This window comes from Nansenia antarctica (genome assembly GCF_963989245.1).
Source record: "Nansenia antarctica genome assembly, chromosome: 15".
Classification (NCBI taxonomy): domain Eukaryota; kingdom Metazoa; phylum Chordata; class Actinopteri; order Argentiniformes; family Microstomatidae; genus Nansenia; species Nansenia antarctica.
In genome coordinates this window covers 7688290-7760378 of record NC_137685.1, presented here as the reverse complement: position 1 = coordinate 7760378, position 72089 = coordinate 7688290, and the positions used below count along the sequence as shown (strand labels likewise).

The 72089-nt window shown below is 45.6% G+C and overlaps 4 protein-coding genes across 4 annotated transcripts in view; 3 read left to right on the top strand and 1 right to left on the bottom strand.

Moving 5' to 3' along the window:
* LOC308170959 (neuron navigator 1-like) overlaps window positions 1-6369 on the top strand; it is a gene marked incomplete at both ends in the record, with an annotated part of 21298 nt that extends 14929 nt beyond the window's left edge. The window contains 9 exon segments of the mRNA XM_080545813.1: window positions 1-37; window positions 441-609; window positions 3402-3637; window positions 3906-4060; window positions 4598-4669; window positions 4962-5158; window positions 5338-5456; window positions 5603-5806; window positions 6277-6369. The exon segment at window positions 1-37 is cut by the window's left edge and continues 59 nt beyond it. Coding sequence (XP_080401939.1) covers window positions 1-37; window positions 441-609; window positions 3402-3637; window positions 3906-4060; window positions 4598-4669; window positions 4962-5158; window positions 5338-5456; window positions 5603-5806; window positions 6277-6369 — 1282 coding nt within the window.
* Window positions 6370-13070: 6701 nt separating this feature from the next.
* Window positions 13071-26975, top strand: LOC308170958 (myosin-binding protein H-like; the record flags this gene model as incomplete). The annotated part of the gene is made up of 12 exons (XM_080545812.1): window positions 13071-13293; window positions 15280-15330; window positions 15633-15707; window positions 16241-16375; window positions 17997-18164; window positions 20928-21016; window positions 22675-22870; window positions 23382-23521; window positions 23818-23977; window positions 24702-24838; window positions 26601-26787; window positions 26938-26975. The coding sequence occupies 12 exons, from the start codon at window positions 13071-13073 to the stop codon at window positions 26973-26975; spliced, it is 1599 nt and encodes a 532-aa protein (XP_080401938.1).
* Window positions 26976-56652: 29677 nt separating this feature from the next.
* Window positions 56653-65863, top strand: LOC308170700 (synaptotagmin-2-like; the record flags this gene model as incomplete). Its single annotated transcript, XM_080545530.1, has 8 exons — window positions 56653-56860; window positions 57117-57277; window positions 61868-61990; window positions 62822-62989; window positions 63910-64077; window positions 64429-64546; window positions 65235-65368; window positions 65648-65863. 8 exons carry the CDS (start codon window positions 56653-56655, stop codon window positions 65861-65863), a joined length of 1296 nt encoding a protein of 431 aa, XP_080401656.1.
* A 4746-nt stretch (window positions 65864-70609) lies between these two features.
* Window positions 70610-72089, bottom strand: part of ppp1r12b (protein phosphatase 1, regulatory subunit 12B) — a 14255-nt gene continuing 12775 nt past the window's right edge. The window contains exon 7 of the mRNA XM_080545938.1: window positions 70610-70987. Coding sequence (XP_080402064.1) covers window positions 70901-70987 — 87 coding nt within the window. The 3' untranslated portion in view covers window positions 70610-70900. The remainder of the gene's footprint in view (window positions 70988-72089) is intronic.

The window sequence follows — 72089 nt, the reverse complement described above, 5'->3', positions numbered from 1 at the left end:
GCCCATGCTGGACTCTGCTGTCAGCCAGGCGCTGAAGGTGACTGTCCCAACGTTTGAATATTGGACTGAAGCATTTATAGTTTTGAATAGTTTGTGAGCTTAGTATTATAAGGTTCTATCTCCGTTTAGGGTAGTTCAGAGATATTGACCGTCAAAGTTTTTACATTCCATTATGTTCTGTGGGATGGAACCTATTTTATTAATTACTAACTCAAAAATGTCTACATTTAAAAAATAACACCACCCAGGCATTAATAAACACCTAATGGATCAGATTATGTTAAAAACTCAATTTTGACAAAAATTTACGTAGATAGAACCTTATAATTCTAACGTTATGAATGTGGCACAGTATTTCCTTCCAAAGGCCAATTATGTTAAATTAAATTAAATCTACCGTAATCCATCTTCTAATGTGTTTCTCTTACGTACCTGTTCAGGTGTACATAGCCAAGGTGGACCCGCTCTCCAGCCTGGGCCTGTCCAGCGACTGTATCCACAGCTACACCCTGAGCCACTGCGTCAGGGTCCTGGGGGGGGACGTCCCGGAGAACCTGCCCTCCCGCTGCTCCTCCAGAGGCCCCGGGGGCATCACCGTCTCCCTCAAAGGTCAGCCCACACTGTGTGTGTCTGTGTCTGTGTCTGTGTCTGTGTCTGTGTGTGTGTGTGTGTGTGTGTGTGTGTGTGTGTGTGTGTGTGTGTGTGTGTGTGTGTGTGTGTGTGTGTGTGGTAGACGTGGAGGCTTGTGGAGGTAGAAGTGGAGGCTGGTGGAAGTAGAAGTGGCTTAGGTAGTACAGTGAAGACATGAAAGATTATAATTGTTTGTGTGTTATTAGCTTAAGCACATTGTGTATGTCTATTCTTGTGACTTAGATGAAGATCACATCACATTGTATGACCAATGAATGCAGAAAACCAGGTAATTCCAAAGGGTTCACATAATTTCTCTTGCCACTGTAAGTATTCAACACCTCAAGGTTTTTTTAATTCAACATATTTCCATTGCAGCTATTCACATGAAATTTAGACCAGACATTGGTATTAACTCAATAAAATTACACCGCTACAGGAATTGTAACACTCCAATCCATAAAAATCCATAATTTGACACAGGAAAAAAGTATTGAACACAGTAAGAAAAAGCACAAAACCGGTTTATGCCACTTAGGAGTTCTCCTACCTGTGCTAATTAGAATCAGCTGGGTTAGTGGTTAGTGCATGTACACCCCAGGCTGGAAGGCAGGGGCAGACGGGATTCTGGGTAATTGTAAGCACCTCCAGCTCTGTGTCAGCCAGCTGGTCTGAGCTTCACATACACCTCTAGGGGGCAGTGTTACACTACACTGTATCGGGGGGGGGGGGTTACAGTACCCTGTAGGGCAGGCCTATTCAATTAGCGGCCCGGGGGCCGCATGCGGCCCAGACGTGACCCCCGATTGGCCCAGCCATAAAAGCAGAGAAAAACGTATTTCGCAAGTGTTCAGAAATTCATGCAGAAATGTCTACAATAGTAGCCTACAGAACGTGAATATAACACTCTAAACAAACTAAGCGGGGAGCTTAAAACAACAATGGACAACGTGATAGCTACAATTAATTTTATTCGCTCCACTTCGAGCCTCCAACATTATTATTATTATTATTATTATTATTATTATTATTATTATTATTATTATTATTATTAACTTATTCCGCAAGCTGCTGTCAGAAATGTCTGCTGAGCACCACGATCTGCTTTTGCATAACGACGTCAGGTGGCTGTCCAAAGGCAAGGCACTGGAGCGTTTCTGTGATCTCAGAGAGGAGATTACAACTTTCCTCCGTAGCAGCAAGCAAACGAAGGCAGAAACACACTTGAATCGCATACTGGACGACAACTTCATGGCTGATGTCTGCTTTCTGAGCGACATATTCAAACACCTGAATGACCTAAATGTGGGGCTACAAGGCAGAGACAAAACTGTGATTGATCTTGTGGAACAGGCGCGTTCCAAGTCAAACTGGACGTTTTCGCGGCCGACTTCTGCACTGGCAGAATGCTGCATTTTTCCGACGCTCCGCAAATGCGTCTCATCCCCGGCACAAATCACAGATGTGATGACTGTTTTCATTGCGAGGTTGAAAGAGAACATTGCTGGTCGACTGGATGGACTTGCTCTGCCCGCAGAGGTGATGGGCTTTGCCAGAGACCCGTTCACTGCTGCAATAGAAGGGGACTTATCCACCAGAGGAAAGGGAGTGGTGCCTTCCATCGATGAGGGGAAATTCATACTCGAACTTGTTGACATGCAGTCATCCGTAACCATGGCACAGGAGCTTCGCACTAATGGACCTGCGAAGTTTTGGAGTAATGTCAACGTGCACCAGTTCCCTAACGTTAAGAAAGTAGCAATCCATGTGCTCAGTATGTTTGGATCAACATACACCTGTGAAGCAAGCTTTTCACACATGAACACAATAAAAAGCAGCTCTCGTTGTTCCCTGACTGACAGTACTCTTCACCAATACCTTCGGATTGCATTGACATCTTATGAGCCAAATGTCACTGCTCTTGTTCAGAATAAAACATGTCACTTCTCACACTAAGAAAGTCAGCAGGGTAAGATTAGATTAGATTAGATTCAATTTTATTGTTTAACTGTAATTGTAACTTGTTAAATTGTGCACTCAAGGCGTTGATGGTTATTTTCATTCAGTTAAAAGCACTTTGTGATGTGCCTGGGTCAGCTATGACCAACATTTATATTTTACAAAAGGACATTTTTAAATTGGTATACTACTGTACACTTTTTTATGCACTTTGAGATGACTTTTGACATGCCTGTGTCAGATTTTACCTAATTTAAAAGGAAAACTATAAATAAACTGCTTGTATTTCATTAGGCCTACATTCATTTGTGTTGGTTTGAAATGTGTCATTACCTGGTGCCTAGGCTACTGGCCGCTGAAAATGTCTGGCCCAGCAAAATGTCTTGGTTTTCAAATCTGGCCCAACTGAATTTGTAATTGAATACCCCTGCTGTAGGGTGTTTGTGTGTGTTTGTGTTTGTGCGTGTGTGTGTGTGTGTGTGTGTTTGTGTGTGTGTGGGGGGGGGGGGGGGTATCTAAAGTTATTTTCAGAACACAGTAGCGTTGCAGGAAGTTTATGAAGAGGTGTTAAATCAGAGATATCCTGCTCTGGGACAAGGGTTAGGGTTAAGTACTGTATATACTGGTGCTGCTTTTGTTTTTTCTCTATGTGCTATTTCGCTCTCTGAGTAGTGCAAGTACAGTTAAAATACCATAGTAAAGACCAGGTGGTACCATAGTATCATGACAATATCATGACCTAACCCTAACCCTCCTGTCCTAACCCTAACCCTGACCTAACCCTAACCCTGACCTAACGCTAACCCTCCCAGGTCTGAAGGAGAAGTGTGTGGACAGCCTGGTGTTTGAGACGCTGATCCCCAAGCCCATGATGCAACACTACATCAGCCTGCTGCTGAAGCACCGGCGTCTGATCCTGACGGGCCCCAGCGGCACCGGGAAGAGCTTCCTGGCCTCCCACCTGACCCAGTACCTGGTGGAGCGCAGCGGCCGCGAGCCCTCGCACGCCACCGCCGCCACCTTCAACATGCACCGCCAGTCCTGCAAGGTAACGCCCCGGGAATACCGTAGTATAGACCAGGTGGTACCATAGTAAAGACCAGGTGATACCATAGTAAAAGGCCATAGATAAAACTTGGTAAATCACATCTAGCCAAACTGTATTACTGTCTGTCATTAATCAACATCTATTCATCATATGGCAGGTAAGATCAGTTCTCTTTTCTTTTCTTTTTTCTCTCTCTCTCTCTTTCTTTCTCTTTGTCTCTCTCTCTCTCTCTCTTTCTTTCTTCTCTCTTCTCTCTTTTTCTCCACAGGATCTTCAACTCTTCCTGTCCAACCTGGCCAATCAGATTGACCGGGAGACCAGCACGGCAGAGATCCCATTGGTTGTTATCCTGGATGACATCCATGACGCCGCCTCCATCAGCGAGCTGGTCAACGGTGCTCTCACCTGCAAATACCACAAATGGTGAGCGCACGCACACACACACGCGTGCGCACACACACGCGTGCGCACACACACACACACACACACACACACACACTGCACTCACACACACACACACACACACACACACACACACACACAAACACAAACACACATCTTTTTTAATGCTTTATTTATGTCCACATAAATGTACAATATATAAAGGACATAAATACTATCAGTGCATTTTGACATTATGAATACAGTCAGTTACAGTAGTGCTGAGCCAACAACCAGTTATGCCTACATATAGGATGTTATTCACACCACATGATAACAATGGATTGACAGATACAGTATCAATACTGTAAAACAGACTGTATCCAGCTCATGGGTACAAGAAGCGCCGCCTTCTCCATATTGAGCGGCTACACACACACACACACACACACAAACACACACACTGTACTCTCAGATACTCAAATCGTTAATGTATCTAAACCAAACGTCCCCTGCCATCATGCCTTCACAGACGTTAAGGTTCCATGCTGGTTCTAACCTGACATGTGTGTGTTCCAGTCCTTACATTATAGGAACCACCAACCAGCCGGTGAAGAATACCCCCAACCACGGCCTGCACCTCAGCTTCAGGTGAGACAGCGCTGATCAACAGTCTCTCTACTGTCTCCCTGCTGTCTCTCTGCTGTCTCTCTGCTGTCTCTCTGCTGTCTACCTGCTCTGCTGTCTCTCTGCTGGCTGTCTGCTGTCTCTCTGTCTCTCTACTGTCTCTCTACTGTCTTTCTGCTGTCTTTCTGCTGTCTTTCTGCTGTCTCTCTGCTGTCTCTCTGCAGTTCATCTGTGAAGCCATTAAACCGTGAGTGGCATGTGGTATGATATTGTTATTATGTCCATCTAACTGATGTCTGTATGTCCATCCGCCCAGGATGGTGACTTTCTCCAATAACGTGGAGCCAGCAAACGGCTTCCTGGTTCGCTACCTGCACAGGAAGTTGATGGAGGCGGAGGATGAGCGGAGCCTGACCAATGAGGATCTGCTCCGGGTGCTGGACTGGGTGCCCAAGCTCTGGTACCACCTGCACGCCTTCCTGGAGAAACACAGCACCTCCGACTTCCTCATAGGTATGACATCACAGACACCGGAGGATTTCTGTAGACCTCTTTGTGGTCCCCTTGGAAAGAGTTCATCATATGATATGTGAAGTGAATATGGAATTTCACAACTTTCTCTCTCTGTGTGTGTGTCTCTCTCTCTCTCTCTGTGTCTGTGTCTGTGTGTCTGTCTGTCTCTCTCTCTCTAGGCCCTTGTTTCTTCCTATCCTGTCCCGTCACAGTGGAGGAGTTCCGTTCCTGGTTCATTGACCTGTGGAACCACTCCATCATCCCTTACCTGCAGGAGGGAGCCAAGGACGGAATCAAGGTGAGACGGTTCAGCCCCCCCACCCCTCCCCCCCCCCCACCCCTCCTCCTCCTCCTCATGTAGAGTTAGTGTTAGTGTGTGGTGTTAGGCTCCTCCCATCTCTGTGTTTCAATAACGTGGTTGCCGTGGCGTCGGTCCCCCCCCAGGTGCACGGTCAGAAGGCGGTGTGGGAGGACCCGGTGGAGTGGGTCAGAGGGACGCTGCCCTGGCCCTCAGCCCAGCAGGACCAGGCCCGGCTGTTCCACCTGCCCCCCCCCAGCACAGCCACCGGGGGCGTCGCCATCCCCAGTGAGGCCCGCCTCTCCCACCAGGACACCCCGCCCAGCTCCATGGACACCCTGGACCCCCTGGTGAGGAACTGCGGGAGTCATCAGGATGATGAGGATGATTCAAGTTCATGTCCCTTATATACAGGGTTCCCGCGCTGGTCTTAAAAAGCCTAAAATCTAGGCCTGAAAAGGTCTCAAATTCCAGTTATTCGGTCTAAAAATTAGGTGCTAGGTCTTAAAATCAGTCCGACCACATCTATTTACACAGAAATTAATCAAGCTGGAACCAAAAAAATGCCAATTCGCTTCCTTTTTTGTCTGTATGGCAGTGAAATCCCTAATTTCATCACCTTGAGGATGACAAAAAGCCATATGGTGTCGCGAATAGGTCCAAAATTCTATTCAAAGAGGTCTAAAAAAGGTCTAAAAAGGTCTTAAATGTGACTTGTTGAAACTTGTAGGAACCCTGTATATAGTACCATGACTAGCATCGATAGTGCTTGCCTTGCCCTAAACGTTCCACCATCTCTCTCTCTCTCTCTCTGTTTCAGATGGCTATGCTGTTGAAATTGCAAGAGGCAGCCAATTACATCGAATCTCCAGACAAAGAAACAGCGATGGACCCCAGCCTGCCCAGGCTGTGAACATGAACTGTCGTTCAACTGTAGCTTCAAACAGACGTGTACATGGTGTTAGCCTAGCTGACGTGGTGTTAGCTCTATCGCATAGTGATCATTCGGACCTTCTACTTACCCCCCTCGCAAACACAATCATCTTGTCAGAGTGAATGAGAGGCCATTACTGTTGTTAAGAGTTCGTCAACTTTCTTTTACTTTCACGCAGAGTCACTTGATATCGAAGTATCGTGAAACATTTAGATTTTTCTATTTCTTCCGATTTTCTGTGATTTATAAGTCACCGTTTTTATTCCTAAAACACAGTATTCGGTATGTTGTTTTCGAAGCCTTTTCCCGTGTCCTCGCCGCCCCTGCGCTGTGCTAGTCGTTGAGATAGGTGCTAGCCACACGGTTACGTAGCGTTACCTCAGCCTGCAGGTGATTCCTCCAACAGCACAGTAGAGGAGAGAGAGAACAAGCACATGACTGCTCAGAAGCGACGTGGACGGCTTTGGGCCTTTAAAACAACGTTGGTTTCAAACCCTTTTTTGGCTCAGATAAAAGAGTATGATATCAGGGTGGGTTAGGGTTAGGGTTAGGATCAGGGTCAGGGGTCAGGGTCAGTGTTCAAACATATCTTTCTGTCCCTGGAGGCCAGACATATGCAATCTCTCTCAATAAGCAGGTGAACTTGTTTGACTCAAACAAACTGAATGCCTTAATACATTGACTTGTCATCACCTCAAGATAAGCAGTAGTGTATCGGTGCTCTCATCTACATCACCGGATCTCAGAGCTGGTTTCTTTGTCAGAAACGTTTCCCTCCTCCTGTTTCAGTGTTGATCTTAAACCATCATATGGGAGGAGTTCATTTGACTGAATTTGAGGTTTAATAAGATGCTGCAAGCTGGGTTGAGGTTTATAGGACATAGTTTGAAACGTGATCTGTAGCGCAGGTGACTGACCAGACAGGATCATGCATAGTACCACAGGTGACTGACCAGGGCGGTTCTCTTGTGGATGTGGTCTGGTCTGTAGAGATTATAAGAAATCTAGAAAGTTCTATAAAACAAAAACAGCTTGTTATTTCCTCCTTCTGGTCAAGTTTAGGGGTCCGGGGTTAGGGGTCAGGGTTAGGGGTCAGGGTTAGGGTTCTGTTAGGGTTAGGGTCAGGGTTCTGTTAGGGGTTAGGGTCAGGTGTTTCAGTCTTTATTATGCATACGGCTCCAACACTGCGATTACATTTACAAAACTACCACTGCTGTCATACTCTTTTACTAAATGGGTTAGGGTTAGGCTTGGGGTCAGACAATCCTAGGGTAACAACAGTAATCACTACCAGATGTCTCTCTGTGACACACGCTCATTGTTTTGTTGCAGGCAGCATATCTGTTATTTATTTGCATTTGTCCGATAGACGGTTTTATGGATTGCAAACTACCTGCTTTTTTGAAGTAAGGCCATGCTACCACTACTTTCACATAAATCAGGTATTACTAAGACGTATTTCTTTTGTACGAATAACCGCTTGTGAGCAACTGCTACTCGCTTATAATTTAGATTTTTCTCAACATGTATTTGAAAGATGAAACAGTACGGTCTGATCCCTTCAGAGCAGCAGAGGAGTTTCTGTGTTGTTTTATCACTCGCAAATTGCAGTTATTTTATCTACACTGCATGGTGCAAATATGTAATATGCTGAACCAAATACTTCAAATATTATCTCGCGTATTGACTTGTCTAGTTAGGGTTCTGAGTAAAAAAAAACGTGCTTAAATGAATGTAAATGTCGAACGTTGACTCTTTGTGGTAGCCATAAAACTCCGCAGACCATTTAGGTGCTTTCAGATGAAGCCTGATCACAGAGATCATCTGTCATCCATCCACTGCAGAATCATGTATTCTTGCCTAAACAAGTGAGCGAACATGGGGATGTAAAAGCTACAGGGTTGGGGTTAAGGTTGGACCTGCTCCCATTTCAGTTGTGAGTGTGCAGTGCATTGTCCAGGAACCTGTTTGCTAGGTGTGGTAGGTAGGCTATCTCTGCTTATAACACAGTCTTATACACATTAACACCGAGCTACCAATGGTGCTGCCCCCCTCTTCTTGATTGGTAACATGTATTTGCTCATCCTTTTAACAGTGTGTTTAGGTTGACTAATGATAGGTGACGCCTTAGGCCCTCTGATCGAATGCTGTATGAACCAGGAGTGGAGGGGTTAGGGGTACAGGGTTACAGTTTGGTTTCTCAGAGAACGGTGCTACAGAAGGATGTGTGGTACAGTCAGTTCTCACTTGGGAGAGAAAGAAAGATAAGCTAAATAGTAAAATTGTGTCAAGTTATGTACTTTTTTGTATAGTTGAAGAAAAAGGAGAAAATGGGAGATGAAGCAGATAGTAGACCTACAATATGTTAGTGTTTATAAAATATTCCCTTTGCCTATATTTGGCTCTGACACACGTTGTCTCTGATTGGTGTTTTGGTCTTGACACTAACGATGTCTAATCCCTGATTGGTCAGCTGTGTATATACTCTGTAAATGAATGTCAAATCGCTTTCTTTGTTCGGTGGTATAGAGAGATATGTTGTACACGCCATATAAGGTCATTAAGCTAAAGGCAAGGACCGTGATGAAGAAGAACTTGAACACAGTGGTGTGCGGCTCATCTTGTCAGTTTAGTTTTTTGCTTTTGCATTAAGACTCCTTCCGAAGCCAAAGGCTTTTGTTGCTTAGAAAGAAATCATTTCGGGAATCAACTCTCCAAGTGAGACGATTTCGGAATCAGATAACACGTCCCTTCAGCCGAAACATTTCACCATGGAACACACCTGAACCTCTTTGTCGTTGCAAAAACGTTTGCGTACAAATGTTGTGTACAAATCCAGCTGTTTAAATGTTCAAGTGTGAGAGTGTTCTGTGTAGGCTCACCACCCCCCCCAGGCCCAGCCCCAGCCCCAGCCCCAACCCAATAGCCTGTATGCTTTGGCAACAGAAGCCATTCTGCTTGGTCTTGGTGTCACTCTGGTGGCTGTGCCTGGTGTCTGCGGTGGCTGTGCTTGTGTGTCTCTACCTACCTTCCATGTATCAGGACTATACAGCAACTTCTCCTGGTGTTGGCGATCTGAAATGTCTGTTAACTCATTCAGTCCAGAGGGTGAATAAAGTGGCCTAAATTGTCATCGTTCTACAATTCCATGGGCAACTTTATTCACCAGAAAATGCATCCGTTTTGACGCTTCATTGTAGCCAAAGTGTTGTTGCTAGGTCAACAACACATAGAACACCCGGCACTCTAGGTGGTGAGTGTTCCGGAATTCTTTGACAGTTGGTGAGTTAACCAAGATTGGTTTATTTCTGAACAGAACTTTCTGATTGGCTGAACCCCAGTCTGGCAGAAGGTTGGACCAAATGTTGATGATTTAGAACATAGACTACGTTCTGAAGGGATGGTAGCGTGAGTTAGGACCTGCGTGGCAGTTAGGCAGTATTAGGCATTCACTTTGACTGGTTACGGTTCAGGGACGTTGTCTGGAGAAGGCATTAGCATACTAACATATGTGAGAACAATTAGCACCCTAAATAAAGCACGTTCAGGGTTGATCCCCAGAATGTATTTAATTGGAGACTGAGTGGTGATATGATACTGAGAGGGAGGCAGACAGAGCGTGAATGTGTAGAGCAGTGCACAAATGTTGCATTGAGTTAGAAGAGGACTTAATTAAGGGGACTTTGGCAATAGAACCTACTTGGAGAGGAACACCTCTTAATGAGGGGACAAAACTATCTGGAAGTTGTCAGAATGTATGTGCTAATGGAAGCTTGGGTCCACTGCAACGCAAAGAGGGGCATGATAGTGTTACGGAGTCTAACGGATGGGTAATAACTGCAGTTGGGATACATGTTTAATATGAACTGCATGGCTAAACTAAAAAGATGAACATGATGTATCTGTTGGTCTAGAACAAATTGTTTCCTGTCCAATCAGTGCCCCTAAAAAGCTTGACAGAAAGAAGTCCTTCCAATTTTCCACTTCATGATGGCCAATACTGGTTGCTGAATAGTCGTAATTATGTTGCTTTCCCAAAGCTTGTTATTGACTCAAAATAAAGATAAGATAAAACAACTGTAATAATGGTACAGTATCTAATGTCACGTGCAAAATGTGATGGATTTCTAAATGTTGTAAATGCATGTCAGTTAGTATGTTACCAGAAAGTTATAGCATTAACGTATTGTTAGAGACTCATTCGATCTAGACGATGCTTTTCATTTTTAATAAGCTATTTGATATTTCTTTTTTTTCTAAGGAATCCTTTGTAAAATGTCATTTGTCTATTTTGTACAGGACATCATTATTGTAAACATTGTAAATAGTTCAACATGCTGTACGCGACAACAATCATTAATGAAAAAAAGACAAACTCTGCCGGGGAGACTATCTATCTTTATGACATCAGAGCCCCGTAGAGATGGCATGCTTCTCAAGTTACACCTTCATCCACCAAATCACCGGTCATCGTTTGTTGGAGTCAATAAACTCATGTCATGGATTTCTGTGTCTCATATTTGTGACGTTATAACAGACGTTATAACACTTTACTCTGCTGTTAAGGTTTGTTGGTGACCCCTGTGACCTTCAGACCTGTCCCCTCAGACCTGTCCCCTCAGACCTGTCCGCTCTGGGATCCAACAGCAGCCTCAGAGTTTGATCAGCCTCCTGTGCTGGACCAGACCCACTAGGGGGGCGGGGGTATAGGATGGACAGACTCACTAGACTCCCCATGGAGCCTGTAGTTGAATCCGGTTGTTAAGTCGTGACGTGTTTCCGGGTCCAAAGTTGGCTGAGGCGCTGTCTTCGAAATGCCGCAATAATAATAATAATTAATTATATTTATATAGCGCTTTTCCGAGGCTCAAATACCCTGACAATATGGGGAAAACGGGAAAGTGCTGTGTCCCTTGTTGTATGAATAGATCCGAGTCTAAAAAACGATTAAACTGTCATTCTACCGCTGTTGTACACTGGTATTCTGGTGCGGTGGTTTGGACCCGGAAATTGCATACGTCACGTTTGACGTCAGACTTAACAACCGGATAGACTCACCATGGAGCCTGTAGATGAATAGACTCACCATGGAGCCTGTAGGTGAATAGACTCACTATGGAGCCTGTAGGTGAATAGACTCACTATGGAGCCTGTAGATGAATCGACTCACCATGGAGCCTGTAGGTGAATAGACTCACCATGGAGCCTGTAGCTGAATAGAGTCACTATGGAGCCTGTAGTTGAATCGACTCACCATGGAGCATGTAGATGAATCGACTCACCATGGAGCCTGTAGATGAATAGACTCACTATGGAGCCTGTAGTTGAATAGACTCACTATGGAGCCTGTAGGTGAATAGACTCACTATGGAGCCTGTAGATGAATCGACTCACCATGGAGCCTGTAGATGAATCGACCCACCATGGAGCCTGTAGATGAATAGACTCACTATGGAGCCTGTAGATGAATAGACTCACTATGGAGCCTGTAGATGAATCGACTCACCATGGAGCCTGTAGATGAATCGACTCACTATGGAGTCTGTAGATGAATCGACTCACCATGGAGCATGTATGAATAGACTCACTATGGAGTCTGTAGATGAATCGACTCACCATGGAGTCTGTAGATGAATCGACTCACCATGGAGCCTGTAGTTGAATAGACTCACCATGGAGCATGTAGATGAATAGACTCACTATGGAGCCTGTAGTTGAATAGACTCACCATGGAGCATGTAGATGAATCGACTCACTATGGCGCCTGTAGATGAATCGACTCACTATGGCGCCTGTAGATGAATCGACTCACCATGGAGCCTGTAGGGGAATCGACTCACTATGGAGCCTGTACAGTACAGGCCAAACGTTTGGACACACCTTCTCATTCAATGCGTTTCCTTTATTTTCATGACTATTTGGTACATTGTAGATTCTCACTGAAGGCATCAAAACTATGAATGAACACATAGGAATGATGTATTTAACAATAAAGTGTGAAATAACTCTAAATATGTCTTATATTTTAGATTCCTCAAAGTAGCCACCCTTTGCTTTTTTGTTGTTAATAAAATATATAATAATAATATTAAATATAATATGTGTTAATAATAATATGTTATTATATATATATAATCGTATTATTATATATTTTATTAACAACAACAATTGTTTATTTTATTAACAACAAAAAAGCAAAGGGTGGCTACTTTGAGGAATCTAAAATCTAAGACATATTTAGAGTTATTTCACACTTTTTTGTTAAGTACATCATTCCACATGTGTTCATTCATAGTTTTGATGCCTTCAGTGAGAATCTACAGTGTAAATAGTCATGAAAATAAAGGAAACGCATTGAATGAGAAGGTGTGTCCAAACTGTTGGCCTGTACTGTAGATGAATAGACTCACCATGGATGAATAGATTCACTAGACTCTCGAGCCTGGAGATGAACTGGACGCGTCTGCTCTAGATAAACTCGCTGACCACCGCCCAGCAGCGCCTCTCTATAATAAGACCGTGGTCAAGTATCCGTTACACGCAATTCATGAGGGGGGCGGAGTCTAAACCCCCCCGGGGACTATAAAACCCGTCTCCCCTGAGTCCCGTACAACAGGAACGTCATCGGATCAACGTTTAGGACTTTTACTGACTTGTGGGAATAGCAGAAAACCGCCACCATGCCCTCCAAACCTGCCCCTATCAAGAAGGCAGCGGCCAAAGCGCCAGCGAAGAAGGTGGAAGTCGTCCCCGAGCCCGCTCCGGTGGTCGTGGAGGCTCCCCCAGTCGTGGAGGCCCCCCCTGCCCCCGTGGAGGCCCCCCCAGCAGAGGTTGCCCCCGTAGAGGCCGCTCCACCGGCCGAGGGAGAGGCGCCTCCAGCGGAGGGAGCTCCTGCCGCAGACGGTAATAATACATCATCTTTTTTTTTTTTTTTTTTTTTTGTGCTGTTGTAATTTATGTGTGTTTTTTAAATTGAAATAGTTGTTTTAAAATTTGTTTCAATTTTTTTTTACCTATTGTACTTGTAAAGCACTTTGACGTAAAGTGCTATAAAAATAAAGTTGTTATTATTATTATTATTATTATTATTATTATTATTATCAGCGGGGCCGTGAGTTAGTGGCGGCGTTAGGCTGCATCCTCCATGATCTTATTATAGGGTCATCTATCGACGGGTAATCCGGTGAAGTGCAGGGTATTCCTGCCTGTCTTGTTTCCCAACCCTTCTTGAGATGTTGGGTGGTGTACAGTGTTTGGCCGTGGCATACGGCAAGGATATGTTCACTTGCCGATAGGAATCGGCAAATACTCCACGTCTGCCCCCTTTGCTTGTGTTTTACGCAATTACGCGCAACGCGCTCTTTTACGCGCCTTCCAAAGCAAGTAGTAGATGTCATGCTCTATCTCGCTCCATCTCTCTATCTCCACGACTGTTGTGAATATTGGTAACATATCGATAAACGAAGTGTGCCAAGTCTTTACGCGTAGTGCGCACTGCACAGGCGCTGCACAGTGAGAGAGAGAGGGAGAGAGAGAGAGAAGCTGCTATCAGCTTATTCCAAACCTTGAACGTTCGCTCCACTTGAGCCAGATATGTGTAATGCATGCATCGCTATTCTATCATAATCCATTTACAATGGATTCTTTGCAGTGTTTGTTTACTGACAGAAATCTAGAATAGTATAGCTGTATATGTGTTTAACATATATATTAACATATAACATATTATATATGATCTATTGATGATGATCTATTGATATGATCTAATATGTTAATATTTTACATATGAAGCCACAGAACCCGCACCCGAGGCGCCGGTGGAGACACCCGCTGAACCTGCTGGTAACACCGATACATTAACCTTCTCAGCCAATCACCTAATCTAACAACTCACATGCAATATCAGATTAGCAGTCAATCATCTAACATCTAACATTTAATATCAGCCGCCGCTTCTGCCGAGGAAGCCCCAGAACCCGCACCCGAGGCGCCGGTGGAGACACCCGCTGAACCTGCTGGTAACACCGGAACCTTAACCTGCTCAGCCAATCACCTAATCTAACAACTCACATGCAATCTCAGATTAGCAGTCAATCATCTAACATCTTAACATTTAATATCAGCTGCTGCTGCTGCTGCCGAGGAACCCGCTCCAGAACCTGCCGCTGATGGCGAACCTCCCGCGGATGGTAGGCCTAACGCTTAACAACAACAACAACAACAACAATAACAATAACAACAACAACAACAACAACAACAACCGATGCCTGTCTTGATTATTTAATCCATTTTCCCAAACCTGCTTATCATGATTGACCTAACGTTGTTAGGTTGTTAGGTCATTAACTCAGGTGTTGTTCATTTTTAAACTTTTTTTTCTTCCTCGCAATCTTGTTTTAAATATTTAGCTGCTCCCGCTGCTGATGCTGCCGCTGCTGACGCTGCCGCTCCCGCTGCTGACGCTGAGGGTAACAGGCTTACACCTTACCTCCCCTGCTCCCCTGCTTACCTCCCCTGCTACACCCTCCCTCCACCCCCCTATTCACCATACCTCTCCACCCCCCTATTCACCCTACCTCTCCACCCCACCTACACCCTCCCATCCACCCCATACCTCCACCCCTCCACCCTACCTCCACCCCTCCGCCCCACCATCCAACCCCCATCCACCCCTCTATCCCTCCACCCCCCCTATCTATCCCCCTATATGCCACTCAAGAGTGTGATGTCAATCACCATGACACGGAGACCCTTACTGGCTAACAACACTAACTGAATCCTGTAACAACTCCATCGTTTTAGGGGCCCTGTGTCATTCAGCTGATGAGTTCATATCTAACATCCAAATCTAACATTTAACATTAGCCGCTGCCGCGCCCCCCGCTCCAGAGGACGCTGCTGCCCCCCCCGCCGCTGCCGAGCCAGAGGCCCCCGCTGATGGTAAACGGTCACCGATACACAGTCCCACCACCTCCACACCTGTCTGTCATGACATGTCCTGCCTGACATGTCCAGTCCTCTCTTCCCCCTGATGGGTTACTGTGTGTTTCTGTGTTGGGTTGAAACACACTAGTATGTTCCATGTTATACATACATGGTCCGTGCTGGATAAAACAGAGTAAGGTCTAGAGTTGTAATGGATACCGATACCGATGGATCACACTGCAACACTGCGTTACTCTAACCCTGACCTGCTTTCTCTCTCCGTGCTAACGTTTACATCAACGCATATTTCACATCAGGTGCAGCTGTCGAAGCTCCTCCCGCTGTAGAGGAACCACCCAAGGCGCCCACCCCTCCACCCCCTCCTCCCAAAGGTAAACCTGATTCTGATCTGAGGGACGCTCCTTCATATCAAACTTGGTCATTTACACAATATACATGTGGATACAATGTCATGAAATGCTTTAGGGTCGTCAACTCCTCAACAACGCAACAATCAAACGATACGAATATCAATTTGCAGTGCAATGTCATAATAAGAACAACACGAGCAAACGATAATAATAGAAAAACAGCGGCAATAGTGTAAAGTGTCATCAAAGTCATTGCAACTGTTCACATACACGAGTGCTTCTATGACTGTATTCATATGTGATAATAATATACACCATTTAGCTGACACTTTTATCCAAAGCAACTTACATTGCAATGAGTGCATACACCTTTCAGTATACATGGTCCCAGCAGGAATCAAACCCACAACCTTGGCATTAGTTAGCGCCATGCTTGACCAACTGAGCCACAGAGTACTGTGACTACCTGTCCTGGGGGGTCTCGGGGGTTGTACATTGTCTGAATGTTGTGACCTTAATCCTGGATGTTGTGACCCTGACCCTGGATGTTGCAGAGCCCACCAGCGAGCCCCTGGAGCTGGCCGTGGAGGACGTCAACGACACCTCCGTCACCATCTCCTGGAGGCCCCCTACCACCATCGGAGACGCCGGCCTGGATGGATACACCGTGGAGGTCTGCAAGGAAGGAGGTAAGTCCTGGGTCTTGCAGAGCCGGACTGGCCAGCTGAGCTAAGCTGCCACCGTAGTTGCTGAGACAGAGCTGGAAATATCTGAGCCAGCACAGTAGTAGTTTGGATCGGCCCTGTAATGGATTGGCCCTGTAAAAGCCCAGTATGGTGGGGGTCTGTAATGTGTAAAGCCCAGTATGATTAAGGTCTGTAATGTGTAAAGCCCAGTATGGTGGGGGTCTGTTGTGTGTAAAGCCTAGTATAGTTGGGGTATGTAGTGTGTAAAGCCCCTTGCACCTCTTAATGAGTTCATGCATATCTGATGTTGTGTAGTTTGGGTTAGAGGGAGTTAGAGTTAGTTCCAGTATGATATCTTCTGTAGTCTGTCCCTATAAGCTCTCAGTTCTGTCTGGTGGGGGTGACAGGTTGCATGTGGGGGTGACAGCTGTACATATCCAAACACTTCTAGACATAATTGCACTGTAATCTCGATAATGTAATGTAATGTTAGCTTCACTGGAGAGAGTACAACAATCTCAGCTCAATATTTTCCTCCACTTCGGACTCTTCGTACTCTTCGTAATGCCATATGCAGCCTTGCACCTTAGCCTTAGCAGGACATTGGCACTTTTATTAGCCCCTGGGAGCTGTCAGCTGCAGCTGTCCCAAGAGTGTCACCTCTACATTTATGTCCTGACTAACGTGACCCTATTAGGCCAGAGGCATGGTCCCTATTAGGGCAGAGGCATGGGGATGATGTGGAGGCTTTGAAAGCATGAAGAAGTTAACCTGATAATGGCCGGGTGTCAGACTGATGACTGGGGCTCATGGCCGCGTTGAGGAGTGGGGCTCCTGAATGGAGTTGTTCAAATTTAGTCTAATATAACCCTTCCTGCCTCTGTGAACATTGGGCCACAGTTAACCATGCTTATAGTACTCTCCTGTCTGTTATCCTCTGTGTGACTGTTCTATCGTGTGTGACTGTTCTATCCTGTGTGACTGTTCTATCCTCTGTTATAACTGTTATCCTCTGTTCTGACTGGTCTATCCTCTGTTATAACTGTTATTCTCTGTTCCGACTGGTTTATTTAAGCAATATCACACGAGAGGGAGTGTGTTATACTGAATATCAGCACGGCTGTGATTCGGTCGTAGGTACGAGGCCGCAGGCAACAACAGTTCTACAACAGTTCTACAGCGCGATTTATTAGTTAACAGTAATAAGCGACAACAGATTATGATTTGTTTGTTTATTTAATCATAAAAATAAACAAAAAGTAGTTCCGCAACTGAACTTCAAATAGACTGTTGCCTAGTAACCTGAACACAAACATGTAGTCTAATTAACGGTCATTTAGTAGAACATCTGTGCGGCGGAGTGATACATATAGTTAAAAGGCCCAGTGCTGTTATACTGTGTATCGTAACTCATGGAATGCCTCTTGTCCAATCAAATTACTTGGTCGGAACTAACTGTTGTATAATCTCTGTTATAACTGTTATCCTCTGTCCTGACTGTTCTATCCTCTGTCCTGACTGTTCTATCCTCTATCCTGACTGTTCTATCCTCTATCCTGACTGTTCTATCCTCTGTTATAACTGTTATTCTCTGTCCTGACTGGTCTATCCTCTGTCCCCCCAGCCAGTGATTGGAAGGCGGTAAACGAGGACCTGACTGTGTCCTGTCGCTACGTGGTGAAGAACCAGACGACCGGTGACCGCCTGCAGGTCCGTGTCGTGGCGGTGAACGCCGGAGGCCGCAGCCCCGCCGTCGCCCTGGCCGCACCCGTCCTGATCAAGGAAGTCATGGGTAAGTAGTGGCCCTGGTCCCCCCCTCTGAGCTGATGTCACATCAACACTGGTGCTTCTGCTGGTTCTGTTCACCAGGCAGAGGTGCAGTCAGGAGAATTGGGGCGGGGGGAGGGGGGTGGGGGTAACAGAGGTACTGTCAGGGGAGGTGGAGGGGAGGGGGGGGGTAACAGAGGTACTGCCAGGGGAGGTGGAGGTGGCGGGGAGGTAACAGAGGTACTGTCAGAGGAGGTGGAGGTGGGGGGGGGGTAACAGAGGTACTGTTAGGGGAGGTGGAGGGGAGGGGGGGGTAACAGAGGTACTGTCAGGGGAGGTGGGGGAGGGTAACAGGGGTACTGTTAGGGGAGGTGGAGGTGGGGGGGGGGACAGAGGTACTGTCAGGGGAGGTGGAGGGGGGGTGTGTAACAGAGGTACTATCAGAGGAGTCGGAGGTGGGGGGGGTAACAGAGGTACTGTCAGGGGAGGGGGGGGGGTAACAGTGGTACTGTCAGGGGAGAGGGGGGGGGGCATAACAGAGGCAGCAGCATGTCCAAACTGTATCGATCATAGAAATAGAATCTCAGCTCAGCAGCATGCCCATCTCACATGTCCTGGTGGGCATACAGCCCTGGGGCAGAGAGAAGGGGGCGGGGAGACGGGGGGGGGGGCTGCACTGTTACACGAACGAGCCTGTGGCCTTCACTCACCGGGGGTCCATGTTCTGAAGTGGTGTCCTCTTACGGTGCACTGTGCAGACTTGTCTGGTTGCACCCTCAGTGGTATTAAACCCTCACCACAGATATGGGGAGCAGATGCCTTGCAGGAGTCACCTGTCTGTCCCTGAGGCAGACACACACAGGAGAGGAGAGGTTGACTCCGATCCAAAACACAATCTTTCTTTTCTAATTCACATCCCATTGAATACGCTCCTCTGTGAGTGAATCAGTGGAAAAACGTTGGACTTGAACTTGAGGATTTTCTATTTTAGAAGCAAGTAGCCTTAGTGAAATAAAGAATATTATTAAAAAAAACTAATTAACTCACTTGAAATCACTTGAGTTTTGAAACGAGAATGGATTAGACACATGTAGCATTTGGAACTGCTTTACAGAGAGCGCTCATCAAATGAGCAATGTGTAAATGAGTTCTGGTCGTCGGGAATGGAAGATGAAACCTGAACCCAGAGGACCGCTTATGCAACCGCCCTGGCGGCGCCCCAAGAGAGGGAGACGACCTGGACGCGATGGCGGCGATGGCTGCCCCCCAAGAGAGGGAGTGAACCTGGGCCAGCGCTCGCTGTTAGCACTGTTAGCCCACCACAGGCACATCCCACAGTAATGGACGCTTCCTTACAAAGGACTAGCATGCTAACATGCTGAACAACTTCACCACAAAGCCCCTTGCGCAAATATCTGGGATGTGTCTGTCTATTAGCAGGGATTTCATCCGGAAGGCTTGGCATCCAGTTCAGTCCTCTGTCAGAATGCAGGCTGCAGAGGTGTCAAGCTGCTCCCCACTAGAGGGATGGCGACAAGTGTAATGTGGTGGCGGTGGGGGACGACACATTCCCAAGTGTTCCCTCTGCTGCCCTGGGAGAGGGGGAGGGGAGGGCGGGGGGGAGGTGGAGGTTGGGGACATTCTAAAGTGGTCCCTCTGCCCTGGGAGGGGGGAGGGGAGGGCGAGGGGAGGGAGGTGGAGGTGGGGGACATTCTAAAGTGGTCCCTCTGCCCTGGGAGGGGGGGGAGGGGAGGGCGGGGGGAGGGAGGTGGAGGTGGGGGACATTCTAAAGTGGTCCCTCTGCCCTGGGAGAGGGGGGAGGGGAGGGCGGGGGGGAGGTGGAGGTGGGGGGGGACATTCCAAAGTGGTCCCTTTTTGCTCTAGCCGGAGGGGAGGGGAAGACGAGGGGAGGGGTCGGGGGTCGGTCTAACTCGGGGTCTCAGATGTCACACCCAGGGACAGTTAGAGATCATCTGGTTATTTTAAAACATGCCACAGACTCTGACTGGCAGCATTCCCTCCTGACCCCGCCCCCCTGGGCAGCGAGGAGTGTCAAGTCGGGACACTCAGCAAAACACGTGTACCCTTCACATGGCCGTGCCTCCCTGGTTTTAGTGGGGTCTGTCCGTTGAGTGATGGCAGAACTGAAGCCAATAGGCTGTATCTGCCCTACAGAGCTGAACAACAGCAGCAGCACTGAAGCACCGTGACAGAACCTCTTTACACTGACAGGAAAGTGAACTAGTTCCTCTTTAGTTAGTAAATATCAGCCAATCAGAAATACGATGTGTTTGGGCAGCCTGATCTGGGATAATGGAGGGTTGGATTAGGGCTTTGGGTTAGTGTTGAGGGTGTGGTTAGGTGCTAGGGTTAGGAGTTAGGTTTGGGGCTGGGGTTAGGTTTGGGCCTAGGGTTAGGGGTTAGGTTTGTGGTTAGGGGTTAAGTTTGGGGCTAGGGCTAGGGGTTAGGGGTTAGGTTTTGGGCTAGGGTTAAGGTTGGGTTAGGGTTGGGGCTAGGGTTAGGGTTAGGTTCAGGGTTAGAGTCAGGGTCAGGATTAGGGTTCGAGTCAGGGTTAAGATTACTGTTGATCCCCACCTAACAAGAAATCTTCTGGAAGGGTCTCTGGAAGTTCAGTCATGTATAATCTTAATCCAATTAATATTTTCTTCTGTCTCATATTCATTTCTCCATGTGGGATGATAATGTTTATGCTTTACTTTTTCTTACTGTACATGTCTTTGAACCTTAAATTAATGCGCTTATTTGTAAACCCCCCCCCTCTCTGTAGATCGCCCCAAAATCCACATACCCCGCTCCCTCAGACAGAGGCATGTGGTGGAGGTCGGGCAGAAGGTCAACCTGGTCATCCCCTTCCACGTGAGTGGGTTAGGGTTAGTAATACTCTAGCAGCGTTAATACTCTAGCAGCATTAATACTCTAGCAGTGACTCTAGCAGCATTAATACTCTAGCAGTGACTCTAGCAGCGTTAATACTCTAGCAGTGACTCTAGCAGCATTAATACTCTAGCAGTGACTCTAGCAGCAGTAATACTCTAGCAGCATTAATACTCTAGCAGCATTAATACTCTAGCAGTGACTCTAGCAGCAGTAATACTCTAGCAGCATTAATACTCTAGCAGCATTAATACTCTAGCAGTGACTCTAGCAGCAGTAATACTCTAGCAGCGTTAATACTCTAGCAGCGTTAATACTCTAGCAGCGTTAATACTCTAGCAGCATTAATACTCTAGCAGCGTTAATACTCTAGCAGCAATAATACTCTAGCAGTGACTCTAGCAGCATTAATACTCTAGCAGTGACTCTAGCAGCATTAATACTCTAGCAGCATTAATACTCTAGCAGTGACTCTAGCAGCATTAATACTCTAGCAGCAGTAATACTCTAGCAGCAGTAATACTCTAGCAGTGACTCTAGCAGCGTTAATACTCTAGCAGCATTAATACTCTAGCAGCATTAATACTCTAGCAGTGACTCTAGCAGCATTAATACTCTAGCCGCATTAATACTCTAGCAGTGACTCTAGCAGCAGTAATACTCTAGCAGCATTAATACTCTAGCAGCATTAATACTCTAGCAGTGACTCTAGCAGCAGTAATACTCTAGCAGCAGTGATTCTAGCAGCATTAATACTCTAGCAGCATTAATACTCTAGCAGCATTAATAGTCTAGCAGTGACTAGCAGCATTAATACTCTAGCAGTGACTCTAGCAGCATTAATACTCTAGCAGCAGTAATACTCTAGCAGTGACTCTAGCCGCAGTAATACTCTAGCAGTGACTCTAGCAGCAGTAATACTCTAGCAGTGACTCTAGCCGCATTAATACTCTAGCAGTGACTCTAGCAGCAGTAACACTCTAGCAGCATTAATACTCTAGCAGCATTAATACTCTAGCAGTGATTCTAGCAGCATTAATACTCTAGCAGTGATTCTAGCAGCATTAATACTCTAGCAGTGATTCTAGCAGCATTAATACTCTAGCAGCATTAATACTCTAGCAGCAGTAATACTCTAGCAGTGACTCTAGCAGCAGTAATACTCTAGCAGCATTAATACTCTAGCAGTGACTCTAGCAGCATTAATACTCTAGCAGTGACTCTAGCAGCAGTAATACTCTAGCAGTGACTCTAGCAGCATTAATACTCTAGCAGTGACTCTAGCAGCATTAATACTCTAGCAGTGACTCTAGCAGCAGTAATACTCTAGCAGTGACTCTAGCAGCAGTAATACTCTAGCAGCATTAATACTCTAGCAGTGACTCTAGCAGCAGTAATACTCTAGCAGTGACTCTAGCAGCAGTAATACTCTAGCAGCAGTGACTCAATGATACAGTGATCATGACCATCATCATTATCCTCACTACCTGCTCTCTTCTTCTCTCCTCTCATCTCCTCTCCTTCCTCCCTCCCTCTCATCTCCTCCTTCTCCTCCCCCTCCTCTCCTCCATCTCATCTCCTCCCTCCCCCACCTCTCCTCCCCCTCTTTTCTCCTCCCTCTCCTCCTCCCCCTCACCCAGGGTAAGCCCAAGCCTTTGGTGACCTGGACTAAGGACGCAGAAGCCGTCGACACCAAGAGGGTGATGTTCCGTAACACCGAGGTGGACAGCATCATGTTCATCCGCCAGGCGGCGAGAGTCGACTCGGGCGTCTACGAGATGGGCGTGAAGGTGGAGAGCTTCGAGGACAAAGCCAGCATCATCCTCCAGGTCGTCGGTGAGTCCAACAGCGTAGCGGTCGATGTCTGTCGTGTTCTTGATCCCCTACAGAGGAGGTAGATTCCAACTTACCGTTCAAACTATGGTAATTAACTCCATGCCCTATTTGACTCATTTCCACCTAAAAACCAGACCAAAACTAAACCCGCTTATAACATTAGAAATATGATGATCAGAAGCAGGATGCCATTTGTATCTACCTGATAGGTACCTGATTTTGTGTGGATATGCTCAGATCATAGTTCAGAATAACATACTACACATGACACAAGGAGATAAAGTCAACAATAATCAAATTAATATTCAAATTAAAGCAGAATTTGGGCAAAATCGTGGGCCCGTGTTGCTTAAGAGGTTTAATAAATGTTGCTCACAAGCGGAGCTGGGAGTGTGATGGGATGTTGAGGTTTGACTTGTGCTGGGTCTGGGAGTGTGATGGGGTGTTGAGGTCTGACGTTTCCTGGGAGTGTTGAGGTCTGACGTGTGCTGGTTGGCTGTGTGTCCTCCAGAGCTGCCAGGCCCGCCTGCAGAGGTGAAGATCGCGGAGTGCTGGGGTTTCAACGTGGCCCTGGAGTGGACCGAGCCAGCGGACAAGGGCAACACCGTCATCACTGGCTACACCATCCAGAAGGCCGACAAGAAGACTGGGGTGAGGAGATAGTTGGTTTTGGATTCGTTATCGTTTTAATGTGTTTCTGATTTCTCTTATTGGGATAGAGGAGGGATAACATGCAAGATTATGTCAAGAGTCGGAATCGTGGGGGTGAGATCATCCTGGTCGTGGGGGGGGGGGGGACAGCCTTGGTCGTTGCTTCAGCAGCTGACGTATCCTCCTGTACTCTCTGTGAGCATGATAATACACTTTGTCTGTAGCGCTGAAGAGATATGTCTTGTGTGTGTGTGTGTGTGTGTGCATGTGCGTGTGTGTGTGTGTGTCTCCCACAGGACTGGTACACCGTAGTGGAGCATCTACACAGGCTAAACGCCACCATCCCCGACCTCATCATGGGAAACACCTACACGTTCCGTGTCTATGCTGAGAACAAGTGTGGAATCAGCGAAGAAGCTACTGTTACTAAGGACTCTGCCACCATCGTCAAGACTGGTGAGAACACCCTCTCTCTCTCTCTGTCTCCCTCATCCCTGTGTCTCCATCATCCCTGTGTCTCTGTCATCCCTGTGTCTCTGTCATCCCTGTGTCTCTATCATCCCTGTGTCTCTATCATCCCTGTGTGTCCATCATCCCTGTGTCTCCTTCATCCCGGTGTCCCTCATCCCTGTGTGTCCATCATCCCTGTCTCCCTCATCCCTGTGTCTCTATCATCCCTGTGTCTCTATCATCCCTGTGTGTCCATCATCCCTGTGTCTCCTTCATCCCGGTGTCCCTCATCCCTGTGTGTCCATCATCCCTGTCTCCCTCATCCCTGTGTCTCTATATCATCCCTGTCTCCCTCATCCCTGTGTCTCCATCATCCCTGTGTCTCTATCATCCCTGTGTCTCCCTCATCCCTGTGTCTCCCTCATCCCTGTCTCTGTCATCCCTGTGTCTCTGTCATCTCTGTCTCCCTCATCCCTGTGTCTCTATATCATCCCTGTGTTCCTCATCTCTGTCTCCCTCATCCCTGTGTCTCTATCATCCCTGTGTCTCCATCATCCTTGTCTCTATCATCCCTGTGTCTCTATATCATCCCTGTGTCTCTGTCATCCCTGTGTCTCTGTCATCCCGGTGTCTTCCTCATCCCTGTGTCTCTATATCATCCCTGTGTTCCTCATCCCTGTGTCTCTATCATCCCGGTGTCTCCCTCATCCCTGTCTCTGTCATCCTCCAGCTATCGAGTACAAGCCTGTCGAGTACAAGGAGCACGACTACAGCGAGGCTCCCAAGTTCACCACCACCCTGACTGACAGAGCCACCACCGTGGGCTACAGCATCAAGCTGCTCTGCTCCGTCAGAGGCTTCCCCAAGGTAGGGTACAACCTAGCCCTATCCCTAATCCTAATCCTAACCCTATCCCTAGCCCTAATCCTAGCCCTAACCCTGCTGGTGGCGCTAGAATGATGACCCCGACATCAACCAATGACAGCACCCCACCTCGACTCTCCCTACCAGTCAACACACACACACCTACATACACACACACACACCTACAGTACAGCATGCTGGCTGATTAGCATTTCATGTGTAGGTTAAGCTAGCTGACCCGTCCTGACATAAACAGTAGATTGATTGCGAGAAGCACAGATCAGGACACCTGCCAGAGACCGCTGTCTACTGTTCACTACCTCCACCAGCCTCCCCTGGTGTTCTACCTCCCCCAGCCTCCCCTGGTGTTCTACCTCCACCAGCCTCCCCTGGTGTTCTACCTCCCCCAGCCTCCCCTGGTGTTCTACCTCCCCCAGCCTCCCCTGGTGTTCGACCTCCACCAGCCTCCCCTGGTGTTCTACCTCCACCAGCCTCCCCTGGTGTTCTACCTCCCCCAGCCTCCCCTGGTCAGAGGGGTTACCCAGGAACAAGACAGATGTAATCATGTAATCCATAGAGATGTAATCCATTGAATCTGCTGCATGGATGCAGCGTGGATGACACAAGGCTTCCTCCAACTAAACAAGAACAAAACAGAGAAAATGGTATTCGGTGCACCTGACAAAAGATCGAAAGTCAGTGAAAAACTTGATTCTCTCTCTCTTCGTCAGAAATCTTGGTGTAATTCTAGACTCCGATTTAAACTTCAACAGCCACATAAACTTGATAACTAAATCAGCCTACTATCACCCGAAAAACATAACAAGAATGAGAGGTCTCATGTCCAAGCAAGACCTTGAAAAACTCATCTATGCATTTGTTTAGAGTAGACTTGATTATTGTAATGGTCTACTAACAGGCCTATCTAAAGGAGCTGTTCGTAAATTGCAGCTCATCCTAAATGCCACTGCTAGGGTCCTAACAAAAACAAAGAAGTTTGAACATATTACACCAATCCTGAGATCTCTACACTGGCTACCAGTCTCTCAGAGAATGTAATTCAAAATACTCCTAATTGCATAAAAATCACAAAATGGATCAGATCTCCTCTCACCCTTTATTCCAGCAAGGCCCCTCAGGTCAGCTGAGACTAATCAGCTAATCATTCCAAGAGTGAAAACAAAACACGGTAAGGCAGCATTCAGTCACTCTGCCGCATGCTCCTGGAACAAACTCCCTGAAGAAATCAAACAGGCCCAAACCCTACAAATATTTAAAACTAAACTAAAAATGTTTGGAGCAGTTATGATTAAACACTAACACTCTATCTATGTCTTTTTATCCATAAACTATTATCTTATTAAATGTTTTATTTATTTAATTATTTTATCTGCAGCAATTATGAGTTAAGCTGAAACATGCTGAATGATCCATAATCCAAGTGCTGTAAATTCACTGTAAATATAGGCTAAACATGTCATTGTACCCTGCGATCTCACACGCCGTATCGGGATATAATAATACTTTCCTCTATATATTCGTATTCATTGTCTTATTATCTTGTTAAATGTTTACCTATGTATTTTCTCTATATATTTATCTATTCTTGTTCTTCTATTTTTATTTTTTTACTATTCTCCTTTTTCTGTATTCTTTAATGCTATATGTAAATCACTTTGAATTGCCCCTGTTGTATGCAATGTGCAAAACGTCCATGCATTGCCTTGCAGCAGACTGAATCCTGTCATTCCTTGTTTCATTACAGCCCAGGATTGAATGGACAAAGAACAAGCTGCCTATTAACAACGACCCCAGATACCGGATGCTGTGCACCCAGGGCATCTGCTCCCTGGAGATCCGCAAGCCCGGAAACTTTGACGGAGGAGTGTTCGTCTGCAAGGCTATCAACGCCCTGGGCAACGACGTGGTCACCTGCAAACTGGAGATCAAACGTCAGTAGGAATCATGATGATGATGATAGCCTGTGGTTACTATGTGGTTACTATGTGGTTACTATGTGGTTACTGTGTGGTCACTATGTAGAGGAGAGTGTAGATTTGATTGGTCTATGATTACTAAGTCATGTGTCTTCCCTTCAACAGAGCCCACAGGTCCAGACGCAGACAAAGACGAGGAGTAGGTCGCTATGCATCCAGGTCAGTCCCCTGTTGATTTACAACAAACAATAGACTTTGAATATAGTCTAACTGGAGTTAGTTATAATGTAGATATTTTATTATCATTTAGTAAAAAAAACATTATACATTAAACAACATCATTGATAAATTCCAATGATAAAAGTTGAGCATTCCTTGCCAAAAAGTAGTTCTGTGAATCTATTTAGGTCCTAGGGTGCCTGCACATGTCGCCTCTGTGCCTGGCCTTACATGGAGGGCACTAAACTGGGAGAGGGAGGGTGGAGGGAGGGTGGCCGTGAGAGACAGGGTCCGCTCATAAATTATCTCTAATGGCCCTGAGCGCGCTCCATTGGGGGAAGAAATCACATTTCCCTGAGTCAGCAAGAGGTCCATTAGGGGGCAGGAGACCTAGTCAGTGTAACTAGGACACTCACTGAGACATGTAGAACCAGACATGGAGAACCAGTCATGTAGAACCAGACATGTAGAACCAGTCATGTAGAACCAGACATGGAGAACCAGACATGGAGAACCAGACATGTAGAACCAGACATGTAGAACCAGACATGTAGAACCAGACATGTAGAACCAGACATGTAGAACCAGACATGGAGAACCAGACATGGAGAACCAGACATGTAGAACCAGACATGTAGAACCAGACATGTAGAACCAGACATGGAGAACCAGACATGTAGAACCACCTGTTAATAAAACTATTGGCAAGAATTAGTAAATATGTTGAACTTGTTTGGGTTTTAGTTTAGTTTCAACATTGTAGACATGCGTGTAAACAGACGTGTAAACAGGCGTGTAAACATGCATGTAAACAGACGTGTAAACAGGCGTGTAAACAGACGTGTAAACACATGTGTGTTCCCCCGCAGGACGGTGCCGGATGCTGGATGTACATACACCTGGAGAGGATATGACATCACATGTCCATGCTTCTCCCCTGCCCCCTCCCCTATGAGACATGTTGCCTTTATTTATTTACTGACTCAATCGTATGTGACGATGACATACAGTATGACGTTGATCCATGCCCTCAACCAACTCAGACCCCAACATGCTGGCTGACCTGCACACATTCATCCCTGATTGGTCACGTTGTCCTCCTGAACCCGCCTCCACCAATGGGCCCGGTCACATGAATGGCTGCTTCCTGTTTGGAGAATGATGTACAACCTCTGAATGTTTGTTACAATAAATATTTTGATTTATTTGTTTTGGTTTTTTGTAATACTTTGAATGAATTGTATAGATTGTATAGATACTTACGGTACACTCATCTGAGGTGGGGTTAGGGTTAGGGTGGCGTGGCGTAGTGTCGGGGTTTAGGGTGGCATGGAGTTAGGCTTCGGGTTAGGGGGGTGTGGGGTTAGGGTTAGGTAAGTAAGTAAGTAAATGTGTACAACAGTATGTTAAGAGCTATGCAACAACCACACCAGCCCACAGGCATAGAGAGACTCATATGGTGATATGGTGATATGGGGATATGGGGATATGGGGATCGAATTGAGAATTAATTGAGTTATGTTAAAGTATGTTAAGAGCTATGCAACAACCACACCAGCCCACAGGCATAGAGAGACTCATATGGTGATAAGTGCCAGATGGAATGAGCTTCCCACGGCTGTCAGAACTGCTGAGTCACTACCCATCTTCCGTCGTAGACTGAAGACCCATCTCTTCAGGTTACACCTTAACTGCTCCTCCTGAGACATCTACTGCCCCCCAGCACTGCGTCTCCTGAAGACACCCGCTTTTCCCCTCTACTGTGTCCCCTAAAAACTTCTATTGACCCCCTTGTACTGTTTCTCTGTTTCTCCAGTGTATATAAAAACATTTAAAAAAACACAACAACCCAGGTTTAGAGTTGTGAGGGATCTGATTGGTCACAGCTGTGAGTGATCGTGTTATTTCTGATTGGTCACAGCTGTAAGTGATCGTGTTGTTTCTGATTGGTCACAGCTGTGAGTGATCGTGTTATTTCTGATTGGTCACAGCTGTAAGTGATCGTGTTGTTTCTGATTGGTCACAGCTGTGAGTGATCGTGTTGTTTCAGATTGGTCACAGCTGTGAGTGGTGGCGTTCTTTCTGATTTACTACAGCTCGTCCTAATCAACGCTTTATAAAGGCACTTATCACTGAAGCGGAACGTGAAGCTCTCTCATCTGATATGTGTCAGATATGTTGATTACTGCCAGACATGTTGATAATTGCCAGATGTGTGCCAGATATGTAGATTATTGCCAGATATGGTGATTATTGCCAGAGATAGCGATGTGAGCAGGTCTGATGTGCCTCCATGCTGTGGGTGAGGTGTAGTTTGAGTCTCAGAGGGTTTCTAGAAGGTTCATTATAGTCTTGAAAGCCATGGGAGGCAACACAACACGTCTGACGAGGCTCATTACCCCTAGGCACTACTCTGGGACAACAGCGCCCTCTGCTGCCCTTACACGAACAGCGATGCAAAGCTGTATGCTACAGTACAGTCCTACAGAGAAGAGGCTCTACCAGGAGGAGTGGATGGAGGGATGTATACTGGGGTGGAGTCTCACAGTGGCAGTGCATGTTACTGGAGATGACTGTAGAGGTTTAGGGTTAGGGTTCCTCGAACACAACTAATTTATATGTAGAGGGATAGGGTGTGTATTTATATGTAGAGGGCTGTGGCCTCTGTTATCAATAGGAACATGATCACTTCAATGATATCGTCATTTGGGATGGAATTAATTGAGTCAATTAAGGCTTGAAGTTAAACCTTAAAGTTAACACATTAATCTGATGTGTCTGTGTAGAGATCTGTGTAGATCTCAGCTGTGAGTGATTGCATTATTTCTGATTGGTCACAGCTCTGCGTGATCGTGTGTCTGATGGTTCCCAGCTGTGTGTGGTGTTATTTCTGATTGATTACAGCTCGTCCAAGTCAACGGCATAAAAGGGCGTCACTGCAGCGGAACGTGAAGCACTCTCACCTGATTGGTTTACACCAGAGCTCAGTACATGCCAGTAAAATAATGTTGATGGTGGTTCCTCTCTGAACGTACTAGCAGACCTCTGAGATGGAGCCTTAATGAGTGAAGGATACAGCCAGGCAGTTGTAGCTCTCCAGTGCTGGTAGCATTGTATCTAATCGTTGATTTAACCCTTTCAGTGTTGAGAGTGAATAAAGTCGCCCCAAACGGTCAACATTCCAGACCTCCGAGAGTGACTTTATTCACCAGAAATGCATAAATGATGATGCTTAATTTTGTAGCCAATTAAAGTGTTGTTGCTAGGTAAATACCACATAAAACACTTGGAACACTCTAGGTGGTGAGTGTTCCGGAATGGTCTGGCAGTAGGTGAGTGTCAAGGCCCTGGGTAGGGCGGACGGCTGCAGCCTCAAGGGTAATTCTAAAGACAATGAGATGGCTGTCCTGGGCTGGGCGTGGGTCCTGTCCTGGCACGGTGCCCAGAGAGACGTGTAATAAGTCTAATGGTGAAGTTGGCGGTCACGTCGTCCTGGACTCATCTCCTAATGAAGGTATGTGGCTGGAGCTGCTACCCCTGAGAGCAGAAACATTCTAGAGCCTTCTAACATGAACCTAACTCTAACCCAACCTTACATTTACATTTCTTTTGACATTTTTTTACCATTTAGCAGACGCTTTCATCCAAAGCATTTTACAATTACGAGAGATTACAGGGACAGTGTCCCTGGAGTAATTTGTGATGGTGTTCCTAACCCCAACCCTAACCCAAACCCTAACCCAAACCCTATCCTCTCAACAGCAGCTTTCTACCTCCTACACACAGTCACTGTGATCTGTTCCTTTCTGTTGGCTGGATGTTGTCAACAGTGCACCTTGATTCATGAGGGTTCCCCCCCCTCCCCCCATCTTCCAGCCAGCTCCCAGACATCTCTGACTCCCCTTGCAGCCCTCCAGAACCCAGCCAGGAACCAACTAATGGACATTCATTGATTCCAGATGGCAGAATTGGACTTCATTAAGTCAATTTAATTAGTGCTCAGGCTCTGAGTCTCAGACATAGAGGAGGAGGTTAAAGATGGCCGCCTGTGCTCCTGGTCTGAATATGAACACACAACACAGACGTAGAGCAACCCTAATATCTGCTGACACAGTCCAGGTACACATATAATTCAATATTTAAAAACAGGACTGTACTTCATAATGAGGTAGGGTCGACACATATGAGGTCAAATTCACCTAATTGGATATTTGTATAGTGCTTTTCCTGCAACTGTTGTCATAATTTAATTATTTAGTCATTTAAAGGCAATATTAAAAAGGGTTTTTAGTCTTGACTTGAACATAATTGCTGAGGTTGCATCCCTAATGTAAACCGGCAGTGCATTCCACAATTTGGGTGCATAAAATGAGAATGCAGCCTCACCAAATCTCTTCTTTTGTACTCTGTGGTACACAGAGAAAACCAGCGTCAGAAGACCTGAGAGCTCTATTGGGCTGATATGATAGCAAAAGGTCTTTCAGATATTCTGGTGCTGTGCCAGTGAGAGCTTTATAAACAAGCAGAAGGATCTTGAATATTCAGAGCTTAACAGGAAGCCAGTGTAGAGTCTCTAAAATAGGCTCTTCTGCTTGTTCTGGTTAAAACTCTCGCTGCTGCATTTTGGTCTAATTGCAGCTGGCCAATAGCTTTCTTCGGAAGACCAGAAAGGAGACTGTTACAATAGTCCAAATGGGTAATAACAAAAGCATGCATTAACACTTCTGCATCAGTTTGCCGGAGAAAATGTCTAACTTTTGCAATAAAAAGCATTTCTAGTGATAGATTTGATGTGAGGCTCAAAGCTTAAGTCAGAATCTATAATCACACCTAGATTCTACCCATGGTCCATGGTATTCGACAATTTGTCTTTTTGTGGTTTTGGTCCAATGACAAGAATCTCAGTTTTGTCCTGATTTAGTTGTAGAACATTTCGGGACATCCAAAGTTGTATATCTCTGAGACAATTCTCCAGCGAGCTGAGTGCATGTGAATTATCAGGCAATACTGATATGTACAGCTGAGTATCATCAGCATAACTGTGAAACACCATTTACACCATGTTTTCTGATGATTCCACCTAATGGGATCATGTACAGGGAGAAGAGCAAGGGACCAAGAATAGACCCCTGAGGGACCCCACATCTGATGTCAACATTATCAGAAACAGAGTCTCCCAGGACAACAGAGAAATGCCTACCAGCTAGATAAGATTTAAACCACTCTAATACAAGTTCTGAGAGACCAACACAGTTTTCTAAATGATGCATTAGAAAAGGTTAGATATTGGTCTGAAATTTCCGAAAACAGAATTATCTTGCTTTCCTTTCTTAAGTAGTGGTTTTATAATGGCTGATTTTAGGGGAGCGTGAAAGATGCCAGTTGATAGAGAGCAGTTCACAATTTCTAATACATCGTCAGTTAAACAGTCAAAAACACTTTTGAAGAGCCATGTTGGGATTGGATCAAGTGAGCATGTTGAGGATTCCATTTGTGAAACAACAGTTTTTTAAAGTATGGGGGTTGATGAGCTCAAATGAATCCATGACAGCAATAGACATACTGTACTTAATTCATCTGGGAGTAGCAAATTCGATTTTGAATTCTCAAATGATATTTCTGATCTTATAATGGAAATCTTTTCTTGAAAGAATAAAGACCATTCATTCAGAATAAAGAATAAAGACCATTCAGAATAAAGAATAAAGACCATTCATTCATTCATTCAATATAGCAGGGTTTAGGAACAGGGTTGCCCAGCAACTTGGTTGCCCAGGGTTGCCCAGCAACTTGTCATAATGTAGTCCACCATGACAATCTCCTCAGGATGTGTTTTTATTCGGTGTTCCAGCCACGGGGCTGGTATCAGTAGCGTGTACAGGCAGACATCTCCGTAGGCTGAGCTGTGTTAGCCCTGTATCCACCTTCTGGTCGCCTCCATTATTAACCAGGTACATCATACTGTCGGGAAGAAGATGAACAAATGCCTTCTATCTCTCTTTCTCTCTCTCTCTCTCTCTCTCTCAACCTCTGTCTCTCTCTCTCTCTCTCAACCTCTCTCTCTCTCTCTCTCTCTCACCTTTCTCTCTCTCTCCTCTCTCTCTCTCTCTCTCTCAACCTCTGTCTATCTCTCTCTCTCAACCTCTGTCTCTCTCTCTCAACCTCTGTCTCTCTCTCTCTCTCTCTCTCTCTCTCTCTCTTTCTCTCAACCTATGTCTCTCTCTCTCTCTAAATCTAAATCTCTCATCACAGTAACCTGGCTGGAAAAAACTTCCTGTATGCTCTACTACTGCCTGCTGCAGCAAGACCAGAGGCAGCAGATTGGTTGACTCCCCCCCCCCCACCACCCCCACACCACCCCCTCCCCACTTCTGTTTTACACACCTCGCTGCTCTCTGGTCCTGCATAGCTACAGTGTTGCAGGGAGGGAGAGAGGACCCCCAGCCTGCTGTTCAGATCCCCTGCATCAGCGCCTGCACACACACACACTCACACGCACACACACACACACACACACACACACACACACACACACTCACGCTTCTCTGCCCACTGCTCATCGATTCCCCTGCGTTCACTCCACTCTCTCTCCCTCCCTCCCTCCCTCCCTCCTTCCCACACTCCCTCCACCCCCTCTCTCCATCCTTCCTCCCCTCCACCCTCCCTTTTCACTCTGCGTCTAATTTTCCTAGCTCAGCACTTCCCTCTGCGCGTACTGTAGGGAGAGAGAGAGAGAGAGAGAGAGAGATAGAGAGAGAAACAGAAACAGAGGGAAGGAGGAGCAGAGGACCCGAGTGCGCCATAAAACAGCCCCCCCCCCCGCCCTCATCTGATGACAGGGAGGGTTTTTATTGAGCAGCTCTTCAGCCAATGAGATCGCAGCGCCAGGGAACACAGTGGAGAAGCGGTGGTCCAGGAGTGTGTGTGATGCTGGCGCTGATTTGCAGTGTGTGAGAATGTTTAACGTGGGTGTGTGTTCTTGATCCTTTCCCCCAGATCTGACTCCCTCAGCATTGCAGGGCCACGCACAACTCTTTAGCACGCGAGTGTGTGTGTGTGTGTGTGAGTGTGTGTGTGTGTGTGTGACGGAGAGAGAGAGAGAGAGAGGGCTTTCTGGAAGAGACCCCCCCCACAGGGGAGAACAGCCGGGACAGAAGATTTCCAGAGGGGGGATAAAACCAAGATTTCTCAAGATTGAACTTTTTTAGGTTTTCCTCCCAAGATCCTCTCTTGGCGTCCTGCAGAACTCCAGAACTCAGGATTCAAGCCCTCCCTGCTGAAGGTAAGCCGCACTTTCCTACGCTCTGCAGGGGATCAGCGCCGTGCTCTCCATCAGTTCATCAGCCTCATTAGGGAAGTCTTGTACCTGGAGGTAGAGAGAGAGAGAGAGAGAGAGAGAGAGAGAGAGAGAGAGAGAGAGAGAGAGAGAGAGAGAGAGAGAGAGAGAGAGAGAGAGAGAGAGAGAGAAGAGAGAGAGGATTGCCGAGAGGAATAGGGAGAAACAGTGGCTCAGGGTAATTATAACAGACAATGATGTGGAGTTGCGGCTTCCTGGGGTGTGAATGCAGAGAGAGCCTGCGGGGAGATGGGAGGCTGTCAGGAGGCTGAGAGGAACTTTCTCAGAGTCCTGTGTGTGTGTAGCAGCAGATACTGCTGCTGCAGTATCACGTTACATAATAGTAGCAACAGCGAGGAGGGCCAGAAGAACTTGAGAAGGGACTGTTGTGACATTAGACAACATTGGGATGACATACGTACACCAACATAGTTTACACACCGCTGAGTCAGTGCTGTCAGCCTCACATCTCTCCCATCACTCCACTACAGCCAGAGTCAGATCAGCACTGCTGAGTCAAATGGTTTTCAGATGCGTTTTTTCAGTTGGTATGGAAAATATTACCATGTACTGATACATGTGAAAGGAAACGATAAAGGCTGATGAATTGATATCAAGTGGAAATCACATGGTCCGTTGATTGCTTTCATCAGATTGGAAGCAGAAGAAAGCAGATGGGGGTAGATGATGTCTTTGAGGTAACATGGTGAGAGGAACAACTCATTAGAACAGTAAAACAGCCCAGTAGAACAATAGAACAGTAGAACAGTAGAACAATAGAACAGTAGAACAATAGAACAGTAGAACAGTAGAACAGTAGAACAGTAGAACAGTAGAACAGTAGAACAGCCCAGTAGAACAGTAGAACAGTAGAACAGTAGAACAGTAGAACAGTAGAACAGCCCAGTAGAACAGTAGAACAGTAGAACAGTAGAACAGTAGAACAGTAGAACAATAGAACAGTAGAACAGCCCAGTAGAACAGTAGAACAATAGAACAGTAGAACAGTAGAACAGTAGAACAATAGAACAGTAGAACAGCCCAGTAGAACAGCCCAGTAGAACAGTAGAACAATAGAACAGTAGAACAATAGAACAATAGAACAGTAGAACAGTAGAACAATAGAACAGTAGAACAGTAGAACAGTAGAACAGTAGAACAGTAGAACAGTAGAACAGTAGAACAATAGAACAGTAGAACAGTAGAACAATAGAACAGTAGAACAGTAGAACAATAGAACAGTAGAACAGTAGAACAGTAGAACAATAGAACAGTAGAACAGTAGAACAGTAGAACAATAGAACAGTAGAACAATAGAACAGTAGAACAGCCCAGTAGAACAGTAGAACAATAGAACAATAGAACAGTAGAACAGTAGAACAGTAGAACAGCCCAGTAGAACAGTAGAACAATAGAACAATAGAACAGTAGAACAGTAGAACAGCCCAGTAGAACAGTAGAACAATAGAACAGTAGAACAGTAGAACAGTAGAACAGTAGAACAGTAGAACAGTAGAACAATAGAACAGTAGAACAGTAGAACAATAGAACAGTAGAACAGTAGAACAATAGAACAGTAGAACAGCCCAGTAGAACAATAGAACAGTAGAACAATAGAACAGTAGAACAATAGAACAGTAGAACAGTAGAACAATAGAACAGTAGAACAATAGAACAGCCCAGTAGAACAATAGAACAGTAGAACAATAGAACAGTAGAACAATAGAACAGTAGAACAATAGAACAATAGAACAGTAGAACAGTAGAACAGTAGAACAGTAGAACAGTAGAACAATAGAACAGTAGAACAGTAGAACAATAGAACAGTAGAACAATAGAACAGTAGAACAGTAGAACAATAGAACAGTAGAACAGTAGAACAGTAGAACAATAGAACAATAGAACAGTAGAACAATAGAACAGTAGAACAATAGAACAATAGAACAGTAGAACAGTAGAACAGTAGAACAATAGAACAGTAGAACAGCCCAGTAGAACAGCCCAGTAGAACAGCCCAGTAGAACAGTAGCTGGACGCAGAGACGCTCTGAGGAAGTGCATGCAAGATCAGCCCTGCTGAAAAAAAAACTAGAATGGAGGGGCCTGTCTTATAGCTGGAGTAATGGAATGGAGGGGCCCATCTAACGCAGGGACTAGCGTAGTGGATTAAAAGTCGTGTTCTTAGCGGTCGAAGTGAGGATTATATGCCAATGAACTACTTTGTCTTGCTTATACTACCCCTTAACCTATGTAAGATCACGTGAAGCTGACACCGCTGAATGCGTAGCTCGGACATGTTCCTTTTCATGTCCTGATTCCAGAGTGTTCCGCAGTGGCTCCTGAAGGGCACCGCTTACCTAATATATTGTAGTCAGGATGCAGGTGCTGGGATGACTCACACAGCACCTGTCCTACTGAGGAGATCCATACCTTTTTACAAATTACATTCAGATACAAAAACTGCTGTATGACTGGAATGGCGATGACAGTATGATAACGGCCAAGGTGAAAAGGGTTTCTTGGGAGTTGTAGTTTGGCTGTTCTGGGGGACCAGGTGCAGTGGCTGTTGAGCTGAGTTATTTGGCTGAGTCTCCGGTTGATTGGCTTTCATGTGATGGTGGTCGGTCCTCAGGCCAGGGACACTGTATGTGTCATGTGACGGTGGGTCGGTCCTCAGGGACACTGTGTGTGTCATGTGATGGTGGTCGGTCCTCAGGGACACTGTATGTGTCATGTGATGGTGGTCGGTCCTCAGGGACACTGTAGGTGTCATGTGATGGGGGTCGGTCCTCAGGGACGCTGTACGTGTCATGTGATGATGGTCGGTCCTCAGGGACACTGTATGTGTCATGTGACGGTGGGTCGGTCCTCAGGGACACTGTGTGTGTCATGTGATGGTGGTCGGTCCTCAGGGACACTGTGTGTGTCATGTGATGGTGGTCGGTCATCAGGGACACTGTGTGTACGTTGCCACGACCCTCCCGTTCTACGTAGATGCTTAGAGGTTCTCCTTCTGGCACAGCAGAGGTGATTTAGAGGGGGTGCCGCCGCAGCACGCACACACACACACACACACACACACACACACACACACACGCACACAGCCTTGGGAACAATGCTGAAGTTGCCCCATCATGAGGTTGCCCCACCCTTTCTATTCAGCCTGGAGGAATGGTGTCCAACCCAGCATCCATTACAATCAGCCCGTCCTTGCATTTCAACCTCCGCCATCCTCCGTTGGTACTGGTGCTGGGCCTCCATCAGCAGTTGGACGATGGTGTCACTCCTATTCATGCACCACTGAGGTGAGGTGTTATTCAGGGGGAAAGGCCTGGAGTTTGGTTCCTTATCGATTCTACTACAGTAATACAAGAGGAAAAAGTCAACCACTGGTTCCACCTCGGGTCAGAGGAGGCACTGGGATAGAAGCGTTGGACGTTATTACTCTATTACAGCTCTGTTACACCTCTATTACAGCTCAATTACAGCTCCATGACAGCTCTATTACAGGAGTCGGTGGAGTGTGTTTACAGCAGATATGAAAGGCCTTGACATTTAGCCTCTGAGCTCCAGCTGCTCCAGCGCTGTAGAAGAGAGTTGTGTACGGAGCAGAAGATAGTCGATGTTCGCTGGCTCATGAAATGTAATTGTGTTGTGCCCTTTAATCATGTCTTGTAGCCACTGGGTTCTCTTGCCCTGTTAGTCAGGTGGGTTTGTGTGCGTCTATATACCTAAATCTATATATACGTAAAACAGCTACAGAAGACAACGTCATAGTATGTGTGTGTACACCAGTATTTGTTAGAGATGAGGAAGATGATAGATGAGTTTGTGTTCAGTCTCACTAGGGTGCCCTGTCAGATTGCATTGCATTAGACATCTAAACTAAATGCTAAATCACTCATGCAAGATGTTACACACCATGACGTGTACTGTATAATACTTGATAGTTATACTACGAATACAGCTATTATAAGTGAACATAGGGCGAACGTGATTGCAATGCTTGAAACCCATATGATTCCCTGAGGTAAACATTCAGGGATAGATTTTTATCTAAAAAAAACAGTCTTAGCACAAACACGAGTGCTGGTGGTGGCGCTAGGGGGTGTGTCTGAAATATTAGTGCTCTTTTCAAGGCCCGAATTATTTTCAGAGGAGGAGAGGAGAGGAGAGGAGAGGAGAGGAGAGGAGAGGAGAGGAGAGAAGAGGAGAGGAGAGGAGAGGAAGGAAGAGGAAAGGAGTGGAGAGGAGAGGAGAGGGGAGGGGAAAGGAGAGGAGAAGAGAGGGGAGAGGAGGGGGGGAGGGGAGTTGAGGGGAGAGTAGTGAGAAAGAGAGGAGAGGAGAGGAGAAAAGAGGAGAGAGTCAATACTGAGGTGATGTATTTTCACAGGTCTGTCCCTCTCTTTGCCCTCTGGGAGTCCACTGAGACTCTGGAGTTTGGGCCGCCGTCCCAAAACCATAATTGTTCTTCTGTTAGGATTCTGTATTCTAGTCTATTCCGACTACAGTGTTGAACTTGCTGTCGATTGAATTGATGATCCTGATCAATGTTTCTGACCCAACACAGATCTAAAAAGAATTCATCGTCTTTTAACTTATCTCAATCAATTCAAATGATCTCAAACTCAATTCGAATGCTCTCACGTGTCAATAACGTTTGTTTGTCGATTGGAGAATTCCCTCCCCCTGATCCACGACAGAAGGTGATACTGCAGAGCGGTCCCAGTCGTGGTGAGGGTAGACCAACCCCTGCAGTACCGGCAGACGCAGATCAATACATTCAAGAGATCAATTCAGGCTAGAGTGCTTAAGGGGCAAATTAATACATTCGGCTTGTGCCAGATAGAGCCTGACCAATCACAGCACGTGGCAGTTATTATTTTCTGAGAATGTGCTCTTAACAACTGTTAGAGACAAACACATGTCGATATGTTATATGATAGCAGAGTTAAAAGCCAAGGAGCTGAAGTAGCAGGGCAGTATAGGAGGGTTGTCTCGTGTCCTACTGTTCAGCCGCCATTGATAGCAGCGGGCAGTGGTATTGACGAGGGTTCCCCCTCTGCACTCAGATACAGATGATTAATGCAGGCTAGTCATCTCGTTAAGGCTTGATCAATGGCCTATGACGGCATGATGATTGAATTCCCTAGATATTCATGCAGCACTCACAGTAAAGGACAACAGGCGATGGATGGAAAGAGATATCACGTGACATTTACCCTCTTTGGAAATGAAAGGACAGTGTCCTACAGCTTTAGCTCCCCCTACTGGCCCCGGGCCGGGTTGTCCACACCTCTTCTGCATCATTATCACTGGGACGCAGTGCAAAGCTCTGTGAATATCAAACAACCTCCTCTCTGCAAATCTCTCAGAATCAGAATGAACGCAGAGTAAACATGCCGTATGAGTGCCTGCTGCTGACTGTCTGCTGAGAGGCAGCAGCTGGGAGACAGTGAGAATGCAGCACTCTGTCTGTCGATTTGTTGCGGAAATGCTGAGAATCAGTCTTTCTTAATGAAGCCAATTTGTCTTCCCCTGTCCGACCTCGCTGGAAACCCCCGGTGAGCCTGGTGGACCCACTGGAGCAGGAAATAGAAGATGTTCTGTTGTATTGACGTCCGGGGGTTCTAGAACTTAACATAGAATAATATTGTCTGTTCTATTGATGTCTGGGGGTTCTAGAACATGACATTAGAAGATGTCTGTTCTATTGACATTTTGGGGTTTTTAGAATCTAGAACATGATGACAGGTTTTTGATTGATGTACTGTATGAGATGATGATGAGAGTATGATGAATGTGGTCGTGGTCGTGGTCATGTGACTACTGCCCACTACAGACTCTCTGGCGCTTAAATCATTAGGATATTCCACAGAACGTATAATAATGGCTCTAATGGCTCAACAGTAACTGACTCCAGAAAGTAACATATAAATATATATATATATATTATTTCTTCACTGAAATTGTCCAGAGAGACGAGAGTGAAGAGCAGAGGAATGGAGGGAGTGGGGGGTACGCAGAGATCAGTTCATTAGCCGCTGAACCCAGGTCCCTGTTGGTAGCTCTCTCTCTCTCCTCCGTCAAGTTGGCCCAGATCCGTAGAGTGGGGCAACCCGCTGCTGTTTAGGGTGATGAATCTCATCTCTCTCTCTCTCTCTCTCTCTCTCTCTCTCTCTCTCTCTCTCTCTCTCTCTCTCTCTCTCTCTCCTTCTCTCTCTCCCGCAGCCCAACTCTGACTGCCTCAACAACCAGCTCTAGTCGGTCAAGCTATTTTAGGTACTAGCAGGATGAGCAAAAATAATGAGTGTGTGTGTGTGTATGTGTGTGTGAGAGAGAAAGAGAGAGAGCGAGAGAGAAAGAGAGGGAGAGAGAGAGAGATGGAGAGAAGGAGAAAGTGTCAGGTAGGAGCAGGACAGAGGGTAACAAAGAGTCCAAACGTCTGACTGGCCTAATTCTGAGGAAGTGTGAAAGACACTGCAGAGGAGGAGAGAGACAGGAGAGACAGAAGAGAGAGAGAGGAGAGAAGGAGGAGAGGGAGAGAGATAGAGGGGAGAGACAGGAGAGAGAGAGAGAGATAGAGGGGAGAGACAGGAGAGAGAGGGGAGAAAGAGAGGAGAGAGGAGAAAGAGAGAGGGGAGCGACAGGAGAGAGACAGGAGAGAGAAAGGGGAGAGACAGAAGGGAGATAAGGGAAAAAGGGGAGAGAGAGGAGAGAGGGGAGAGAGAGAGGAGTGAGAGAGGGGAGAAAGAGGAGAGAGAGGACAGAGAGAGAGAGATGATTAATGAGATGGTGGGACTTTGTGTGAAACTCTTATCCTCTGAAAACACACCCTCATAATAATCACCTCCAACTCTTGACCCCACCAACATACTTCTTCCTCACATGGCTTTCTCCACTGAGGCAATTAAACGCTTTCATCTGAAATGGGACTTTCAGCTCCGACCACTTGATGTCTAGTCAGTTTAGCAATTAAATATTCCTCCATGTATATTGGCAGTAACTAGTCTACTGAGGAATGTTCCCCTCCGACAGCCTCCCTTAATGTCTGCTGATATGGTGCAGAAGAACTGAGCTGAGAGAGAGAGGGGAGAGATAGAGAGAGAGAGAGAGGAGAGAGAGAGAGGGGAGAGAGAGAGGTGAGAGAGAGGCAAGAGAGAGGAGAGAGAGGAGAGAGAGAGGGGAGAGAGAGAGAGAGGAGAGAGAGAGGGGAGAGAGAGAGAGAGAGAGGAGAGAGAGAGGCAAGAGAGAGGAGAGAGAGAGAGGGGAGAGAGAGAGAGAGAGAGAGAGAGAGAGAGAGAGAGAGGGGAGAGAGAGGAGAGACAGAGAGGATAAGTCTGCTGACATGGCACAGAAGAGGGGTCACAGTCAGGTTGCTCTGTACGTCGCACGCTGTGTTTTTAGATGACATATATTTGTTATACTTCTACCAGGGAAAACAGGACCTGTTTCACTCAGACTCAGCATTGTTTAGATCAGAGGAGTTCCTGCTGGCTTTGTTCGCCGCTTCCCAGCGGGCCCTGTAAGGACCGCACCAGCAGAACCTCCCAGAACCCCAGCGGCCGCTCGTGTCTTCTGATGGTTCTGATCATGTGACAGCAGACTTATCCTCTCTGTCTCTCCTCTCTCTCCCCTCTCTCTCTCTCTCTCCCCTCTCTCTCCCCTCACTCTCAGTGTCTGTCATCTTTGCCTTTTCAAGTCAACCCGATGCTGCTGTGTCATATCCTCCCTCCTACTGCTGGCAATGTCTGATTACAAATGCAGAAGTATTCATATCGTTGCCACGGGAGATTCACAACAACCTTAGCATGGGAAAGGACAGGTTGAATAGAGGAGGGTAAACCAGAGGCTAGGCTGTTTACTCCTGCTGAGAGAAGTGTTTGTCTTCTGCAACGTTCACAGTTTTCAGTTAGGATATTTTGTTGTGTTGCTAAAAAAATCCATTCCTCTGTCATTCGTTGACACATTTGCCTGTTGACAAAACGTTTGAGATTTTCCACAGGAAATAAAGACGCCTCTATTCCTCTATGTATGTCACCTATTGGTTCTTACTCGGGTGTTTGAATATACTATGGTTGCATTTGAATATACTATAGTTGCATTTGAATATACTATAGTTGTATCTGAATATACTATATTTGTATTTGAATATACTGTAGTTGTATTTGAATATACTGTAGTTGTATCTGAATATACTGTAGTTGTATTTGCATATACTGTAGTTGTATTTGAACATCGCAAGCAGAAATTTCTGGATATCGCCACAAGGATTCTCATTTTAATCATCAGTAAATGTTTTAATTCTCATCATCTTCTGAGTGGTTGAATGCTTCTGAGGTCAGTCTGCAGCTTTTATGGAAAGAGTTAATTGAAAAACGACTCTTCTTATATTACAATTGATCTCTCAGTTAATTATAATAAAGCTCTCAGGTCAATATATTTAATTACAGTTAAAGACACTACTTTTAATGAAGTAAGGCTATAATTACTAAATGGTACGGTTTCCAAAAGTTAAGAGTATAATTGTCAAGCATCTTTATACTGTTGGTATGAATGTCGAAGAGGAAGCCACTATCCTTCCTCTCAGATATGGATACCTATAAAGCAGCTTGACAGTTATAATATAACTTGTATTTTTACTGCAGTATAATGCCAATAACAGACAATAACTGCTGTTTCCAAAAGTTAAGAGTATAGTATCAAGCTACTTTATCACTCTACATATCTAAGAGGAAGGATGGTGGCTTCCACCAGATACACTTCAGTACATGTACTGTAGTTATATTATAGTTATACATTTATATAGTTCTACAATTCTATAGTTATATGTTTATGTAGTTATATATTGATGTAGTTATATATGTATATAGTTATATATTTATAAAGGCTTTACAATTATTTTTTAAAGACGAAGAAGATAAATATATGGAAGTATGGACAGCCATGAGACGTATGGACAGCCATGAGACGTATGGACAGTCATGAGACATATGGACAGCCATGAGACATATGGACAGCCATGAGACGTATGGACAGCCCACAGCCATGGGAGTTGATACAGAGACCATTGAAGCTGCAGACTAATGCGTAGTGAATAAAACATGTTCATGTAATACACAAGTACACAAGAATGACTGACAAGAGCTGAATGGCTGAAACACTAAAAGCACCCTCAGTAAAAACAATTCTAAAGTATGTTGACATACAGACAGCTTAATGACTGTGCCAGCACCAGTCTCCTGTCAGAATCTCTGACCTTGTTCAAAAGTGTCATTTATGAGGTTTGAAAGCCAAAGAGTATTGTTACCAGTATTGATACCACACCTATCCCACCAGCCTCCCCTGATGTTCTACCTCCCCCAGCCTCCCCTGGTGTTCTACCTCCACCAGCCTCCCCTGGTGTTCTACCTCCCCCAGCCTCCCCTGGTGTTCTACCTCCCCCAGCCTCCCCTGGTGTTCTACCTCCCCCCAGCCTCCCCTGGTGTTCTACCTCCCCCAGCCTCCCCTGGTGTTCTACCTCCCCCAGCCTCCCCTGGTGTTCTACCTCCCCCCAGCCTCCCATGGTGTTCTACCTCCCCCAGCCTCCCCTGGTGTTCTACCTCCCCCAGCCTCCCCTGGTGTTCTACCTCCCCCAGCCTCCCCTGGTGTTCTACCTCCACCAGCCTCCCCTGGTGTTCTACCTCCACCAGCCTCCCCTGGTGCTCTACCTCCCCCAGCCTCCCCTGATGTTCTACCTCCACCAGCCTCCCCTGATGTTCTACCTCCCCCAGCCTCCCCTGATGCTCTACCTCCACCTGCCTCCCTGGGGGGGTCATTTATAAATGTTGCGTATGGACAAAAGAAGGTGTACGCCACCTTTACGCAAACTTTGGGATTCATAAAAAACTAACTTGGCGGGAGTATGTGCGGTTCTCCACGCACACTCTGATCCATGCGTACGCACATAAACTGGAGAAATTAGCAACTGCGATTCCGATGGCAGGGATGAAACTCAAGAAACGCTTTGAAATTGATGCCATTGGGTAAAATAAATCGCAATACCTCTCAAGTATTATATATGAGTTCCCTGGAGTGCACACACAAAATATATATGTGCACACTGCACATATCTTTACTGTACATGTCATATTAATATTCATGCACATACATTATTGACATTTTACATTCATATTCATTGCACACACAGTGATGCTTGAAAGCATGTGAACCCCTTGTGCAACTATAGATTTTTGTTTTTACCATGAAATCTTTATTTAATCAGAACCAGTATTTTTTATCTGACATAACATGTTTATATTGACCAATTCCATATGTTGGTTTAGAGGGAATCGTGTGTGTAGTAGGAAAACTAAATTATAAAGAAATTAGTCCAAGTGCAAAAATAAGTGAACCTCTTCAGTCAATAGCTTGTGGCACCTTCATTAGCAGCAATAACTTGGAGTAAAGGTCTCGTATATCCACTAATCAGTCTCTGACATCTGTTTTGAGATATTTTTACCCACTTACAAAAGTGAGCCAATTGAGTGAGGCTTGAGGGGTGTCTGACTAAACCAATTGAATATTTGTGGAAGCATCTGAAGATCCAGATTCACAAGAGGGCCCCCCGCAATCTTCAAGATTTAAAGACAATCTGTGTAGAGGCCAAAATCACACCTGAATACTGCGAGCGATTAGTTACTTCATACAGAAAGCGCCTTGAAGCTGTCATTACAAACAAAGGCTTCTCCACTAAGTATTGAATCAATTTCAGTTAGTGTGTTCAATACTTTTTTCCTGTTTCATTCCGATTTATTTTACACAACGGTATCAATTTCAAAGCGTTTCTCGAGTTTCATCCTTCTGCCATCGGAGACGCAGTTGCTCATTTCTCGTGGAAGACCGCACATTCTCCTGCCAAGTGTGTTTTTTATGCGTATGCTTTCTTTTGTGCGTATGCAACGTTTATAAATGAGCCCCCAGGTGTTCAGGTTCACTTCCCCCAGCCTTCTGGGCTCCATGTTGGACCCTCTCTTCCAGAGGGTCCTCCAGAGGGACAGAAGAACCCTTTTAGGTTCTCAGAGTGGTGACAGCTGCGACAATCACGCCTTTGACTTTCAGTTGTCTTTGCCTTTATTCTATAGTACAAATAAGACTGGGCTGAGAGCGTTCGCTAGCCAGGAATTTCATTTTGAAAATGAGCCTCATTTATGCATGAGCTCCGGTTCTCTGTTGTGCTAGCATTCCCTGTGGAGCGTGGCTATTCTAGAACTTACACACAAGACAAGACACCCACTAGCTCCGATACAGGACAGCATCCAGGCTGATGAATCACCTACAGGACGGGCCTGCCTTTGTTTTGTGTGTAATCTGTGTGTGTGTGTGTGCGTGTGTGTGTGTGTGTGTGTGTGTGTGTGTGCGTGCATGTGTGTGTGTGTGTCCGTGTCCGTGTCCGTATGTGTGTGTATGTATGTATGCGTGTGTGTGTATGTGTATGTGTGTGTGTGTGTGTGTGTGTGTGTGTGCGTGTGTGTGTATGCGTGCGCGTGCATGTTGGTCTGTGTGAGAGAGAGAGAGAAAGAGAGAGAGAGAGATATGAAGGAAGAGAGAGTATAGCAGCTGCCTGGTCTCTCTCTAGCTCCATGTTTGTACGTTAAACCCCTGCATTGCAGTGCTGCCTGCCTGCAGGAGAGAGGGAGAGAGGATGCAGTCTTTTCTCTTTGCAGTCACCGAGGAGGTCTGAAACATGGCCCACATCACACTGACGAGACGCTGCATCACACTCTACATCCACCTCAGCACATTAACACTGCTGCCCTGCTTTATTATCTCTGCCTTAGATCAGGGTGATGGTGTGGTGTGGTGTGGTGTGTTGTGGAGTGGTGTGGTGTGGTGTGGTGTGGTGTGGTGTTGTGTGTGTATGTGTGTGTGTTGTGGAGTGTTGTGTGATGTGTTGTGTTGTGTTGTGTTGTATTGTGTTGTGTTGTATTGTGTGATGTTGTGTTGTGTTGTTGTGTTGTGTGGTGTTGTGTTTTGTGATGTTGTGTTGTGTGGTGTGGTGTGGTGTGGTGTGGTGTGGAGTGGTGTTATATAGTGTTGTGTGGAGTTGTGTTGTGTGTCATAGAGTGTCTTAGCTCAGCAGTCCCTCAGGGCACGTCTGAAGTTGACCATGCAGAGATGAAACGCTGAGAGCGGATGGTGTGTGTGTGTGTGTGTGTGTGTGTGTGTGTGTGTGTGTGTGTGGGGGGGGGGGGGGGGGGGGGGTGGCTGAATGAGTGAGTTTGTTTTTACTGATTTGGAGGTGCTGTAGAAGGAGACCCTGGGGGTCCAGCAGCCGCTCAGACCCCCTCCTCTGGACTGCTGCACTGTGACCCTGGAGAATGGCCTGTCAGAAAACACTGTCACACCAGTACAGACGGTCAGACGTGATGCATCTGCACAATACGGCGTTCACGCAGGAGCCATGATCAAACTGTCCTGTTCTTTATCCCCATGTTCCTTCTCATCGATCCACACACATGATTTACACAACACAGATAGGCTGCCTACACACGCTCTCTATCTCATTCCTCTCTCTGTCTCTCTCTCTCTCTCTCTCTCTCTCTGGTTCTGTTTGAACAGAGGATAACGATCGATCAGCTGTACCACTGGCCTCTCATGAGTGACATCTAAAAGCATTTCCAGTCAGCCATTAGTCTTCATTGCGATGGTTATTGTACTAGTCCGCATGCTGCAGGTTCTAACCTGACTAACTAGTCTGTATGGTTTTGACCAGGCTAGCTAGCCTGTATGGTTCTAACCAGGCTAACTAGTCTGTATGGTTTTGACCAGGCTAACTAGTCTGTATGGTTTTGACCAGGCTAACTAGTTTGTATGGTTTTGACCAGGCTAACTAGTGTTATGTCTGAAGCAGGACAGAGTGATTGATGCTGTGTAGCCCTGGGGAAGCAGACAGACGGATGATGTCCAGAGCGCTAGTCCAAGTGGACAAGGTTATTTCCTGCTGCTGTGTTCGCTCTAACAGTTATTTTATATATTTCGATTATAGTAATTATATATAATTGATATATCCAGTATGTTTCCTAGTCCCAGTCTGCTGGGAATGCTATTCTAGTTCATAACCACTACAGTTTGGGAATGAAACAGAGACCCACTTCTTTTGTCATCAATTAGTTTATTAAAGTGATAGTTCTCTCCCAGAAATCATAATTTAGTTCTCTTCCACATACCTTAGAATGTTGTCTGTTGGTCCATTAGTGACATCATCTGTGAAACACCGGTCATTGCAGTTTGGTATGGATTCTCAATCTTAATATTCAAGGCTACATATTAAACAGAATTTAGAAGGCCATGTCAAATAATGAAAAGTAGTAAATAAGTACATCTCATCGTGATGAAACAGAGACCCACTTCCAGACCTTTCTCTCTAGAGGAGCTGAACACTAACGGATCTAGTCAGTCAGTCAGTCAGTCAGTCAGTCAGTCAGTCAGCCAGTCAGTCAGTCAGTGAGTCAGTCAGTCAGTCCGCCAACATGTCTTGGGGTATGTTGAACTGAAGTTTGTTGTTGACTCTGCTACGATCGTATTGATGAACACATACTGGTCTCTATGTACTGTAGAAATGAACGTCGTAGAAATGACGTTCCACCTGCAGGGCATGTTGTAATGCATGGAATGGAATCAAAGGAATGGAATCAAACACATGTGTTACGATGACACCAATCCTCATTCCATTCCATGCATTACAATGAGCCGATCCTCCAATATCTACCTCCACCAGCCTCCACTGTCATACAGTCAATTACAGTATTAATTTGATCGGTTCCAGCAGCACAGTGGTGTTATGTGTGTCACAAGCCTGTGTATGTAGGTCAGACATGGGGAAAGAGGTGTGTGTGTGCGTTAGTGTAATTCACACTCTCACAGAGGTCACTGCCAGATGAGACACTCCATCTATACACTACAACACAGGATCACTTTCACTGGCTGGGAACCCCCGTCACATGACCTGGGACGACATGCAGAGTTGTCCTCCGTCATCAGAAACATAATAACAACAACAATAATGTCCCAGAAGTCACTGCAGTCTTCTGGTGTGTGTGGATGCAGACTCTGTGAGGAAGGGTCTTGATTAGACAGAAGGAAAGGGGTTATCCATTGGCTTGGTTCAACTGACAATGTGATGTGAGGGAAATCAGTTGTTGAAGTTGTTGAATTTGATTTTCTGTACAAACTGTACAAAATGGGAACCATCTTCCAGTTCTGCGTCTGGTCTCTGAACGAACGAGGGACCAGCCAGGGCAAGCCCATGCAGCGTGAGATGTCCTTTACTGCCCCCCTCTGTTCGAATGAGATCATCACATAGTGGAGCCAAGTAGCAGAGAGTCTCCCCTCCCCTCCCATCCCCCTTCCATCCTCCCCCCTCCCTCTCCCTCCTCCCCCTCCCCTCCCCTCCTCTCTTTGCTGTTCTGTCTCTCGCCAGCTGTTAGCAGCAGAGAAACACATGGAGGTATTTCCCAGAGGAGACCGGGAAGAGACTACTGGAGGAGATCATAAGATGCTGCAGGAGGACACAGCTGAACGTGGGGTGGTGGGGAGGGCAGGACGATGGAGGAGATTATTCATGTACATGTTTTCTCTCGCTATATATTCACCGTTGCTGAAATGGAGCAGTGAGGCTGGTGGAGGGTAGAAACCGGAGGACAGGGGAGGCTGGTGGAGGTAGAAAACGGAGGACGGGCTCATTGTAATGCATGGAACGGAATGAGGAATGGCATCAAACACACGTCTCATTCCGTTCCATGCGTTACAAAGAGCCCGTCCTCCAGTTTCTACCTCCACTAGACTCCCCTGAAATGTGCGTCTGGGTCGGGAATCGGAGGTTGGGAATGCTGTTCACCGCCATGAAGCAAACAGCAGTAAAAACTTGCCAACAGCTGAGATGACACACGAGTGTGTTGACAACAATAGTCACCATAGCTCTCTGGAATCCCTTCACGCATGAAACTGTTTGTTGCAAGGCGAGTGTTTGGTGGGGGGGGTGCCGGTAGCGTTTCACATTTCACCACCGGCAAGTTAATTAAGCACTTGAAGTGGCATCATTCTAAAGAACACAGCAAGTTCACTCAGGCGAGCGCTCAGAACAAGCAAAAAAACGCTGGCGGACAGATTTCAGAAATGTGAGATACTGCCTCAGCACAGCGTCAAAGCATGGTAAATAGCAAAGAAACGTATTGAGTTTTGGATGAGCAACCCCTTTCAGAGATTAGCTGAACACAGCCTCAGACTGCCTCACTCCCTCTGACTCCCTCCCCCTCAGACTGCCCCCCTTCCTTCCACCCCCAAGTTAGGAGAAAGATTTTCCAACACGTGGACTGAACTTTGAGTATCGGCCGAAACCGAGTACCGATCCGATAAAAGAGCCTTACACCCGGTACTTAGTTTCGGCTGATGCAAAAAGTTCAGTCCTCGGAATCGGTATCGGTAGGCCTACTGAAAAAGTGGTATCAGCTCATCCCTAGGTCAAAGTTCCCATATTTATAGGATATTCTTCTTATTGGCTACAGAGATGAGAATTGAGGCATTAATGTTGAGAACGATGTCTCCCAGTGTAGAGAGGGAGTCTGAGGCCGTGTGAACATGGCGGGCTAATCCCTAAAGCTCCATTACCTTCCAAACATTCTGAAGAACTTAGTTTTGTGCCAACGAGGGATTGTATAAAGGCTCTCCTGACAGCATGACAAACATGGCCACCAACGCAGCCTAGAGAGCCTTCTCTATGACAGACTCACCTGATCAGTGTGTGTGACTTGCATGCTGCATCATCTTCAATCACACCTGCTAACCTCCACCCCTGCATCCCTGCCAACCTCTATCCTTGCTAACCTCCACCCCTGCTAACCTTCACCCCTGCTAACCCCCACACCTGCTAACCTCCACCCCTGCTAACCCCCACACCTGCTAACCTCCACCCCTGCTAACCTCCACCCCTGCATCCCTGCCAACCTCTATCCTTGCTAACCTCCACCCCTGCTAACCTCCACCCCTGCTAACCTCCACCCCTGCTAACCTCCACCCCTGCCAACCTCCACCCCTGCCAACCTCCACACCTGCTAACCTCCACACTACTGCCTTAGCTACCAAGAACAGCAGTTTGTTTATTGATCCTTTATGATTGGCCTCCTAAACCGGAACGAAACATAGCATACTGCATTCAGCAGAGTGTGAGCAGCATCGCAAATGAGGGGAGAGAGAGGGAGAGAGAGAGAGAGAGAGAGAGAGAGAGAGAGGGGGAGAGGGAGAGGGAGAGGGAGAGGGAGTGGGAGAGGGAGAGAAATGCAGTGAGGCTGTGTGTATGTGTATGTTGAGGGAGAAACAGAGAGGGTGGGAGGAGGGAACTGAGAGAGGGAGGTGTGTGATTGAGAGTGGGTGTAAGAGGGGGGGGGGTGTATAGGAGAGGGATAGAGGTAGAGAGAGAAAAGAGAGAGAGAGAGAGAGAGAGAGAGAGAGAGAGAGAGAGAGAGAGAGAGAGAGAGAGAGAGAGAGAGAGAGAGAGAGAGAGAGAGAGAGAGAGAGAGAGCGCTGCTGCTGCAGTGGAGAGCAGTGAGTGGAGACTGCAGTCTGTGCTTATGGGGGAGATCAGGGATGTTACCAGAACACTGAAACGGTAGTCCTACTAGCCTCGCTATTGGATGGATCTCTCAGGGGAACATCACATTTGATTGGTAAGTGTTTCTACCGCTGTCTAGTTCTGACCCAGTAGTGGCGAGGATAACCAGAGCAGGATATGGAGAAGAGGGAGGGTAATTTAGAGGAACTTTCATATGAACAACCCCTGATTATCATCAAGGTGAGAGAGATTAAGTATTGTTAGTCAGGCTATAGCAGCTGATGGTTGTTTAGATTTCATTGTATTTTGTGGGTGTTTTTTCGTTTGTGACTAATTAATTGGCGCTGCCCAGTGCTGAACTGCAGACATCTCAGAACCGATAAGGGCTTGGTGCCAACAGCACCGAGGTAAACAGACCACTGGTACACAGAAACAGCCTCATCCCTCTATAGTCGGAAACTGTCAATCAGTCTATAGTGAGAAACAGCTTTCCTTTCCTGCATCATCCCTCTATAGTGAGAAACAGCCTCATTCCTCTATAGTCAGAAACAGTCTCATCCCTCTATAGTCAGAAACAGTCTCATCCCTCTATAGTCAGAAACAGTCTCATCCCTCTATAGTCAGAAACAGCCTTCCTTCCTTTCCTTTTTGTACCACTCTGAATGCAGTCGCTCCAGCAGCAGGTAACAGATCCACCAGGTAACAGATCCACCAGGTAAACGATCCACCAGGTAACATATCCAGGTAACAGATCCACCAGGTAACAGATCCATCAGGTAACATATCCACCAGGTAACAGATCCATCAGGTAACAGATCCACCAGGTAGCAGATCCACCAGGTAACAGATCCACCAGGTAACAGATCCACCAGGTAACAGATCCACCAGGTAACAGATCCACCAGGTAGCAGATCCACCAGGTAACAGATCCACCAGGTAACAGATCCACCAGGTAACAGATCCACCAGTTAACAGATCCTGGCTCAGAATTCTCAGTGGCTCTGAGGGAAGAGAGGGAAGAGAGTCCCAGCAGAGAAGTGGTGGGGAAGAGTCAGCAGGTCCTGAGACATCAATAGTGATCTGTTGCGGTTCTGCTTGTCTGAGTCGATGGCTCGTAGTTCTGCTTGTCGGAGTTGTTTTGGTGAGAATATTCTCCGGTTATCAGGAAACACACTGGTCACAGCTAATGTCAATGAATCAAATGTCGAACATCTTTATGTATCAATACAGGGGGAGGGGGGAAGGTGGTGTGGGGGAAGGGGGGCGGGTGCTCGGGGTGCTTAAGCAGCAAGCTCTGTAGCAATCCAATCTTCAGTCTGACATGAAACTGGCTTCTGGCCAATTACTCATTTCATTGGTTCTATCCCAAGCGATTGATTGGCTATCTCGACTGCAGGCAAGTTGCAAAGGACGTTGGATGTTAGAGAGGTTTCTAGGCGAACCGACTGTCATTTGCTTAGCAACTAGTTCCTGCTTCAGTTTCTCGCATGCTTTGACGGAATGCAGTGGTTTTTCAAACAAGGCTTTTAGTCAGTTTGTAAAAGACATGTTGGAAATGCCGTGTATTGATCTGTGGTCCCCAGGTCAGCAGGGATGAGGTTTCACCACTAAGTGTGTTTACGATACACAGAACAAGCTAGGCTAACAGGAGAGGCTAGGCTAACAGGAGAGGCTAACAGAACAGGCTAGGCTAACAGAACAGGCTAGGCTAACACATATTCAGCTTCACTTCATTGGTTTCCATCCATAACATTATCGTTATGACAATCTCTGAAACATATATTTTGCTGAATAGTCTTTGTCTCTTCACATTTTGTTACAACAAATTGATTTTGGCAAATATTTATTTATTTTGTGATGGTGCAGGAGGTACAACATTTAGTACAGTACATGGTTTACATCTGTCTCCAGTGTAGACTCAATGGAGGTTAACTTATGCCACTGTCGACCATGTAGCCCAATTCTATCCAATTGTCTGGCTTGCTCGTCTAAACGGTGCCTAGCGATCGCCTGTCTGGCAAACTGAGACAGATCTCTCCCAGGCTTTTTAGATGAAAAACCTCTGGATAGCCTGCTGCCTTGGAGACCCTCACACACACACACACACACACACACACACACACACACACACACACACACACACACACACACACACACACACACACACACACACACACACACACACACACACACACACACACACACACACACACACAGACTCACACACAGACTCACACACACACACACACACACACACACACACACACACACACACACACACACACACACACACACACACACACACACACACCCTCCACCCCCATAGCATTTATACCTGCATAACAGTTCATCTTCATCAGTATCCAGCAGCGATTCCTTCTGTTCCCCAACCTTCTGCAGCCTCTGCACGAGGCTAAAGATGGTCCCAGGGAGTTTAACAGCGTTTCAGCAGCGACAGGCTTCTGTCTGTTCCATGACTGATGGGCTGGAGACCTCTGTGACTCCCTCCTCAGGCCTGTTCTCACCGTCCACCACTATCGACCCTGAGAGGAATGGATCTGTAACTCAGTATGCATGGATCAGACCAGCACACCTCTGGCGTGTGGCAGCATGCTACCCTGGGAGAAACAATGAACAGGATTATCGTAATAATAATCTTAATAATAATAATAATAATAATAAATCAAATAATAACAACAACAACAACAACAATACATTTATTTTGAATTTTTTTCTCATTACTCAAAGACACTTTACGTCCATGGAGAAGACAATGAATAATATCATTGAAAACTAAAAGCAGGTGCTTCGACCCAGGGAGGACACACTGCTGCAGCAGCTCTGAGAGGGGGGAGAAAGGGGGGAGGAAGGTGAGAGGGGGGAGGAAGGTCTGAGAGGGGGGGGAAGGTCTGAGAGGGGGGAGGAAGGTGTGAGAGGGGTGAGGAAGGTCTGAGAGGGGGGAGGAAGGTGAGAGGGGTGAGGAAGGTCTGAGAGGGGTGAGGAAGGTGTGAGATGGGTGAGGAAGGTCTGAGAGGGGGGAGGAAGGTGAGAGGGGTGAGGAAGGTCTGAGAGGGGTGAGGAAGGTCTGAGAGGGGGGAGGAAGGTCTGAGAGGGGGGAGGAAGGTCTGAGAGGGGGGAGGAAGGTCTGAGAGGGGGGAGGAAGGTCTGAGAGGGGGGAGGAAGGTGTGAGAGGGGTGAGGAAGGTCTGAGAGGGGAGGGAAGGTCTGAGAGGGGTGAGGAAGATGAGAGGGTGGAGGAAGGTGAGAGGGGGAGGAAGGTCTGAGAGGGGGGAGGAAGGTGAGAGAGGGTCAGAGTTTCAGCACTTACAGTATATCCACCCTGGGCCTGGACAACACATTAGCAAACTGTGGTGTGTGTTAGCGTGCCGTGTGTTAGCGTGTTGTGTGTTGTTTTTTAGTGTGTTAGCGTGTTGTGTGTTAGTATGTTGTGTGTTGTGTGTTAATGTGTTGCTGTAGTGTTGCAACAGGAGGGCCAGGAGTTTTCCCAGACTATTTCATCTGATTGGCAGAACTCCACACTCTGGTGAATGCTACCACTCTCTGTGATGTGATGCATTCTGGGACATCAGTTTCTGGTAGTCTGGTTCCTTTGGTCGTTCCAGGTGTCTCAGGACCCTTTCTGTCTCTGTGGTGACATTATAGGAAGTAGTGTCTTCCAAAATGCAACCGAAAGAACCGTGGAGGTGTTGTTATGAGGAGGATGTCCCTCTCTCTAAGGGGGGATGGAAGGGGGGGGGGGGGGGTGAGGAGGATGTCCCTCTCTCTGCAGAGATTAGATTTAGGGTTATTTGGTTTCCGGACGGGCCCAAATCCTGCTTTTATTTTAGTATTAATTTAATTATTGTTTACTCTATCTCCTTGTCATGTGTAGTATGTTATTCTGAACTATGATCTGAGCAGATCCACACAAAACGCCAAGGTGTTACTTATCAAATGGCATCCTGCTTTTGTATGTGATCATCATATTTCTAATGTTTAAACAGTTTAGTTTGGGTCTGGTTTTTAGGTGGAAATGAGTCCAATAGGTCTTTCATCTTAAGAGATTAACCTGACATTCCACATTCACAATGTGATCACATCACTCTGTACATTTTGCGAGTTTCCATCTGGACCTGTATTTGATGCAAATTCTGAAGCCTTCTCACGTCTATAAATATGCAATGTTCTGAGTGTGACCGACAATGACGAACAACCCTGAGAACATGAGGGAGTGTTTGAAGTCAGCTTAGACTAGGCCATCTACTGTGCATCGTATACTAACTCAGCAATGGTTCATCTTCCTGCCCGCTTCGGCTTGGCATGATAAATGATTTCGGGGAGTCATGGTAATCCAATTTGAAAAACGCCTCTTTCAACCAAGGAGTGCCTCATTTGAATGTGCTGGGTATCGTCGCTTTAGAAGGGGAAATATAATCACCTTAGACTTCTCATGAGACAGCGAATTCAAATGTAATAAGTCGAAAATAGTCTGCTTTCAGGCTCACCTTGGGGATGAGGACACGTTTGATATGTTGGAAAATTTCCCAACAAACTTCTAGTCACATCGTCATTTTCCCCAGTTTCCCTGACGACGTTTCAAAAAAGAAATGTTCAGTATCTCTCAGGAGGCAGAGGCCCTCATGAACATTGTTTCATTTGATTCACCTTGACATTGTAGTGAGCAAGAGCGAACGAGAGCTTCCACTCATTTTACTGTCCTCCAGCATAAGATGGCAGAGCCCGTGTGCCAATCACATTCAAATCTGCTCTATTCTCTAAGCTGTTGAATCTATACATTTGTGCTAAATCTAAACCTTTAATGAATGATTTGTATTTATTGTGTATCAGTATCCTACAAGCAGCCTCCTTTTGGTTGTAAACGAATGAAAGTCAAATCAAATCATTGTCCGCCCACCCCACGGCACACACCCACATTCAGGCATCACATTATTCTCTCAGTGTACTTTATTTACTGCACCGTCTTTTTTGCACAGGCAATGTGTCTAACCTAACATTACAGCTACCCTGCCTTGTTATGCCATGATGATCTTAATCATCGGATAACAAGGATATGATCGTAGACAGCACTCCCCTGGTCCTCACCACAGGCTGGGAGGTCATTAGGCCTGTAGTCACCCCTGGGGCGGCTCCACCACTGTACTCTGGTTCCTAGTACTCTGATACTCTGGTACTCTGGTACTCTGGTTCCTAGTACCCTGGTACTCTGGTTCCTAGTACTCTGGTACTCTGGTTCCCTGCTATTCTGGTTCTCTGGTACTCTGGTTCTCTGGTACTCTGGTACTCTGGTTCCTAGTACTCTGGTTCTCTGGTACTCTGGTACTCTAGTACTCTGGTACTCTGGTTCAAACACACTACAAAGGCAGGGGAGTTGGCTCGCAATGCTTAGTCATCGGGGAGAGCCTCCATTTTGTTTCTTTGTGAGCAAGCAATCCATTACTCAGCAAAATACAGGGTGTCTGTGGGTGTTCCCTGGCTGGAGCACAGCGCCCAGAGGGAACTGGAGGAAGTGCTCTATAGACGTTCTATGCTGCAGAGGTCAACGTTGTTTCTAATGTACTGACATGGGTTTCTTTCAGCTTGGGGATTGTGTGTGAAGTGTCCATGAGTAAAACACTGATGTTGTGATGTTTTTTTGTGTGAATACTGAGGCCTTTCTTTGTGTGTGTGTGTGTGTGTGTGTGTGTGTGTGTGTGTGTGTGTGTAGCTTAGTTGTTGAGGATGAAGTGGAACTTGTTCAAGAAGAAGCCGGAGGCCATGGTGGGACCGGAGCCGACGGGCACCAGCACCATGACCATGGCCTCGGCGGTGCCCGCTATCATGACCACCGTGGCCGAAACCATCTCAGGGAACGGAACAGAGACCAGCAAGAACGACATGTTTGAGGAGATCAAGAGCAAATTCTTGAACGAGATCGATAAGATTCCGCGTAAGTTCCCCCCCCCAGACCTGACCAGGCTAACCTATACTGAACACTCAGATCATCTATGTTTGGCACCAGTGACAGTTTCACCTTACATTTCTGTGTGTGTGTGTGTGTGTGTATGTGTGTGTGTGTGTGTGTTTGTGTACGTGTGTTCATGCGTGCGTGCATGTATATGTGCATGTGTGCGCCTGTGTGTGTTCATGCGTGTGTGTGTGTGTGTGTGTGTGTGTGTGTGTGTGTGTGTGTGTGTGTGTTGCAGTTCCTCCCTGGGCTCTGATCGCCATTGCGGTGGTGGCGGCGCTGCTGATCGTGACCTGCTGTTTCTGCATTATTAAGAAATGCTGCTGCAAGAAGAAGAAGAACAAGAAAGGCAAGAAGGGGAAGGACGGCTTCAACATGAAGAACATGAAAGGAGACGAGGTACGACGCTTCCTGCTTCACACACTCACTCACCATGGCAACGTATATGTTGTAACTGCTGCACCACAGACATCTCACATACAGGCCTTCAACACATGTGAAAATGTTTAGATCTAAAACTAAGACATTGACAAGATTTGTGACACTTGGTCATATCATTTGGTCCGCATGACAGCAACCAATCGAAATGTTTGGACTTTTCTTTTGAAACCCGGGAACTACGTTTCAACGTTGTTGAGAATCACAACACAATCTCGCTAGTCAAGCCAAAATACTGCAAGGCAATGGATTCAGTGAGTAATCCCCATTGCTACCTAGTTATAGTTAAGATAGTTAACTAGGCAGTGGGGATTATATACTACTTTACATTGTTAGCAGGCTCACAAAACAAGCTGTGTTAGTCGACTAGCGATGTGTAATTGATTTTCAACAATGCCGAAATGTTTTCACATTTTTCAAAAGACAAGTCAGATCATTACATTGGATCCTGACATGAGGACCAAAACACTAGAACGTGTCACATTGAGTCGTTAGGTTGAAACGAGGGACACATTTGTCTCCGACCCATTCATCCACAAATCCATAATTCTCTCCTAATGCTTCTCTGATGTACGTCATGTATGTTTGTAGCAGTGATTTGTCAATATTTTTTTTTTCCCACCATAAAAAGTGGTTAATGATAGTCCTCTGAAGTGTGTAATGGTCTTTGATCTTCTGCCAGCAGCATTAGACCGGCAGACCCAAGGAGAGACGTCCCTCTGTTCTCTTGGTGTCGTCTGTGTTGTTGGTGAAGATGTGTGCTGTAATTCATTGTGATATGTGTTGCGAAATGACACACTTTGTAGGGAGGCGTAGCGGATCATGTTTGTGTGGGTAGACGTGCCCTGACGTTATTGAAACGGGATTCTGGGCCTTTAGAGGATGATTCTGGGGTGGGCTGGGTCTCCTGCTGCAGGATACTGGATCCTGTTGGACTCAGGGAACCGGACCTGTCAGAGACAGTCAAACAATCCCAGAGATGAGCTGATTGGACGATCTCAAGTTTAATAACTGTCCCATGACTGTTCATTTTCAGGGCCCCAGTAGCATAATTTATTTGATAATTTTGCCATTTAGCAGACGCTTTTATCCAAAGCGACTTACAATTACGAATTACAGGGACAGTCCCCCTGGAGTAACTGAGGGCTAAGTGCCTTACTCAAGGGCACACTAGTAGTGGTGTGGCTTCAGGCGGGATTTGAACTCACAACCTTCCGATCGGAAGCACCAATGACAGTTAATTATTACAATCGATTAATTGTCTCCACATTGTGGAAAAACAGCCGTGGAAAGTGATTTTCCTTCTTTTGTAAAAAATAATAATAATAATTGATGAACAGAAAATGAGTGTGTCATTTCTCACCACATGGTGTTGATGGTGTTGATGGTGTTGACGGTGTTTGTCTTGTGACCTTCAACCTTCTTCCTCTCTCTGCTCTCCTCCTTCTCGCTCTGTGTTGTTCGTTCTGTGTGCCCCGTGTTTCTGTGACTGTGGTGGACCCCTGTGCTACGGTAGGTGTCGCTGACGCTCTCTGCCCCCTGCTGGGTGGAGTTGGGGGGTTTCATGGAATGAAAAGTCGTAGCTTCCTTGCTTTGTCAACTTTTTTTTGTCATGTCATGACGGCTTGAGAATGTAACTGACAAAGCTATGATGTTCTCCATAAACCCCTGAGAGGAACGCTAATGGTCGTAATAACAAGCACATTGTTCACAGTGGCGTAGCGCAAAATCCCGGGGCCCCCCCGCAAGGTGGCGGCGGGGGCCCTTTCGCAACGGAGTAAAAAAAAAAAAAAAACGTGCGTTTTTTAGAGGCCGATGCGTTATTGACGTTGCGAAATTTCGCAATATGCACTCTACATTCTAAATGCTTGACTTAGCAAAAGGTACAAACAAGTGAGAGCAATAGCCTATAACTAAAACCAAATGGTAGACTACACTACATCAGTAGAATGTATTATAAGTAGCAGTGGCGTACCGCAAAATCCCGAGGCCCCCCGCAAGGTGGCGGCGGGGGCCCTTTCGCAACGGAGGTAAAAAAAATAAAAAGTGCGTTTTTTAGAGGCCGATGCGTTATTGACGTTGCGAAATTTCGCAATATGCACTCTACATTATAAATGCTTGACTTAGCAAAAGGTACAAACAAGTGAGAGCAATAACTAAAACCAAATGGTAGACTACATCAGTAGAATGTATTATAAGTAGAAAAGTACAAGCTTTATTTCTTTTAACAAAGTGTGGTGTGCACAGCAGCGCGATATCTGTAAACATATAAGCTGTAGACTCTCCGCTAAGGGTTGCCAGATGTGATTGAGAATTTCCAACCTAACCAATCTAAAAACGGCTAAATCCACCAAAAACCAGCCCATCTGGCAACCCTGTCTCCGCTGCATCAGAGTCTACTTGTTGCGTAAAATTGGCCAGGGTTTGTCAAATCCTTTGTTGGACATCTCGTTTCTTAAGTCCTGGTATATTGTGGCATTTCTTTACTTTTTGCCATCTGGTCTAGGAATACCCAGGGAGACGCAGACAGCAGAAGTAGAATAGAATAGTAGAATAGAAAAAGAAGCAGCTATATATAGCCTAACCATGCTGAATTATGATGCACTGACAGCCTGTGACTGTGAACCTGGCCGGACCCTGCCCTTCTGCCTGAGTTTGAGTATGATGCTGCCCAAATAAATGTTATTGTTTAGTGCTGTACGCTTTCGTGGTATTATATTGTGTGAATTATCATCTGTATGTTGTTTTTCTTTCACTCCGAATGTCCGAATAGAGAATCTACCACCACCTAAAGAATGCTTATTGTACTTTGTATTGTATTTTCGCTTGCTCATTTTCCTTGTGTCTCGCTGCCTACGTGTGACGTCAAAGTCATGTTGCTATTGGATACGGCTAACTATGTATATCTTTTTTAATATAGGCCTATATATTAAAATTAAGCTTGACACAATGAAGGGCCACTTATTTTCTTTGTTTCATATTTTTTTAAATTATTTTAAAAAATAAAAAAAATAAAATAATGATCCAATGTTAGGGGGCCCCCTAGTGGCTGGGGCCCCCCCGCGGTGCGTCGCTTGCGGGCCCGTCCGCTACGCCACTGATTGTTCATCGTGTACAATGACAATGTCATGCCAAACTCACCCCGATATGGATGGTCTTGGATAATAGAACAAGCCACTATTAACAGTATTAATGTGTGCATGTGACAGAGGGCATGGCTGGTGGTTTGTGGAAGTTGATGATGACAACAACAGCGGTAACTGCATGAACAGATGATCTGAGAGCCCTCGTAACGTTGTCACTCACAAGGACGACAACAGGAAGGTACAAAATATAAATAATCATTAAAAACCCAGATGGCCTATCAAAATAATGAACTTCAGCAAACATTACAGAGACAGGCGTACAATCTGGTGTTAACTATAACAGTCTGTGTTGGATCTTTATGCAGTTTATGCAGTTTATGCAGATAGCTGGCTGTGCCCTTTACTCTTGTATCGTACTGCTCTAATGATGGTGGCCTGTCTTGGGGGGTGACATTTCTTGTGGCAGCATACATAGAGGTAGTAAGTGGCTGGATGCAGGTCCATTTTGCCAGTTAATGGCTTTTGGAGTCTGTCTTGAATAACAATGCTCTTGTGAATAGATGCACTGTAGAACATCAATCACACGTAACCCAAAATGCACTCCAGGCAAGAGTCACAGAGCCTGTAGAGGACACAAACAAAGTGTAACAAAGTCCTTACACTGAATATGATGTCATCTTTCGGTATTTACATGGCCATTGACTGTTCTTAGCTAGTACCTTACCGTACAGCTCTCTGTAAGTTGCAGAGGAATTCTAAATGCATTTCGCAAAACTATTAAATACAGTAATGTCTCCATTTGGTGTTTCAACGTTATTTCAACGTTATTATCCAAACAAAGAGCTAAAGTATTGTCAGACGCGACTACACCATCGTGGGACTAGCACGCGACACCTCCACTGGCTCTGTTGACTGTTGCCACAGGAGCACGTGAGGCCTAGCAGACTGCCATCAGGTAGATACAGTGATGGCGGTGAAATCATGTTTCACCACATACATTTGAATTCCAGTTATAAGAAATCAGGGTCACACTTTTACTTGAAGTTGCCCCGCCTATACCTGTGTAATTACTCTATACATGTGTAATTACTCTATGCATGTGTAATTACTCTATACATGTGTAATTACTCTAGAAACATGGTTGTTGCTGTGTTGACGTCAATGTTATAACAGTACAGAGTGACGGGGCAACACAGAAGTAAAGTGTTAGGAACAACAGCAGCTTTATAGCACCACAGTAGGCCACCAGGTGATACACAGGTAAGTATGCAGGAACCAGATTAGACTTGTCCTAGTGCCCCAGGGAATCAGATCATACTGGTCCCAGTGACCCCGTGACCTCCATCACCTCCTGGAGGTCCAGTGTCTGTGGCATGCTATGGTATGGTGGGGGGTGGGACACTTTGACCTCAGTCCCCTGACCTCTAACGCCCTCTCCCATATCTCGACACCACAGAAACACCAGGACGATGACGACGGTGAGGGAGAGACAGGGCTGACGGAGGAGGAGAAGGAGGAAGAGGAGAAAGAGATCGAGCATCTCGGGAAACTGCAGTACTCTCTGGATTATGACTTCACGGACAACAAGGTCGGTGGCCGACGTTTTACCAAATATATTACTCACAGCCGTTAACAAACTGTATCTTCAAACGCTTTTTAAAATGTGTATAGGCTGGGATCGCTCGCTCGGATCTAAGGGGTTCATTTAATCCCTTTAAAGTTTCAGGTGAAAAGGGCGGTGTGTCCCTCAAGTGATCTTGAGAAGTGAACATTTCCTCAGTGTCATTTGTGAGTGTCACATCAACTCAAAGCTCATCCTTACGTTAGCTCTCCAGAAACTGCTGCCATGGAAACCAGGTCAGCAGAATTATGTAGGATTATGAGAATCCAGATGATGATTAAATATTTCTCTGGAATATTCAGCGTTTTTCCTCAATGGTGTGTGTCCGGAGTGTAGCCGAGTTGCCGTGCTTACGCGGAGCCTCTGTGTCAAGAGAGAGAAAATGCTGACTCACCAAATAGAGAGGAAGTCCCTTCTGAGTCACTGACGCAGGATCTGTGCTTCACATAAAAAATCCTTTCATCATGATTTGATTATCGACTTAAACAGCAACCGTGATTTAGAGGTTAATAGTGACTGATGTACAGGCTGTTGCACAGACAGCCTTTTTCAGAAAGACTGCTGCAATTCTGTGACTTTCTTGTGACCTTGCAGCAAACACTGTTCATTGTATGTGTCCTCTCCCCTGTGGGACGGTGGTCTTATCTTGATGGTATATAATGGCTGCTGATGAATGGCAGGTTTAGGTTGTCAGATGATAAGGAACGCTGTTTATGTAGTAGAAACGTACGACACATGAGTTGAAAGAATGAATAAAATGTCAGATTCTCACTGATAGCCCTTTGCCCCCCCCCTTAGCTCACTGTTGGTATCCTCCAAGCGGCAGACCTTATCTCCATGGACGCAGGTGGAGCCTCTGACCCGTATGTCAAGGTCTTCATCCTGCCTGACAAGAAGAAGAAGTTTGACACCAAAGTACACAAGAAGACGCTGAACCCCGTCTTCAACGAGACCTTCGTTTTCAAGGTAAGTCTTCTAGCCTGGTGGGTTGGTGCGTCTCTTCACCATGGTAGATGGCGTCACACCAGAATAATACATAAGGTATGTACCATCAAACAGGAAGAATACAGTATTGGCTAGAACAGACAAGAGCATTGGAACCTCAAAAGTGATCTAATATGTGACGGCCGCTGGTGAAACTGGGAACAAGTCAGCAAGCAATCAAATTGTTCAGACTTTTATTTCGAAAAATGTAGATAAAGTTGTTGAAAACCAATGACACACACGCTAGTCAAGCCAAAATATCGCAACGCAATGGATTCGTTGAGTAATCCGCACTACTACCTAGTTAATGTAGAGTAGTGTGGATTACTCACCGAATCCATTACGTTGCAATGTTTTGGCTTGACTAGCGGGTGTGTCACTGATTTTCCAACAACATTGACATTTATTTACATTTTTCCGAATAAACTGAACAGAATAAACCCTAACCCTTTCACCAGCTGCTGTCACATATAACAGTTTTACTAATATACATAGTGCCGGTGGAGGATGGTGGTCAGGTGGTGTCAGGCATGGTGCTGCCAGCGCTGGCCCTTATCCTCCTAGCAGCAGCTTCCAGGCCTCTCTAATGAGGTCCGCAGAGACCGCAGAGAGTCTCTCTTGGCCTGAGAGCAAGCTGTCTGCTGTCCTCCTGCACAAGGAACACATCCAGCTAGAACATTCTCTCTGTTCCGGCTCTGCTGTAGCTTGCGATGTGTCCATGCTACTGCATACTAAAGAGAAATCCATCCATCCAATCCTTTACCATTTCATCCCTCTATTTACCTCATCTCTAGAATAACAATAATCTAGAATCTAGATTTAGAATGACTAGAAGGGCCATGTGGTGGGTTTAACTGTTAGATTATGAATCTAACCTAGTTAATCTGGTGCGTCCTCGTCAGATCCCCTACGAGGAGCTGGGAGGGAAGACGCTGGTGATGTCGGTGTACGACTATGACCGCTTCTCCAAGCATGACATCATCGGGGAGGTGAAGATCATCATGAGCCAGATCGACCTGGGTCAACCCATCGAAGAATGGAAGGATCTGGATAGTGCAGAGAAAGAGGAGGTAGAATTTCCAAGAAATACAATTGAATTAACACTAATAGTCAATTATGAGGTATTTTATCGATCTATTACGGTATGCAAATCATTATATGGCAGAGACTGAACTGAACACAGCACTTCAGTCACCAGTTAGTTGATTTAACTAACATCTGTGTTTTTTTATAATCTTTTTCTCATAATGATTTAATCAACCATCTGATCATGTTTTTGTACAACTTTTCTTCCTCTGTTCTTGTCCTCCCTCCTCCCTGTTCTTGTCCTCCCTCCTCCCTGTTCTTGTCCTACCTCCTCTGTCTGTTCTTGTCCTCCCTCCTCCCTGTCCTCCCTCCTCCCTGTATATCCCTCCACACAGCCTGAGAAGCTCGGAGACATCTGTATCTCCCTACGTTATGTCCCCACCGCCGGGAAACTCACTGTCTGCATCCTGGAGGCCAAGAACCTGAAGAAGATGGACGTTGGGGGACTGTCTGGTAGGAAACATGACTGACTCAGTGATGCTCTCCCTGATTATTAGACTATTATGTTATGGTGCATTCGAGTTTTCAAGTTTCAAGTTTATTGTTACATCCCACTATACAAGAATAAGAGTAGAATTCTTCTCTAGTATAAAGCTATTTTGCTGTTTTTCTGTGGAAAAATTAGGCTAATTTACAAGAAGTGCCCTCTAGTGATCTTTGTGGGTAAGTAGCAGATTTCCATTCTATAGAATGGAGGCGGCCCTCTAATAGTACGTGAAATAGGCACGGCTGTCCTAGTGTTAAAACACCAGAGCGAGACAAACAGGCACAGCCATCCACGTCTCTGCTGAGTTCCCTTCATCGGGTCATCACTGCTGTGTTGTAATAATTAATAATTAATTATAATTTTTTAAATAATAATTTTGCCATTTAGCAGACGCTTTTATCCAAAGCGACTTACAATTACGAATTACAGGGACATTCCCCCTGGAGTAACTGAGGGCTAAGTGCCTTACCCAAGGGCACACTAGTAGTGGTGTGGCTTCAGGCGGGATTTGAACTCACAACCTTCCGATCACAAGTCCAATCTGCCCAGCAAGTCCAATCTGTCCAATCTGGCCAGCAGCCCAGCAGCCCAGCAGCACACTGCGGGTATAGGAGAGGAGAGACGAGGAGATAAACGTGTCTTTTTGATCTCCAGATCCCTACGTGAAGATCCAACTGCTGCAGGGAGGCAAGAAGCTGAAGAAGAAGAAGACCACGGTGAAGAAGAACACCCTGAACCCCTACTTCAACGAGTCCTTCAGCTTTGAGATCCCCCAGGACATGATGCCGGTACTGTACAGCACACTTCTTTGATTGATTGATTGATTGATTGATTGACTGTGTGATTGAGGGACTTATTTAGTTTTAGCTTCATATGGAATGTCTAGTTTGGAATGTCTCGTCCATGTGTTCGGTTAGCAAGACAGTATTTGCACTGGTGTTATCAACCCCTGCTGCCTCGATGTGCACCAAGTCTGTGACGGTCCATAATCAATGCACTTCAGCTGAATACTAGGGGCCCAAATGTGTACAGGTCACCTCACCCAGATCACCCTCTGTCTTTTGTAGAAAATATTGGTGGTGGTGACGGTGTTCGACTACGACAAGATCGGCAAGAACGACGCTATCGGGAAGATCTTCGTGGGCAGCAAGGCGACGGGCCCGGGAATGAAGCACTGGGCCGACATGACCTCTAACCCCCGCCGCCCCATCGCCCAGTGGCACCCCCTGCAGCAGGAGGAGGACGTGGATTCGGCGCTGGCTGCTCTCAACGCCAAGAAGTAACATAACCTCCACCCACCGATCTACCAACTAACCAACTAACTCAAAAATCCATACCCTGACCCTACAGAACCCTCCCCAAACTTACAGACTCCCCCCAACCCTATAGAACCCTCCCCAACCCTACAGAACCCGTCCCAACCCAACCCTACACTGCATGAACCTCCTCATGACTCATGTCATGGCTACTCTGAACAACGAGAAAAAAAAAAGAAACATCTAGAAATATCCGCTTATTCCTAGTTTAACCGAGGAACTTAAACTACACTTTTTCAACACCATTGCATTTCACACACTAGTGTACGTGTAGCGAGAAGAGGGAGATTGAGTCATCGGTTGGTCGTTTGATTGAGCGATTGGTTGACAGATGAATGGATGATGGATTGATCTGTGTTTCATTTCAGCGTGCTTGTAGGAACAAATTCTTAGGCGGTTGACACTTAACTCAATGAAAGGCTCCAAGAACGCAGCATTGGTAATAGCTTAATTTAGTTTATAAAGCATTATGCATGCTTCTCCCCCCGCCTCCATCAACAATGCCAAATTGATTCCCAGTAGCGTAGCGTATATCAGGTCCTCAAACCATTCATAATGAGTGTGCTAGTCCTTGCAGTAGAGATTAGGTTGGGCTTTTTATGTCTACAAATGTAGAGGATTTATTTGAGACGGGATGAATTCAATAGAATGCAGAATAGATTTTAGAATGTGTTCTTTTTAAAAAAGAAATTCACAATATAATGTTTGCCTTTTGGGGGGGTGGGTGACCCAACCAATTCCATCTTATTCATGTACATTTAGCATGGCAGGGGTGACACTGGAGGATTCTTTATTTTTAATAAAGACAATTATTATGATTTATCAAACATTATTATGTCTTGCCGCGAACCATACTATGCGGTTAGAGAAAAGTTCAACATAAGTTCCAACTTTCATAATGACACATCGCCTTGGAGGAGTCCAAGCTGTTTCTGATTCGACCGTTTGTGAAATACAGTATGTATCTCTCAATCTAGGATGAGGGAAACCATACACCTGGCAAACCTCTCAATGATGCAGTCAAGGACACTGCGAAAGTGTAATCTGAAATGTGTCTTTGTATAACTGCTTGGATGTACAACTGATTACTCTTCCACAGCTGAAGTAGGGAGGATGACTGAGGAATTACTGCTGTTGTGACGACTCTGCTTCCCTGGCGATGAGGTCATTATCATACCTCTCAAGCCTCGAAAGTAGTGCCATGAAAGGTGTTGTTTTATTTTGGTCAATAGATCATATTACATCACCTTTTTGTTCAGAACTCATTGCACGTTTCCAGATTTTAAGTTATCGTCATTCCTTTAAGAAACAAAATGTTGTGGATTTCTGTCTAAGAAAATGAATGTTACTGAGAATTATCTTGATAATATCAAATCAAATCAAATCAAATTTTGATTGTCAAATCAAAATGTCACATACATGACATACGCATAAATGCTTTGGGATCTTGCTTCTCATTCAACAACAACAGACGACAATGATCAACAAATCAGCAATACAATATAATACAACAATAAACAAGTGACAATAGTGATCATATTGGAAGTTAAGAAACCGACAGCTGGAGACAGCTGTAGTATGGGTCTATTTGACATATTCACAGAATTCCTGGATGACAATTCTAATGATGATGTTCATCATCAATCATCTAGAGTCTAAACGTCCACGTCTAGTACATCCGACCTCCGTCGACATCTGCCTGAAACAAACAGAAATCAGTAAAAACAAAGCGTGAGTCCTGCTTTCTAGGCCATTGTCTTCAGATCTCATTAGCAACATGCTGTTTATTGAACTCTTAAGATGCTAAAGCACTGAAACATAGTGCTGTGTTTTCTCTCTTTGTTTGTGTTCGTTCTGACGCATTATTCCAGGATGTGTTCTGGGGCCGTGGTTCGTTGTCACTAGAGTTGAAACTGATCAAAGGGAAAAGGCGGGAAGGTGAACGGTAGCATACTATTAAGTCCATTGAAGTAGTTTTGCCTCCCTCTCTCTCTCTTCCTACTGTAAACATTATGCACTCAGCAGAAGTTGGTAATACAGCATGTATCTATAAAATGTTGTAAATAGCAGCATGTTTTAAAGAGGAACCATAGTTATATTGTGTATTATGTGTTTGTGTCCGATGTCCTTTTGATAATAAAATGGAGAGAAAAATATATGCACTGACTGCACAGTTTATGTGAACGTGTCACGGACCTGAACGTATGTTTGGACAACCATATTGATTCATACAGGCTCTTTTCACGCCTGTCTTTTGCTTTTTACTGGGTGATTCATTGTACGGCATGTTTGTTTACCATCTGTTTAATATCCTTTGTATGTGTATAACTGTGGTCAACATAGGTAATAGTACTACTAATACTTGGGCTACAAGTCATGCAATTACTACGACTACTACTACTACTACTACTAATACTTAGTACTACTACTAATACTTGTGCATGGTCTATGATGGCCAGTTGTCTTTTTTGAGAGGAGGTGATTGACTAGCTCCTGTGTTTTCTAGTCTTACAGTACCTAAGTGTTTCCTTTTGTGTGTCCTGCCACCCCCCTGCTGCAGCTAGAGTCATATTAGTAGTCGGTGTGCTGGAGTGGTAGTAGAAGGAAGTACAAGATAGTCATGCGTTCCACAGCAACAACTTCATCCACACGACAATGGCATAAGATATTATTTACTTCAAATAAAAAGTATCTTGTGTGTATGTCGGTGTGTGTGTGTAATACACGGCTGTTTACTATTATGTTCAGGCAGATCCTAGCCTCCTATAGAGACTCAGAGCATGGACTTGTAGCCCTGTTTCAATACCTCTCTCAGCACGGTCCACCCATCCCTCTCACAGGTCAACCACCATCTGGCTATGGTTAGGGTTAGGGTTAGGGTTAGGTCAGGGTTAGCGTTAGGGTTAACATGTTGATCAACCTAAGATGTAAAGCCATACAATGTGAGCGCTGAGTCATAAGCGCTCATCTCTGAGAAGACGGAGCCTAAAGACATCTCTCAGATTCCCATATCCCATCACATGATAACCCTTAAATAGACCTCTTAGAGATCAACTAGCGACTAACTCTGACGTATCACTTTCCTACGATGATGACTTATCGTCAGAAGTCTCTGTGAATGATATGTTTCTTCCTCTATATAGTCACCCAAACCAGCTGAATTCAATTTGACCTCAGCTGATATTTTATCTCAAATTACGTAATAAATGTTTTCTTATGAATAGATTAAGTATAGTAATGGTGGATTATTAGCAGTAGCATGATGTTGAGTTGATATTGTAAAGTGGACACGCTTCAGACAGTTTTTCACCCCTGAAATCTAGGAAACGCTTGGCTTTTTCATTCTGTTTTTCTAAGAATGAAATAAATGAGCAATCAATCATTGTCATGCAAATAAATTGTTTTCTGTGTTAGAATAGAGCCGATAGCAGGGCAGTAGTAGCATCATGTGACTCGATTGCAAAATCTCATCGGTTTGTCATTCCTCATGACCTGTGTATTAACCCATCGAACAGCCATCCAATCCAGATGCCATTCCAATGCACTTTTAACATTATGATTTAAAAGTGATGATCATGAATGAATACTGTTTCTATGTCCTCATTGGTCCCCACCCCTCCTCTTGAGTGTGCCTGTTGTTTTCTATAGATTGATCCTCTGTTTCTTGTGTTCCTTCAGTCTGAGCAGCCACGATCTCTCTCTCTGTCTGCTTTCATGTGTAACTAATTGTATTTTGCAATAGGACCAATAGCACCTGTGTTTCCCTCTGCGTCTGTCAGAGACTGAATGGGTGTGTCACATGACTAGATGAATGGGTGTGTCACACGACCGCAACACAGGCAACAAAATCCCGTCTTCCTGAGCGGCCTGAAGCTCTTTGGAGCGGGGCGGACCCACACAGCAGATACATTCGCAATGCAATACTGCCGACCTTGCTGCTTGTGAAAAAAAACATGGTTCCTCTTTATGCATAATGGTTTTAACCCTCCGTGGCCACCGTACGTACCTGAGACTTTTCAAAGAACTGTGCCCCCCTTTATTTCCCCCCCCCTCTCCTCACTCGTTCACCTGCCCCATGGACAACATGGACAAGGGAAAATGCCTGAACGTGACTCTTGTTGATGTCTTGTTGTAGACGTGTGTGTGTATGTGTGTGTGTCCGTAGTACCTTTTGTGGATTGCATGATTTATTTCCGTACAAGGAACATGTTGTCCATTAGAAAGACTCCAACTCTACTTGTGTCCATAAACCATATATCAGTCAATGTGCTTAAAAAACTCAAGGGAACCAAAACATGGAATGTCTCCAAACAGACTTATGTTACCATAGTAACCATAGGAATAAAGGCCTTTTAATTACCTCCGCCTCCAGTGGTGCTGTTCTGTCTCCCTCAATGTTCCTCATTTACACTCATAAATGTGAATCTTTATGAATCCTATTATTGCTTGAAATTGTCGTCTTTGACTCTTCCTCGTGTAATACACTGTATATACAGTACCATATATGGCCAGTTGATGACGCTCTAGACAACAGGCTGCAGTAAAAGGTAGTAGGCCTTTAGTTATTGAACATGTTCAAGTAAACCTATTATGCTCTTTTTCCACAAGTGAATGTAGGTCTCAGGGGTCCCCAAAACATGTCACAGCAGACTACATATAGTACAGTAGTATTACAGCTTTAATAAACATTTGCAAACTTTGAAAACAGTGTATTTGTGAAACATGGTAATTTACATGACAAACCATCATGTCAGTTTAAAGATTACAGCTTGCAGACATTCATATGATTATGTGATGTCATTGTATGTAAACCACCACGTAATTCAATTATAAAAAAGTGCAAAATATGCAGATCGCGTGTGAGGGCTATGTTCTTTCTTAATAATAATAATAATACAACCATCGAGTACTCCTTCAGCGTATGTGGATGGTAAACATTCATCCCCCTTTTTCATCCTCCTCCTCCTCCTCCTCCTCCTCTTCCTCCTCCTCCTCCTCCTCCTGTCACTTGGACAGCTTGCTGATGACCCGGATCAAAGCTCCGTTCTCGTCCTTTAGTCTCTGGTTCTCATTCTTCAGCTCCGTCTGTACCTGAAGAGACAACGACACTGCTGGGATGACACGCTATACAGTACAATGTGTGTGTGTGTGTGTGTGTGTGTGTGTGTGTGTGTGTGTGTGTGTGTGTGTGCGTGTGCGTGTGCGTGTATGTGTATGTGTATGTGTATGTGCTTGTGTGTGTGTGCCAAGTCATATCCTTTGAATTGATGAATCAGTTTATTATTTTAGTTTCAAAAGGTTTCTTTTTCAATAGTAGTCAATTGCATTGTGCTTGAGTAGCCTAGTGATGGCGCAATTAAGAAGTCACACAAGAGGAGATGGGGAAATTACTGAAAGGAAGTGGAAGGGGAAGTGAAGAGGAAAAGGAAGTGACATTCACGGTCATTCAATGTCCTTTGTTGGCCGGATGAATTCAGTAAGGTTTCTTTCTCTTTTTGCTTTTATTTCTTGAAAGGTTTTCAACCTAGTCCTAACTCCTGTTATTCACGACTGTCAGATTCTTGGGAAAATGAAGTAGCGTGTGGATACTGAAGTGGGAAGAATAAAAAGCTTTAATAAATGGGAGAAACATCTCTTTCAAAAGGAGTTGAGTTGTACAGCATCCTCTGTTGTTCTCCAAGCATGGTGGAGTTGAGGCAACAATCCAAATAACTCAACTGTGTGTGTGTGTGTGTGTGTGTGTGTGTGTGTGTGTGTGTGTGTGTGTGTGTGTGTGTGTGCGTGTGTGTGTGTGTGTGTGTGTGTCATACTGTGCCTCTAAGCATGGTAGTTCATGCAGGTATGTAGAAAGGCCAAACATTGATTCTCTGATCACCAGGGGAGACACCTTCTAGCAAGACAAGTTGATTTACAATGAACTGCAGTGCAAGTGTGACACAGGACCCCTTCAGGGACCACCCTGTCCTGTAGCCAGCTGCACCCATGGGACAGCGTCTCCCTGTACAGTGGTGGTCTATTGAGACCCTCTCATTCACACTCAACAACAGGGTGTTGTCTGTGGCCTGCAGGACGGACCAATCACAACGCTGACTCACAGCCATGTCAGAGCGCTCATACATTCCCCAGCCAACAGAGCATAATGGTGACAAACGACAACAGCTACAGTGACAGGCAGCCTCAGATACGCACGCAC